The sequence below is a fragment of the Lissotriton vulgaris genome, chromosome 6 (genome assembly GCF_964263255.1).
Source record: "Lissotriton vulgaris chromosome 6, aLisVul1.2, whole genome shotgun sequence".
Taxonomy (NCBI): Eukaryota; Metazoa; Chordata; class Amphibia; order Caudata; family Salamandridae; genus Lissotriton; species Lissotriton vulgaris.
Genome location: NC_141694.1, coordinates 1,879,216,975 through 1,879,289,063, shown reverse-complemented (window position 1 = coordinate 1,879,289,063; position 72,089 = coordinate 1,879,216,975).

Genomic DNA, 72,089 nt, shown 5'->3' with positions numbered 1-72,089 from the left:
TTAATGGCATAGTCCTGTGACATTATGGGTTTAATTGCTCCTTCCTCTTCTAATCTGCGAATAAAAGGGTCTATATAGATTGCGAAGAGCAATGGCGAGCAAGGGTAGCCTGCCGTGTTCCCCGTGATATCATCAATTCTTCAGTTAGGCTGCCATTTACCATAACTACAGCCCTGGGATTCACATACAGTTTTTGGACTGCCTGTATATACCCTTTCTTTATTCTTGACATTGCAGCCCATAGAAAGTGCCAGGAGACCCTATCGAAAGCTTTCTCTGCATCAAGCAGAACAAGCGCCAAAGGGTCTCCTGTAACATCCATGCCATCAAACACTGTGATCACTCTCTGGATGTGGTTAATAGTGGATCTGCCAGGAATGAAGCCATGTTGACTTTGAGCAATCACCTTGTGGATAATGGGCGCAATTCTGTTTGCCAGGACTTTCAAATGTATTTTGGAATCCGAGTTAATGAGAGTAATGGGACGATATGAGCCTAACTGCTCCGGAGGCTTACCTACTATTTCTGCCCGGGACCATGATTTTGGTGGCTGACCACCTTCAAAGATGTGAATGACAAGATTTATCAAGATGCTTTTAATTTGTCTAGAAAGGAAGCATAGAACTCCGACAGGATGCAATCCAACCCCGTTGCTTTCCCCTCTGGCAGCTCTTTGATAATGCTTAGAAGTTTGTCCACTGTGGGGGTTTCTTCTAAGAGATTTGCGTCCTCGTTCCCAAACCTCTCGTTGCCAGACTTATCTAGATATTCCTCAATGCTTGCCTGGTCACCTTCCCTGGTTTCTGTGTATAAATCTCGATAAAACCACCAGAAAGCTTCTCCTATAAGTTCTGGGTCAGAAACACGGTCTCCCTGACAATCAAGGATTTCCCAAATCAAATTTGAGGAGGCCTGTTGCCTCATACATACAGCTAATTGGTGTCTGATTTGCTTGTTCACTTCATATACCATTTCCTTTTGCGAGAGTGCTTTCTTAACCTCTTTATCAGTAAAGATATTCATAATTAGAGCCTTTGCAATTGCCACTTGGTTCTGTATTTTATCTATCTTTTCCTTCCTGCCCGGCATTATTCCCGTTGTAACTCTTATTAAACCTTCCTCTGCTATCCTCAGGTTTTCATGCAGCCCCTGCATAGCTTCCTTAGCATGTTTATTAGCATTTAAGGAGTATTGCAAGGTCTCCCCTCGGATCCCAGCTTTTAGAGCATCCACACTATTTCAATTGAAGTACTCCCCTCATTAACTGTTAAGAATTGGGGATCCACTCTCTCATGTGGCTGCAATAATTGTCATCTAAGAGCAGGGATTTCTCAAAAGTCCATGAGTTGGGTGCTCCTTTGCCATTATCTATTTCTACGGAGCAGATTAGTGGATTATGATCCGATAGGATTCGAGGGAGTTTCTTCATTTGGCATTTCATTTTTATTGAGTTAGACATCCCTATATAATCCAATCTTACGTTGGTAAGATGTGGACTAGAAAAGAATGTAAACCCAGGATCATCAGGGTTTAGGGTCTGCCAGCCCTCCACTAGGACGTGCATGCAACACATCTGTTTTAGTGCTTTAAATACTTTGGGTTTGCGGCCAACATAATCCCAACTTTCTTTTACAAACCAATCATTTGGAAGGTTGATATTGAGATTCCCGCAGATCATTAAGGGTAATGGCCAATTCATACGTTCGTTTGAGATCTCATAAAAAATCGACGGATCATCCCTGTTACTACGATAAATGATACAGTGTTCATTTTTGCCCATTCTCATACTGGCATTCTGTAATTGACTAACGACCAAATGTGTCTACCTTGGAGTGACTAAAAACAAACCTGCTTCCCCTAGCAAGAATATCAACACCCGCACCATAGCTCCTTGAGTTGTAGCACAGATCAGCCTATACCATAGTGTTTTTAAAATGTGTTTGTGAAACCCTTGATGCGCGTTTGTTGTAGACAAACAATATTTGTGCCCCAACCCTGTAGTCCTGCTGCAACTGTTTGCCTTTTTTTGATGTCATTTAAGCCACAGACATTCATTGACAATACTCTTAGCAGACCCATTTTCTTAACTTAGTTAGACCATACACATAACCAAAACCTTGTACATATCGAAACCGGGTATATCATAACTAGCTTGTCTGCACCTTTTTTTTAATTTGAAGTACCCTGTCTGACCCCCCACCCAACCACCTCTCCCGCCCCCCCACCCTCCACCACCCTTGGAGGTTACCTGGCTGAGTCAGGTAATTGGCATCCGACATGCAAAGCCCCGCAAGCCCACTGAACCTCCCCCCTCAAGAGAGAAGAAAAAAGAGAGATAAAACAAATTCATACCCTCTGGTAGCTGTTACACCACCAGGCATAGAGTTCCTTAATGTCCAGCAAGAACAAATAAGTAAAAAAAAACAAAAAGCAAAAAAGACAAGTCCCAGCAGCTAAAACGAGTACCTGAGCATTGTTGAAAACCTACATTCTTCACATATTACTTAATCTATATCTAAGCATGATTAACAAATTGCCCCAAGGATACCCTCAATATAACTTTTTTATTTTTTTAGCGTATTGTCAATATTATTTATGTCTCTAAAAACAGAGAGGGACCCAAAGACCCAAAGGAGTAGGGTACCAAAAGACAAGTCTGTCAACAAAGTATTCCCCTTTGGGTAAACTTCAGAGTAAACCACAGTTTTATACTAAACATACACAAACATATACAATAAGGAGCAATAAATGATTAACATGAATCAGACATACAAAAGACCTTGTACATTTTATTTAAGTAATATAAAAACAAATTATAAAACAGTACATTGTCAGAAATCAAGATAAAAAATTCATTATAAAATGTGGGACAGTGCATAAGGAAAATTATTCCAATTAAAAAGCGGAGAAAGTCACCAGTGTTTCAATAGCTTTTGATTAAGTTACTCCAGGTTTGTAAATTCCACAGTTTTGTAGGAGTTTCTTATCTCTTGTAGCCTAGTGCTCCTCCACCAGAATAGAGCATTATTATCTGTTCTGGTGGAGTAGCACTAGGCTACAAGAGATAAGAAACTCCTACAAAACTGTGGAATTTACAAACCTGGAGTAACTTAATCAAAAGCTATTGAAACACTGGTGGCTTTCTCCGCTTTTTAATTGGAATCATTTTCCTTCTGCACTGTCCCACATTTTATAATGAATTTTTTATCTTGATTTCTGACAATGTACTGTTTTATAATTTGTTTTCATATTACTTAAATAAAATGTACAAGGTCTTTTGTATGTCTGATTCATGTTAATCATTTATTGCTTCTTATTGTATATGTTTGTGTATGTTTAGTATAAACTGTGGTTTACTCTGAAGTTTACCCAAAGGGGAATACTTTGTTGACAGACAATATTATTTATGACCAGCCAGTTCCTTTAGGTACTTTTGCGCTTGAGTTTCTGAAACAAAGCTGCGTATGGCCCCTATGTACAATATTCAGCCTGGCCAGATTTTGTAAGTACACCTCGGCCCCTTGTTTCTGAAATGGTTCAAAAAGTTGCCGGAGCCTCCACCTGCGCTCAACTATGTAGTGTGCGAAATCGGATCTGGTGAAGAAGGTTATCACATCAAAGGCTCGCTTATTTGTGGGTCTCGCCAGGACAAACAGAGTTTGGCAGAGTAAAAAGTTACCAAAAAATAACAGCATGGCACGTTTCCCAGGAAACAGAGGAAATCTGTGGGCTCTTTGGATTTCCCTGTCCAAATCCCATGATTGCAATTCTGGAAAAGCCCCTTTGAGCAAGGTAGTCATAAATTTCCTGGGGTCATCTTTCTCTGTCCCTTTTGGAATTCCTAGAAAGCAGAGGTTATTGCGTCTCTGTCGGTTTTCCTGCTCCTCCATCTTCCACATCAAGTCTTTTACCACCCCCTCATACTCATCATGCTGTGTTTGCAGCGTGGCAACATCTTTATCTAGTTGTTCCGTTCTTTCCCCACCATGGCCATTCGATCTGCAATATCAGAACAGGTTTTGCTGACTTTTCTGACTGCAGATACCGGTCCTTGGATGCTTGATTCCGGTCTAGGAAAGACATGGCTTGGTAGTTCGGCTGGACTGTTCCCATGAGGCACAGGTTCAAGGCTGATTTGCATATAGCCATTGTCTGACCTAGGGTGGTGTGGAGGCAAACAAACGATGGATTTAGGCCCAGATCTTTGTACTGGGGTGAATGTAAGACATTGTTCTGCATTCTGTCCATCAACTGTGTTTTTTGCAATTTTCACCCCGAGTGGGCTGGGTATGCTTAGACGTGAGTCCCAGGCTCTCCACATCACTGGAGTCAAGCTAACTAGGCTGAAGAAGGCTGATAGCGAGAAACCGGTCCTTGGATGCTTGATTCTGTTCTAGGAAAGACATGGCTTGGTAGTTCGGGCTGGACTGTTCCTATGAGGCACAGGGTCAAGGCTGATTTGCATGTAGCCATTGTCTGACCTAGGGTGGTGTGGAGTACAAAAAAACGATGCATTTAGGCCCAGATCTTTGTACTGGGGTGATTGTAAGACATTGTTCTGCATTATGTCCATCAACTGTGTTTTTTGCACCTAGCAGTTTTTTGGCAGCCAGACAGGATCTATGGCTGTCCGCCTTGACTTCCTCTTGGAAACTTTTGATAGACTGTAAAATATCTATCAAGGCTGGTTCGCCTCATGAGTGATCTCCCCCTTTACCGCTGCCAGAGTTTGTGTGATTGCACTCGGACACTGAGTTGGCGTTTGAGAATAGAGTGAGAGGGGTGCCGTTATAGTCCCATTTCAGTTCTCTCACACCCTCTTTATCGGACATTATTTATTTATTTATTGTATTTATTATCAGAGTTTTATAGAGTGAGGACCAGATCCTTGTGGGTATCAGAGTCTTTACAGTATATGGGAATAATAATAACATAAGTCCAGGAAGAGTACATAAAGCCATAGGGCAATCATAGAGCAGGGCAGTAGGAAGTGAACTGAAGAGTCAAGGTAATACCGTACAGGTAGGTAAGTAAAAATAAAAATAACATCATTGAGAACAACAAAAAAGAGGAGCAATAAGATGATGACAATAACAAACTGATGAGAAATGGTAACAACAGATAGAATGCTTAGGTGGGCTAGATTGATACAATGTACATATGTACTTCCGGAAACAAAGGTCTGTGTTTAAGAGAATTTTGCCATAAAAATGCCTTTTACCTCCCGTTTGAAAGCTGCAGTGGAGGGGTTCAGTCTTGTTTACGGGGGGAGGGCATTCCAAATCCTGGGTGCCATACCAGAGAAGGAGCGTTTGTATGTTTTTTTCTTGTTGAATCTTTGTGGCTTCAATAGGAGGTTTTCTGAGCTTCGCGCGGATCTTATTCTGCCAGATATTGTAAGTTTCTGTGTGAGATAGCTGGGTGCATTGTGGTGTATGGCCTTATGCGTCATAGACACAGTCTTCAGGTGAATTCTGGCATCAAATGGCAGCCAGTTTAGAGATCTAAATTCAGGGGAGATGTGGGCCTTTTTTTTGAGGCAGTGATGAGTCTCGCTGCCGCAGTAGTAGAGGCTCTTAGCGGGGCCGTGGTAGCTGTAGGGAGACCGCAAAGCGAGACACTTCCGTAGTCCAACCGTGTTAGAACTAGAGCTTGCACGGCCATCTTGAAGTCATTGGCCGGTAGGAAGGGTTTCAGTTTCCTCAGTGTGTTAATCTGAAAGTTTGCTCCCTTAGTTGCGTTACTAATGTGTTTCTGCATGTTGAGGTTGCAGTCCAGTGTTAGCCCAGTGATTTCGCTGAGTCCACAATAGTTGGTTTAACGTTGAATGCAGTAAGGTGTTTGATACACTCCAGCATTATGGGGACTTTAGCAGGTGGGGCTATTAGGAGGAATACTGTTTTTGAGGCATTCAGTTTGAAGTCATTCTCTGCAAGCCATGTTTGGGAGGTCTAAAGGGTAGTGTTAAGCAGGTTGATGTATTTAAGAGTGTTGATCTTAAGGTAGAGTTGGGTATCATCAGCGTACATGTGGAATTGCACGTTGGACGTTTGTAGCAGATCTGTGAATGGTTCCATGAATATGTCAAAAAGTGTTGGTGATAGCGAGGATCCTTGTGGAACTCCTAGCGTAACTGGCACGGGTTTAGAGAGGGTGTTTTTTACCTTGAATTTTTAGGTCCGGTTTTGCAGAAAAGAGGTAAACCAGTTAAGCACTGATCCAGATAGGCCCATTCTATAGTTCAAAAGATCCATCAGGTTCTTGTGTTTGACTGTATCGAAGGCTGATGAGAGGTCTAGGAGGATAAGAAGGCATGATCCGTTTTTATCCAGTATCTGGAGAGCATCATCAATGATGTGAGTCATGGCTGATACAGTGCTGTGATCTGCTCGGAAGCCAGATTGGTGTTTGTTGAGAAGGTTGAAGTGATCAATGTGTTTTGTTAATTGGTGTTGAACACATTTTTCCAGAGATTGGCCAGCATGGGGAGCAAATTCATTAATTATGGTAGTCATGGAGTTGAGATAATGGTTGGTGAGATCATGTACGTTGGAGGCATCAGCAGGGGGCAAAAGGAGATTGTGGCTGAAAATGGGTAACGTGTTTGGGTTGAGTTCTTTCCAGTCTCGTGTCCAAACTTTGGGTTTTGTGGATTGAGCCGAGTTAAGTTTAACTGTTTCTTTGATAAAGAAGGTGATGAAGTGGTGGTCCGACCAATCACAGGGGAGGATCGATTCCAGGTGTGTGGAATTGCTCTTGGAGATTATTAATGACCAGAGTTGCGCCTTTATTGTGTGTAGGGCTGTTGCAAATTTGGTTAAGGTCTAGGGCTGACCACAGTATCGTTAAGGTTGTTCCAGTGGAGTTTGAAATCACCCAGAAAGATTTGGGTGTTTTGTCGTTCAGTGTAAGTAGTGATCATGTCCATGAGATGTTCTGTGAAGATGAGGTTGTCACCAGGAGGGTGATAGATGGTGTGTAACGTACACACAGGTTTGCCATTGCTGCTGATGTCCAGACATATGTATTCACAAAAGGGGAGTGCAGGAGATATAACTCTGTTTACGGTGATGTTGCTCAGGTGGATGCATGCAATTCCACCTCCTGTCTTGCCACTCCTGTCCAGCCAGATGATGTCATAGTTAGGTGGAACTAGGATGTCAATGATAGGTGAGGAGGATTCTGTAAGCCATATTTCAGTGAGAATTAGCAGATCCAGGTCAGTTGAGATAATGAGGTCTGCTATGTCGGTTGCGTGCTTAGAGACCGATCTGCAGTTCAGGAGTGTGCATTTAAGCCGAGGAGTAGCAGGGGTGGGGTAATCCTGCGTGATTGGGACTTTACTAAGATTGTTATTGTTTATTCCTCTATTGTCATGGGTAGAGGACCTATTAGGGTCCGAGAGGATAGAGGGGATGGGTATGTGTGTGGGGGAGGCGGGACTTGCGATGGAGGGTTCGTAGGAGAGAAGAAAAGAGCGAAGATTGATCTCCAAAAATGAGTTGGTGGAAAGCATTTGGCGGGAGGAAAGATTACGGTAAGGTATTGTATTCCAACAGGGAACAATATGTATGGGGGTGATAGGTAGGTGGAATGGGGGCTTTTTCAGGTATACATGTTCTGTAGAATCTAGAGAGCCCTGGCTGTCTCGAAAGCATCGCTTCAGAAACAAGGAGATCCTATGATTGAGTGAAGTGTGGACATGATCTCATCTAATCTGGTATCATAAGTGGCATTGATTGGGGTGGGAGGCAGTAACATAGGGGTGTGTGTCTGAGGTGTGTGCTGGAAAGGTGTAAGGGCCGGAGCAAGGGTGCGAGGGTTAGTAAGCGTATTTGAGTATGTGTGAGGGCTGGTTGTCAATGTGGTTGGCTGAGTAGAGGGATGATGGTGGGCAGGAGTGTGGAGTGTGGTTGGAGGCCGTGTGTTTTCAAAGGGTGGACAGTTATTAGAAAGGTCAGGGGGTGACCTGAAGAGTACATGCAACTGAATTGAGGGGGACTGGTTAGCCTGGGTGGGGTCCTTGCTAGGTGTGTTATTGCGAGGAGGGGATGAGATAGAGGGAGTGCTGATTGGAGCGGGGGGTTTGTGTTAGTGGGAAAGGGAGCTATGGTAGTTCCTGAAGTCGGTAACAATGCTGTATAGGGGGGAAGCTGAGATCGCTTCTGGAATGGGTACAATAGCTGTAGGGTATGTGTGTGTGTAGTTTCAGTAGTGTTGGCTATGGGAAGATTGAGCGGGAGGGGGTAAGTTTGAGGTGTAGTATTGTGAGGGGGGGACGGGGTATGGTGAGAGATTGCCGGGGCGATGGTTGTAAAGGAGGGGTGAGGGGCTATGGTCGTGCCCAGAGTGGTTTCAGTGGTTGTGGAGGGTGTGGGAGTAGTCGCAGCTATGCTAGTTGGAGGATGCGTGTGATGTTTCAGAGAAATGCCGTTCGGTGTATCGGTGGGAGTGGAGGCGAATGGAGTAGGAGTGGAAGCAAGTCAGGAGATGATAGTGGGGGTGGATTGGGAGGCAGTTTAGGGATTATCCACTTGTTCCTTAATAATGGGGAAGATGTTACCTAGGAGATTTAAGCTGAGGTCCAAAGCTTGTAAGAGGATGGTACCGTTGTTGTAGATAGTAACAGTTGCTGTTGCTTGGAAGAGTTGGGATGGGGCAATAGAGATAGCTAGGCCATGTGCTGATTTTCTCGATGAAGAGACAGTAAATGTGGCTAGGAGTACTTTCCTCCATTGGGATCTCCGTTTTAAGCGGAAGATGATGTCCATGGTTGAGTGCCCGTTGCGTGGGGAGAAGTAGGGATCAGCGAAGAGGGTTTCAGAGTGTGATTTGATAGAGTTGTGTTTAAATCGTTTAGCTGATTTTTTGGAGAGGCCAGGGGGATAGATCATGTTGTATGTGTGCGTGCCTGTAAGTTCCATGGTATGTGTGGTCCAATAGGAGCAGAGAAGAGGGTGCCTGAGGGAGAACGAGTAGCTAGGACCCAGGAGGAATGCGAGGGATCCAGGGAGAGGGGGGGGCACAGGAAGGTTGGGTGGGATGGGGACCGTTAAAGTGAGTGGAAGTGATTGATTTCTAGAAGGATAGGGGGACGCAGGGGTGGGGTTGAAGAAAAGTGACACAGGGCCTGGGGCAGGAGGGGGTATAGAAATAGAATAAGTTGTTAGCAGTAAAATGTTAGAGGTATACATACAAATTCGAACCTTAAATAAGTTGAGAGGGTGGATGGAGGGCGTAGTTTATGTGTTAAATCCTTGTGGTGGAGTCGTTCCAATATGGCCACCACATTAGGGAGAGCCTCATGGATCACTGTGAAGTCCTATGTCTATTTCTATTTCCTGAGGGTCTCCCTGGGTAGTCTTATTTCCCTTTCCATATAACCTTAAAAGTTTTTGGTCCTTTCGCAGTTTTTATGCTCCACAAGGCTTGCTGTTAGGCTCTGATTAGAGTGACCAGTGGTGGGGGGTGGGCCCCTCACTCTTGTTGATGTTGTGGTCAACCATTTTGCAAATCTGTGACCAAGCGATGCTGCCAGCCCAAAAGTCAGAATATTAAAAAAAATGTAATCAGTCGCAGTAAGGTGACCATGATGTTGCCACTGTAGTCGTAGTTTGACCGAAAGAAAAAGCTGCAGGTTAGGTCGAGTCAGGATTGCAGGTTCCCGGTCTCCTATCCTAGGCAGATGCTTCGTTGGAGCTAGAATTAAGCCTCAGTTGTCCTGGAGGCAATTGGTGGCTTAAAACTTAGAGAAGGTCATTTAGATCGCAGCTGCCATTTCTTCGCAGAAAATTCAATATGGCGGCCGCCGCGATCCTTCAGTGAGCGATCTAGTGTTTTTAGGATTTTTCAGGTGACAGTTTTCAGTTCTGCTCACTTCAACTGTCAAAATTACCAGAGCAGCAGTGTATTTTCGAGCTCCGGTTTTCAAATTGACGAGTCATTCTGCAAGTGTATTTATTATTGCTCGCACTCCCAGGCTCATTTTCCTGAAGAGGGAAATCCAGGTCTGAGTTTAATTAGAAGTATCTTTTCAACCGTCGAGCGATGTCTGATATTGCGGCGACTGGGTTTTTGTGAGAGACTTAGTTAAGTGTCTCCTACCCAGTTGCTGCTTTCATTTCCTTTTCCAGTCATTGCAGAGTTTGGTAAAGATAATATCTTTGAATACAGAGCAAGTCAAATTCTACAGAAGTTGGTTCTCTTTTCCATGAGAGAAACTTGATGTAGGCACTTCAAGGAAAAGCGCATTAGAGTCTGCTGTGAAGCTAACTAGCGTTAAGGCACACCTATTACCTTGTGTTATGAAAGAAGAAGGCAAGAAAAGGTTTACTAGAGACTTTTAGACAGCATCATTTTTGAGAATACCAAAGAGACTGTTAAAGCAATAAATCTACAAGTAGGTGAAAATATATATATATATATATATATATATATATATATATATATATATATATATATATATATATATATATATATATATATATATATATATATATATATATATATATATATATATATATATATATATATATATATATAGTTAGGATTAATTCCCTATGGGATTTTTGAAAATTCTATGTCTAATAACTTTGGCGTTTGTGGACGGAATCGGCTGAAATTTTCAGGAAAATGGCACTTTTTTTTCTGAGCAGCCCCTGAAAATTTGGGGGGGTTTCGTCAAGGGGGTGCTGAGAAAAAAGGGGGGTCCCAAAACGCGTTTTTAACATTGAGTTTTCTATAGGGCGGTTGGACTCACTTTTAGCTCGAACGGCTGAATGGATTTGCACGAAACTTGGCAAAATTGTAGGGACTGTTAGCCCGATGTGCCTTTGCTAGGTCTCAATATATGTGCTCCAGTAGTTTTTGAGAAATTAACGTTCAAAACAAGATATATATCTGTAACAGCGCTCCGGGCTGCGCTCCGGTCCGCTTACTTTTCGCGAAACGGAACTTTGCGCGCAGAAAGCTGATTGGCTCTCCGGTGTCTGTCAACATTCTAAACAGTCCGGAGCGGCCGCCATCTTATCTCTCGGTAGGATCGAGAGAGAAGAAGAGGTGAAAAACGAAGGGGGAATTTATTGAAAGGGGGCAAGGTATACCCCTCTTGACCCCCTAGGAATGTTGTTGGGGTTATTAAAGGGTCCCGTGGGGAAAATAAAAAAAAAATGATTTTTCACGGTAGAAGCGCTTCACGGGCCGCGAACTGGGCCGCAAACTGGTAGCGAAACGGGAATTCGCCATTTTGTGCTTCGTTTTAATTGTTTAGAGACAAAAATTATCGCCGCACATCGGCCACAATGCATGAATATCGCTGAAAAGTCAGCGATATTCATGCATTATCCAGCAAATGCTCTTAGCCATGTTATCCACCTTCCATTGGATAACATGTCTAAAAACTGCTCTGTGCGTGAGCTTTTTTTTTTTTTTTTGCTGCGTGACGTTTGTTAACGTTCGATTCGATGGAAATCAGGAAGTGTTGACCACCATTTTGTCACTGCGAGTAAATATTTTGTTATAAATGAATCCTTATTGATAAACATTGTCTGCGCCATTTTGCGTTTTTGTCCAATGCCACAATTTTGTCGTGCACGGCAGCCATTTTAGATGCCTTGACCAGGGCCACTCTCTGCACGCCGCCGATCCTCAGCATGGCACCCCACCCTCGCAAGCATCTCCCCCACGCACTGGTCACCCCCGCTCTCTCTCTCATGCATGGGCCATATACTTCCCCCCATCTGCGCTGCTCTTCTCTGAGAATCACACCCTGTGCCCGCCCGACACCTCTCTTTCACCCTATTCACTAACGCACCCTCTGACACTCCTCTTCCTCTGTGTCCGATTGTCCAGGCCGGACCCAGGCTATCACCTAGCCCTGCGGATGTAGTTTATGGCCCCAGCTGTAGAGTATCCAGACATGCCAACCCTCCCGATTCAGGCGTGAGACTACTGATTTCAGTGCTAGTCTTTCGCTTCCCGATTCCAGCAAGGAAAAACCCGGGGGCATATTACCAACAACTAGCGATAATTTTTGTCTCTAACTTGTTTAGAGACAAAAATTATCGCCGCACATCGGCGAATTTTATCGCACATAAACCTTGCTATTAGCAAGGTTTATCGCAAATGCGATAAAAAACGGCCGCAATGCATGAATATCGTTGAAAAGTCAGCGATATTCATGCATTATCCAGCAAATGCTCTTAGCCATGTTATCCACTTCCCATTGGATAACATGGCTAAAACTGCTCAGGGCAGGTGTTAGGTTTTGGAGATATTCGCGCTTAGCGCGAATATCTCCAAAAGTTGGTAATAGGAGATAGCGATGGTTAGGGGCTGTTTCCAGTCGCTAAAATCTTGGCACGCCCACTTTGCATGTCATTAGTGATAAATATCACTGATATGCAAAGCAGGGCCCAAGATGGTCGCTATCTCCTTTTAGCTGTCACTAACTGGTGTTAGCGACAGCTTGGTAATAGGGAGATAATTTTATCTCTTTTTTTTTTGGCTTTTAAAGCCAAAAAAGCGGAAATAAACCCCCTTGATAATATGCCCCATGATTTCTCGGGGGTTTCAGCTGACAGGGCTTGGTATTGTGTTATGTGCTAATTCTTCCAGGAAACGTCAGAGGGTCGATGCAGGGGTTCTAGAAGGGGTGATAAACCATTTAAGCCTCATGAACAAGCGCATGGTCTTTTAAAGATTTGTGAAGTACTCGGGGCGGCGGTGTGTGTGTGCCCTCTTTCAGGAGCGGGCGGGGGGGCACTGCCAGCAACTTGCCAGGCCAAGCAGTGTTCAACACGTGCATCACCCTTTCTCTGCCTGCTATTGCGCTCCATGCTTCGGAAAGGTAAGAAAAAGAACGTGCATTTGAGTTTGAAATGTCCGATCTTGTAGCAGTACACTTGCAAAGCCCACACATGACAATAACCCGATTCAAGGCCCCATTCACCCGATTTTTTAAAGATATATAGTACTCCAACAAAGTTAGATTTTAAAACTTTATTAACTTTTAAATATAACGAACGCAACAAAAATTGTAAATATATTTAACCATTTTTTGAAATTAACCAGAACTATAACGATAACAACAACAACAACAATAATATAACTTTTATGCCTAAATTACGCAAACATTTAGCTAATCTGCTAAAGGGGGGAGTCGCCATTTCTTTACAATAATCAATAATGAAAAATCCACATCAATAGGGTTGTCCGTTTGCTCGATGCAGCACTATAGTGCAACATACTCAGCACCTGGGGTGTCAAGAGTGAACAGGTCTTTCTTTGTTCCTTAAGATGTTATCTGTGTCAACCTCTTCCGAGAATGCTGATGCGTTAGGATTTCCTTGTGTTTCTCAATAGCATTGGTGTCTGTACACTTCTTTGTCAATTCTGTGAAGATGATAACTGCTTCATAAACAGACGATATCTTTGTTTAGTCATTAGTGTTAAGTGTGTCTGAAACTACAGTGCCCTTCTGTTTTTTTTTCTTCAGGCTCTACAGAGTTTTGTGTGTTGTTCTTTTGAGCGACAATTATTCCAGAGGTTTCAGGTTTACTTGTTTTGTCCTGCAGTGAGTTAACAGCTTTAGAGAGTTCATGTTTATTTGCTATGTCCTGCTGTTCGTCAACTGCTTCAGAGACGTCAGCCTCATTTGTTATGTTTCAGTAGATCCTGGACCTGCCCGGCCGCGCCCAAAATGGTACCGGTGTAAATGGGACTCGTAACTGCTTGTTGTGTACTGGTTGCCCAACCTTGATATCACGAGATACATATGCAGTTTTGAAGCACATGGCGGAGGCTTGTCTGCTGTAGTGGGGCGCCCCTTTATCGTTTCAGTCGCCATTCCGCCCGCTTTTGGTACACTGTGCCTTTTCCGCCATTCAGCTGTTTAGCGCCCGCTCTTACGGCTACAGCGTCTCGCTCACCATGTAGTAGAGTTGCTCCCACTCTTGCGGTGCAGCGATAGGCGGCTTCCACAGGACTCTTAAAATGGCGGCCGGCTCTTCGGATTTGGGCCTGGTCCAGTAAAATGGCCCTGGGACACCTTGGAACTCGGACGCTTGTCTGCCAGGGCTTGGGTTCCATTCTCGAAAGCGTCCCCTCAGCCTTGAAGATTGTACAAAAGTCTTGGGGGCCGTCGACTCCCGCAGGCTTCCGGTGGGGAGCGGCTGCCATGATTGCTTGCGGAATGGTCACGACGGAGCTACGAGATGGTGGTGCTCTCATGGTGATGCCAGCTTCAGTCTGAAACATCCAGAAACAAGGTGGGGCTTTCATCGTTTGGGAAAAAATTTTTTTTAATCCAATGAAAAGTGTTATTTGTAGGTCACATGACCTAGTCTTACATCATTAGGAAAAGAAAAGTAAAATGAACCAATGAAAAGTTTTATTAACAAGTCACATGACCTGTTATGCTTACGTTACGCGCTGCGCGGCGCGCTCTGGATCGTTTCCGGGAAGCTGCGCCTTGCGCACCGGAGCACTTCCGGGTGCGCTAACGCGTCGCGTCATATGACGCATTACGCGACAATGCAGGTCCAGAATATAGTCAAAATGTCTCCACCAACCAGCGGTCGGAATACAACCGCTTTCAGCAGTCCAAAAAGTTCGGTTAAATCTTAAGAGCGGGAGCAACTCAACTACATGGTGAGCGAGATGTTGTAGTCGCAAGAGCGGGCGGTAAACAGCTGAATGGCGGAAGAGGCACAGAGTACCAAAAGCGGGCGGAATGGCAACTAAAACGGTAAAGGGGCGCCCCACGACAGCGTGTCTTCAGGTCAAACGGATTGTGGGACAAGGTCCAGAATGGAAGATTCTTCAAAAGGGAAAAAATTCCGCCGGACCCCGGGAGTCGGCCGCCTATGCCGGGGGCGATCTCAGGCCTCACCAGGGCAAAACGACTTGGGGAGGGGGCAGGAGCCAAGCGCCCCCTCTCAGTCTGCGCCATCTCACCGCCCCTCGGGGGCCTCCGTCAAGCGGTTTAGGGAGGCACCGTATCACATTGTTTTCCAATGCAGTCAGGTCCACAAATGGACCCCACTTACTTTGAATAGTGAAGCTGCAGCAGGTGCAAATAAGGTTTAAACAGTGTTACAAGAGCTGCTTAGAACTCTGAAGTATGGCACTCAACAACCAGGACTTATGCCATTTGTGTAAGGCAGTGACATGGAAGCAACTCAGGGACAAAAAGCATGAACGAACATTCACGTATGAAAATCTTATTTGGGGAAGGGGTAGAATCCAAACGCCCCCTGCCAGTTCGCGCCACTACACCGTATGTGGAAAATCTAAAGCCATCGTTCTACAAACTCTCAACGCTTGCTATCAGTGCATGAGTTTCATGCTCGATCGATTGAGCTAGCCGGATCGGGCAATAAAAAGTATAAAATAGTTATGTAAATAGTTATTTAATAAAATGTTTTACTCTGTTTCTTTGCTGGTGTGTTGTGTATATTTATAATATTTGCATAGGGTTTGTCGTTATTTTGGGCGGTGTGGGTGGCGGAGTCGAGCTGTCTTGCAGCCCTCATGGTGTGGAGCTCAGTTCATTTCACTATTTTCGTATTTCTCATGAAGGGTTGTTCCTAATGTTTGTATTTTACCGAGGTCAAAAAGAGATCAAATTAGTGGTCTACTGATTTTGCTCGATTACTTTTGTTTTTTTACACGATTTTTCACTATCTGCAAAGACTAAACAGAGTATTGCGACTTTGTGCTTGTTTGTAAATAGAGAATGATCCAAAGAGAACCAATTGTAAAACAGTAAATGCTTGGATAATAATCAATCAAATGGAGAGACAAGCAGGTACGACGGATTACAACAGGGGTAAAGGTCTGCGTTAACTACCGTTCACTATCTGCAAAGAGAGAGTACTACTAAGAGAAAAGAGGGGAGTGGGGGGGGCAGCGTTCAAAGCACATCAGCGTGCATAAATACGAAACGTTTTTACCTATCACGTACTTGACATTTGACAGCTTTTGATATTTGCTATTAAAAAACCATTGAAATTCAATGAAAAAACCATAGGTTATAGTCCATATATAGTTAGGAATTTGCATTTACAAAACCTTGAAAATTCAATGAAAAAACCATTGGTTATAGAACATATATAGTTAGGAATTTGCATTTACAGAACCTTATTTTACTCGCATAAAACCATTGAAATTCCATATATAGTTAGATGCGCTAACTATATATCGCGCACCCGCAATCCACTGCTGATGATGTCACATATTACATCATTCATGACATGGTTAGTGACATCACTGATGACATCACTGATGACATCTCAAATGACATCACTGATAAAATCACTGATAACATGTCATTTGACATGACTGATCACATCACTGATGATATCATTCATGTGATAATACCATGAACCTCTTCAGACTCTAATATAACCTTAGATACAATCAGTGTAAACAGACAGTCACAGACTGTCACTCATCCATGGAGTTACTCACACACCTAGTCAGTTATGCCAAAAATCAATCACACCTCCATTTTCTCAACTATACAGTTATACACACCTTACTTATTCAAACATATACTAACACATATTTACTTTACTCTCTTATACAATCTCTGATACATGTTCACAATGATCCATACAGCCACTCACACATTCACTGGCTCTTATGCACAGTTATTTATATATGTCACCTCTCACATGTACTGTGTTTTACATATGTACTTACTTTGACATGTAGCACTGAGATATCCATTCACTCACTAATACACTCATGCACAGTCAACAGCCCATACAGCTGTTTCCACATGCACTTTTGAATCTATACATATAGTGAATCAACTACTCACACATCTATGTACAGAGTCACACACCTCCCAGCCACCCATACACACACACTCAGTTTCCCATACAAATACTTGGACAACCAATCAATAACCCATACAGTTACTCATATAGCTACTGATCAACATATGCAGCAGTTTGTAGAACAACAGATATAATGATGCACAAATTAAAACAGTTTAGTCACTAACCCATGCACTCAGTGACACACATTTAATCACTCACTCAATCAGTCAGTCATGCACCTAGTAAATCCTTCATCCAGACACTTATATATCCACTCATTCTTCAATATGTAAAACATATTTTAACTTTACAGAAACATACAGTCACTGGATGTTGTAATCAGTGATGTCATCAGTGATGTCATTTGAGATGTCATCAGTGATGTCATCAGTGATGTCACTAACCATGTCATGAATGATGTAATATGTGACATCATCAGCAGTGGATTGCGGGTGCGCGATATATAGTTAGCGCATCTAACTATATATGGAATTTCAATGGTTTTATGCGAGTAAAATAAGGTTTTGTAAATGCAAATTCCTAACTATATATGTTCTATAACCAATGGTTTTTTCATTGAATTTTCAAGGTTTTGTAAATGCAAATTCCTAACTATATATGGACTATAACCTATGGTTTTTTCATTGAATATATATATATATATATATATATATATATATATATATATATATATATATATATATATATATATATATATATATATATATATATATATATATTCACTGAAAAAACCATAGGTTATAGACCATATATAGTTAGGAATTAGTATTTACAAAACCTTGAAAATTCACTGAAAAAACCATAGGTTATAGACCATATATAGTTAGGAATTCGCATTTATAAAACCTTATTTTACTCACACAAAACCATTGAAATTCCATATATAGTTAGTTGCACTAACTATATATCGCGCACCCGCAATCCACTGCTGATGATGTCACATATTACATCATTCATGACATGGTCAGTGACATCACTGATGACATCTCAAATGACATCACTGATGACATCTCAAATGACATCACTGATGACATCACTGATGACATCTCATTTGACATTACTGATCACATCACTGATGATATCATTCATGTGATAATACGATGAACCTCTTCAGACTCTAATATAACCTTAGATACAATCAGTGTAAACAGACACTCACAGACTGTCACTCATCCATGGAGTTACTCACACACCTAGTCAGTCATGCAAAGAATCAATCACACCTCCATTTCCTCAACTATACAGTTATACAAACTTTAATTATTCAAACATATACTAACACAAATTTACTCTCTTATACATTCCCTGATACAAGTTCACAATGATCCATACAGCCACTCACACATTCACTGGCTCTTATGCACAGTTATTTATATATGTCTACTCTCACATGTACTGTGTTTTACATATGTACTTACTTTGACATGTAGCACTGAGATATCCATTCACTCACCAATACACTCATGCACACAGTCAACCGCCCATACAGCTGTTTCCACATGCACTTTTGAAACCATACATCTAGTGAATCAACTGCTCACACATCTATGCACAGAGTCATACACCTCCCAGCCACCCACACACACACTCAGTCTCCCATACAAATACTTGGGCAACCAATCAATAACCCATATAGTTACTCATATAGCTACTTATCAACACATGCAACAGTTTACAGAACAACAGACATAATGATGCACAAATTAAGACAGTTTAGTCACTAACCCATGCACTCAGTGAGACACATTTAATCACTCACTCATACAGTCAGTCATGCACCTACTAAATCCTTCATCCAGACACTTATACATCCACTCATTCTTCAATATGTAAGACATATTTTAACTTTACAGAAACATACAGTCACTGGATGTTGTCATCAGTGATGTCATCAGTGATGTCATTTGAGATGTCATCAGTGATGTTATCAGTGATGTCACGGACCATGTCATGAATGATGTAATATGTGACATCATCAGCAGTGGATTGCGGGTGCGCGATATATAGTTAGTGCAACTAACTATATATGGAATTTCAATGGTTTTGTGTGAGTAAAATAAGGTTTTGTAAATGCGAATTCCTAACTATATATGGTCTATAACCTATGGTTTTTTCAGTGAATTTTCAAGGTTTTGTAAATACTAATTCCTAACTATATATGGTCTATAACCTATGGTTTTTTCAGTGAATTTTCAAGGTTTTGTAAATGCTAATTCCTAACTATATATGGTCTATAGCCTATGGGTTTTTCAGTGAATATATATATATATACATACATATATAAACATATATCATCTGTATATCTATATAAATACAAACATAAATGCATGCATACATATACTTATATGCATACAGATGCATGTTATTTACATGAAAGTTGAAAAAACACTAATAAAAGCAAAGCTAAAAAGCCCCCTCATTACAAACAGAATGGCTTTAACTTAAACGAGGGCGAGATCTATTGCATTTTCAATGCTTGTTTACTTTGGTTCCATCCAGAAGGCATTCAGATGTGTCACACATTTGCCATAAATTCTGAATGTTAGCACTCTAGTTGCACATTAGATCACTGTAGTAAAGCTACTGCTCACAAGGGACGTCTGCTGCTGGTATTCAAAGTGCATGTTTCAGTCTGCATGTCAGAATTTTTTTAATGAAATAGAAGAGGATTTGAGAAGTCACTCAAAATGATCCCTAATTTTTCTTTCTGAAGCACTAATCATACTTTCTATGGCAAAATTAACCCCCTCATGTTGTTCCTTTTTAAATTGAGTGTTTTCAGACTTACCACTTCATTCCAATCAAGATGGCTTCTGGTGTGCCATACTTTTGTCATAAGTAAGACTGTTAGCGCTCTAGTTGTTCTTTAGAACACTCTGGGACATTCTGTCATTGGGCTTTACTTGGGGTACATCTGGGTGATATTTGGGCTACATTTAGGCTCTTTTGTCTCTGGTGGCCATCTTGGGAGACTGTATGTCAGAATTTTTTAATGAAATTGAAGAGGGTTTGAGAAGTCACTCAAAATGTGCCCTAATTTTTCATTCTGCAGCACTAATCATAATTCATATGGCAAAATATACCCCCTCATTTTGTTCCTTTTTAAATTAAATGTTTTAAGAGTTACCACTTTATTCCAATCAAGATGGCTTCAGGTGTGCCATACCTTTGTAATAAGTAGGACTGTTAGCGCTCTAGTTGTTCTTTAGAACACTCTGGGACATTCTGTCATTGGGCTATACTTGGGCTACATCTGGGTGATATCTGGGCTACATTTGGGCTCTTTTGTCTCTGGTGGCCATTTTGGGAGACTGCATGTCAGAATTTTTTAATGAAATAGAAGAGGATTTGAAAAGTCACTCAAAATGTGCCCTAATTTTTCTTTCTGCAGCACTAATAATACCTTCTATTGCATAATATACCCCCTCATTTTGTTCCTTTTTAAATTAAATGTTTTAAGAGTTACCACTTTATTCCCATCACGATGGCTCCAGGTGTGCTATACCTTTGTAATAAGTAGGACTGTTAGCGCTCTAGTTGTTCTTTAGAACACTCTGGGACATTCTGTCATTGGGCTATACTTGGGCTACATCTGGGTGATATTTGGGCTACATTTGGGCTCTTTTGTCTCTGGTGGCCATTTTGGGAGACTGCATGTCAGAATGTTTTAATGAAATAGAAAAGGATTTGAGAAGTCACTCAAAATGTGCCCTAATTTTTCATTCTGCAGCACTAATCATACTTTCTATGGCAAAATATACCCCCTCATGTTGTTTCTTTTTAAATTAAATGTTTTAAGAGTTACCACTTTATTCCAATCAAGATGGCTACAGGTGTGCCATACCTTTGTAATAAGTAGGACTGTTAGCGCTCTAGTTGTTCTTTAGAACACTCTGGGACATTCTGTCATTGGGCTATACTTGGGCTACATCTGGATGATATTTGGGCTACATTTGGGCTCTTTTGTCTCTGGTGGCCATTTTGGGAGACTGCATGTCAGAATGTTTTAATGAAATAGAAAAGGATTTGAGAAGTCACTCAAAATGTGCCCTAATTTTTCATTCTGCAGCACTAATCATACTTTCTATGGCAAAATATACCCCCTCATGTTGTTTCTTTTTAAATTAAATGTTTTAAGAGTTACCACTTTATTCCAATCAAGATGGCTTCAGGTGTGCCATACCTTTGTAATAAGTAGGACTGTTAGTGCTCTAGTTGTTCTTTAGAACACTCTAGGAGGCTGCAGTAGAACACAAAGGAATCAACTGACAGTCCCTGTCCTTGTTGGATGTACATGTTTTACTGAGAATGTCAGACTTCATTTTCACATGACTGAGAAAGATAATGTGAATTTACAGAACATATGCTTTCAGTTTAGCTTATAGATCCCCTTCCAAACCACTGTGGGAAAATCATGAGATATTAGTTTTCTTTCAAACAATATTCATGATATCACAGCAGAAGGTTTTTTCACATGGTAAAATCACCTTAGAACCCACCACAATTCCTAAAACGAGCATGGTACCATCAACAAATGATTTATAATGTAACTAAAGTCCTAAAACCCTCTATTAACTACAATGCTTTTTAATGAGGTGCTATCATGTATATTTGTCCCAAGATGGCTGCCAACACTTCTTGGATTAAAGTGCTGACAGCCAATCAGATCAGATGTGTGGTTAGGCTCCGCCCAGATATATATCTTTTTTTGAACCTAAAGTACTCAAAATCCACTGGAGCACATATATTGAGACCTAGCAAAGGCACATCAGGCTAACAGTCCCTACAATTTTGCCAAGTTTTGTGCAAATCCATTCAGCCGTTCGAGCTAAAAGTGAGGCCAACCGCCCTATGGAAATTAACATGGGAAAAACGCGTTTTGGGACCCCCCTTTTTTCTCAGCCCCCCCTTGATGAAACCCCCCCAAATTGTCAGGGGCTGCTTAGAAACAAAATGTTCCATTTTCCTGAAAATTTCAGCCAATTCGGTCCACAAACGCCAAAGTTATTAGACATAGAATTTTCAAAAATCCCATAGAGAAAAAATCCTAACTATATATACCTACTGGCGACCGCCAGTAGGTAATATATATATATATATATATTCATTGAAAAAACCATAGGTTATAGACCATATATAGTTAGGAATTAGTATTTACAAAACCTTGAAAATTCACTGAAAAAACCATAGGTTATAGACCATATATAGTTAGGAATTCGCATTTATAAAACCTTATTTTACTCACACAAAACCATTGAAATTCCATATATAGTTAGTTGCACTAACTATATATCGCGCACCCGCAATCCACTGCTGATGATGTCACATATTACATCATTCATGACATGGTCAGTGACATCACTGATGACATCTCAAATGACATCACTGATGACATCTCAAATGACATCACTGATGACATCACTGATGACATCTCATTTGACATTACTGATCACATCACTGATGATATCATTCATGTGATAATACGATGAACCTCTTCAGACTCTAATATAACCTTAGATACAATCAGTGTAAACAGACACTCACAGACTGTCACTCATCCATGGAGTTACTCACACACCTAGTCAGTCATGCAAAGAATCAATCACACCTCCATTTCCTCAACTATACAGTTATACAAACTTTAATTATTCAAACATATACTAACACAAATTTACTCTCTTATACATTCCCTGATACAAGTTCACAATGATCCATACAGCCACTCACACATTCACTGGCTCTTATGCACAGTTATTTATATATGTCTACTCTCACATGTACTGTGTTTTACATATGTACTTACTTTGACATGTAGCACTGAGATATCCATTCACTCACCAATACACTCATGCACACAGTCAACCGCCCATACAGCTGTTTCCACATGCACTTTTGAAACCATACATCTAGTGAATCAACTGCTCACACATCTATGCACAGAGTCATACACCTCCCAGCCACCCACACACACACTCAGTCTCCCATACAAATACTTGGGCAACCAATCAATAACCCATATAGTTACTCATATAGCTACTTATCAACACATGCAACAGTTTACAGAACAACAGACATAATGATGCACAAATTAAGACAGTTTAGTCACTAACCCATGCACTCAGTGAGACACATTTAATCACTCACTCATACAGTCAGTCATGCACCTACTAAATCCTTCATCCAGACACTTATACATCCACTCATTCTTCAATATGTAAGACATATTTTAACTTTACAGAAACATACAGTCACTGGATGTTGTCATCAGTGATGTCATCAGTGATGTCATTTGAGATGTCATCAGTGATGTTATCAGTGATGTCACGGACCATGTCATGAATGATGTAATATGTGACATCATCAGCAGTGGATTGCGGGTGCGCGATATATAGTTAGTGCAACTAACTATATATGGAATTTCAATGGTTTTGTGTGAGTAAAATAAGGTTTTGTAAATGCGAATTCCTAACTATATATGGTCTATAACCTATGGTTTTTTCAGTGAATTTTCAAGGTTTTGTAAATACTAATTCCTAACTATATATGGTCTATAACCTATGGTTTTTTCAGTGAATTTTCAAGGTTTTGTAAATGCTAATTCCTAACTATATATGGTCTATAGCCTATGGGTTTTTCAGTGAATATATATATATATACATACATATATAAACATATATCATCTGTATATCTATATAAATACAAACATAAATGCATGCATACATATACTTATATGCATACAGATGCATGTTATTTACATGAAAGTTGAAAAAACACTAATAAAAGCAAAGCTAAAAAGCCCCCTCATTACAAACAGAATGGCTTTAACTTAAACGAGGGCGAGATCTATTGCATTTTCAATGCTTGTTTACTTTGGTTCCATCCAGAAGGCATTCAGATGTGTCACACATTTGCCATAAATTCTGAATGTTAGCACTCTAGTTGCACATTAGATCACTGTAGTAAAGCTACTGCTCACAAGGGACGTCTGCTGCTGGTATTCAAAGTGCATGTTTCAGTCTGCATGTCAGAATTTTTTTAATGAAATAGAAGAGGATTTGAGAAGTCACTCAAAATGATCCCTAATTTTTCTTTCTGAAGCACTAATCATACTTTCTATGGCAAAATTAACCCCCTCATGTTGTTCCTTTTTAAATTGAGTGTTTTCAGACTTACCACTTCATTCCAATCAAGATGGCTTCTGGTGTGCCATACTTTTGTCATAAGTAAGACTGTTAGCGCTCTAGTTGTTCTTTAGAACACTCTGGGACATTCTGTCATTGGGCTTTACTTGGGGTACATCTGGGTGATATTTGGGCTACATTTAGGCTCTTTTGTCTCTGGTGGCCATCTTGGGAGACTGTATGTCAGAATTTTTTAATGAAATTGAAGAGGGTTTGAGAAGTCACTCAAAATGTGCCCTAATTTTTCATTCTGCAGCACTAATCATAATTCATATGGCAAAATATACCCCCTCATTTTGTTCCTTTTTAAATTAAATGTTTTAAGAGTTACCACTTTATTCCAATCAAGATGGCTTCAGGTGTGCCATACCTTTGTAATAAGTAGGACTGTTAGCGCTCTAGTTGTTCTTTAGAACACTCTGGGACATTCTGTCATTGGGCTATACTTGGGCTACATCTGGGTGATATCTGGGCTACATTTGGGCTCTTTTGTCTCTGGTGGCCATTTTGGGAGACTGCATGTCAGAATTTTTTAATGAAATAGAAGAGGATTTGAAAAGTCACTCAAAATGTGCCCTAATTTTTCTTTCTGCAGCACTAATAATACCTTCTATTGCATAATATACCCCCTCATTTTGTTCCTTTTTAAATTAAATGTTTTAAGAGTTACCACTTTATTCCCATCACGATGGCTCCAGGTGTGCTATACCTTTGTAATAAGTAGGACTGTTAGCGCTCTAGTTGTTCTTTAGAACACTCTGGGACATTCTGTCATTGGGCTATACTTGGGCTACATCTGGGTGATATTTGGGCTACATTTGGGCTCTTTTGTCTCTGGTGGCCATTTTGGGAGACTGCATGTCAGAATGTTTTAATGAAATAGAAAAGGATTTGAGAAGTCACTCAAAATGTGCCCTAATTTTTCATTCTGCAGCACTAATCATACTTTCTATGGCAAAATATACCCCCTCATGTTGTTTCTTTTTAAATTAAATGTTTTAAGAGTTACCACTTTATTCCAATCAAGATGGCTACAGGTGTGCCATACCTTTGTAATAAGTAGGACTGTTAGCGCTCTAGTTGTTCTTTAGAACACTCTGGGACATTCTGTCATTGGGCTATACTTGGGCTACATCTGGATGATATTTGGGCTACATTTGGGCTCTTTTGTCTCTGGTGGCCATTTTGGGAGACTGCATGTCAGAATGTTTTAATGAAATAGAAAAGGATTTGAGAAGTCACTCAAAATGTGCCCTAATTTTTCATTCTGCAGCACTAATCATACTTTCTATGGCAAAATATACCCCCTCATGTTGTTTCTTTTTAAATTAAATGTTTTAAGAGTTACCACTTTATTCCAATCAAGATGGCTTCAGGTGTGCCATACCTTTGTAATAAGTAGGACTGTTAGTGCTCTAGTTGTTCTTTAGAACACTCTAGGAGGCTGCAGTAGAACACAAAGGAATCAACTGACAGTCCCTGTCCTTGTTGGATGTACATGTTTTACTGAGAATGTCAGACTTCATTTTCACATGACTGAGAAAGATAATGTGAATTTACAGAACATATGCTTTCAGTTTAGCTTATAGATCCCCTTCCAAACCACTGTGGGAAAATCATGAGATATTAGTTTTCTTTCAAACAATATTCATGATATCACAGCAGAAGGTTTTTTCACATGGTAAAATCACCTTAGAACCCACCACAATTCCTAAAACGAGCATGGTACCATCAACAAATGATTTATAATGTAACTAAAGTCCTAAAACCCTCTATTAACTACAATGCTTTTTAATGAGGTGCTATCATGTATATTTGTCCCAAGATGGCTGCCAACACTTCTTGGATTAAAGTGCTGACAGCCAATCAGATCAGATGTGTGGTTAGGCTCCGCCCAGATATATATCTTTTTTTGAACCTAAAGTACTCAAAATCCACTGGAGCACATATATTGAGACCTAGCAAAGGCACATCAGGCTAACAGTCCCTACAATTTTGCCAAGTTTTGTGCAAATCCATTCAGCCGTTCGAGCTAAAAGTGAGGCCAACCGCCCTATGGAAATTAACATGGGAAAAACGCGTTTTGGGACCCCCCTTTTTTCTCAGCCCCCCCTTGATGAAACCCCCCCAAATTGTCAGGGGCTGCTTAGAAACAAAATGTTCCATTTTCCTGAAAATTTCAGCCAATTCGGTCCACAAACGCCAAAGTTATTAGACATAGAATTTTCAAAAATCCCATAGAGAAAAAATCCTAACTATATATACCTACTGGCGACCGCCAGTAGGTAATAAATATATATATATATATATATATATATATATATATATATATATATATATATATATATATATATATATATATATATATATATATTTTTTTTTTGTTGAAAATTCTATGTCTAATAACTTTGGCGTTTGAGGATGGAATCGGCTGAAATTTTCAGGAAAATGGCACATTTTGTTTCTGAGCAGCCCCTGAAAAATTTGGGGGGGGGTTCGTCAAGGGGGGGCCGAGAAAAAAGGGGGGTCCCAAAACGCGTTTTTCCCATGTTAATTTCCATAGGGCATTTGGCCTCACTTTTAGCTCGAACGGCTGAATGGATTTACACGAAACTTGGCAAAATTGTAGGGACTGTTAGCCCGATGTGCCTTTGCTGGGTCTTAATATATGTGCTCCAATGGATTTTGAGAAATTAACGTTTTAAAAAATTTATATATTCTGTGACAGCGTCCCAGATAGCGCTCCAGATCGCGTACTTTTCGCGTCACGGAGCTTTGCGAAGCGATGCTGATTGGCTCTCCGGTGTCTGTCAACATTCTAAACAGTCCGGTGCTGCCGCCATCTTGTCTCTCGGTAGGATCGAGAGACAAGAAGAGGTGAAAAACGAAGGGGGAATTTAATGAAAGGGGGCTAGGTAGACCCCTCTTGATCCCCTAGGAATGATGTTGGGGTTATTAAAGGGTCCCGTGGGGCAAATAATAAAAATTAGATTTTTTGCGGTAGAAGCGCTTCTCGGCTTGCGAACCGGGTCGCAAACTGGTATCGAAACGTGAATTCACCATTTTGTGTTTCGATTTCATTAAATTACTAGGTATAAGGGGGTACGGGAGACGTATCCTGACCCCTTTTGTTTTCTGAGGGTGGCTGAGGAGGCACATATATGTTGATACATGTCTTCCAGCGGCTGTGCGTGAGCGTTTTTTTTTTTGCTGCGTGACATCTGTTAACGTTCGATTCGATGGAAATCAGGAACTGTTGACCGCCATTTTGTCACTGCGAGTAAATATTTTGTTTTAAACAATTGTTAAAAATTAATCCTTATTGATAAACATTGTCTGCGCCATCTTGTCTTTTTTGCAATGCCACACTTTTGTTGAGCACGTCAGCCATTTTAGATGCCTTGACCAGACCCACTCTCTGCACGCCGCCGATCCTCAGCATGGCTCCTCACCCTCGCAAGCATCTCCCCCACGCACTGGTCTCCCCCGCTCTCTCTCTCATGCATGGGCCAGAAACCTCCTCCCATGTGCGCTGCTCTTCCCTGAGAATCACACCCTGTGCCCGCCCGACACCACCCTTTCACCCTATTCACTACCTCACCCTCTGACACTCCTCTTCCTCTGTGTCCGATTGTTCATGCCGGTCCCATGCTATCACCTAGCCCTGCAGATGTAGTTTATGGCCCCAGCTGTAGAGAATCACCCCTCTTCAAAGGAGTTACAGTAGATCAAGGCCCCCACCTGATGAGATCCGTCACACCACACGCGTTCCTACTATCTGATAACCATCCTGTATTGTGCTTGGGGAGGAGATTCTCACTGTGAGGGTATATGGGACCGAGCCTGAAGCGGAAGATTCCAGGGATGCCTCTTTGTACATCAAAGTTTTTACAATTATGTGTCACATTATAAATATATAGCACTCCAACAAAGTAGGATTATAACACTTTAATAACTTTTAAATATATAGAACGCAACAAAAACAGTAAATACATTTAAACATTTTTTTGAAAAAAGAAGCAACAGTGGTCAGTAGCTGTGTTTTGTGCGAATAGTCCCAAGGCAGCACAACGTGCTGAGTTCTGGACGGCACCCAGGTGATGTTACCTGGGTGCCGCACTGGTTTTTGGTATCCTACAATGCAGCTCCGAAAAACGGCGTGGGGCGTCCTGAGGGGTGTGCGGGGAGGCCTCATCAGTAGCGGTCTGTTGTGCGAATAGTCCCAAGGCAGCAGAACGCGCTGAGATGTGGATGGCACCCAGGTGATGTCCAGTAAGTTGTCGCACTGGTTTTGGTATCCTACAATGCTGCTCCGAAAAACGGCGTGGGGCGCCCCGGGGGGGGGGAGGCGGCGTGAACGGGCCTCCCCAGGTGGCGGCTCGTGTGCTGTAGTGGGGCGCCCCTTTACCGTTTCAGTTGCCATTCCGCCCGCTTTTGGTACACTGTGCCACAATTCGCCATTCAGCTGAGTTGCGCCCACTATTGCGGTTCAGCGATAGGCGGCTGCCACAGGACTCTCCAAATGGCGGCAGGCTCTTTCCTTTTTGGGCCTGGTCCACTAAAATGGCCCTGGGACACCTCTGAACTCGGACGCTTGTCTGCTAGGTCTTGGGCCCCATTCTCGAAAGCGTCCCCTCAGCCGTGAAGATTTTACAAAAGTCTTGGGGGCCCTCGACTCCTGCAGGCTTCCGGTGGGGAGCGGCTGCCATGATTGCTCGCAGAATGACCACGACGGAGCCACGAGATGGTGGTGCTTTCATGCTGACGCCAGCTTCAGTCTGAAACATCCAGAAACAAGGTGGGGCTTTCATCGTTTGGGAAAAAAAAAAGTTCTAAACCAATGAAAAGTGTTATTTTTAGGTCATATGACCAAGCCTTCCATCATTAGGAAACCAAAAGTAAAATGAACCAATGAAAAGTTTTATAAATAAGTCACATGACCTGTTATGCGGCATAGGGCTATATAAAGCGTAGAAAATTCGTTGGCACGTGAGGCGGCATCAGTAGCGGACCGATGTGCGAATAGGCCGAAGGCAGCACAACGCACCGAGATCCGGATGGCACTGAGGTGGTGTCCAGCAAGTTGCTGCACTGGTATGGCTATCCTACAATGCTGCGCTGAAAGACAGCGTGGGGTGCCCAGGGGGAGGCGGCGCGAACGGCCCTCTTCCGCCTCTCCAGGTGGAGGCACCTCATCTGCAGTGCGGCGCCCCTTAGCGTTTCACTCGCCGGCCAACAGAGTTGGGTCCTTGCTGCTACAGTAGGTCGAAGGCAGCCCAACGCGAAGAGATCCGGATGGCACCGAGGTGGTGTCCAGCAAGTTTCCGCACTGGTGTGGCCATCCTACAATGCTGCGCCGAAAGTCGGCGTGGGGTCCTGTGAGATGGTGTCAGTAGCGGACCGATGTGTGAATAGGCCGGAACCAGCACAAGGCGCCAAGATCCGGATGGCACCGATGTGGTGTCATAGTTGAGAGTTCTGAGCAGCGCTTGTAATACTGTCCGAAGCTTATTTGCACCTGCTGCAGCTTCACTATTGCCTTGGTGTGGCCAAAGATCGCCCATGACATAGGCGGCCGGCTCCCGGGGTCCGGCGTAAGTTTTTCCTTTTCCTTTCTGCATCTTGTCCCACAATCCGTTTGACCTGAAGACACGGCCAGGTCCCTGAATGTGTGCAGGGGGACGCTATTGATTGAATCAAAATGGCGGCTTCACACAAAGATGACTCAAGCTTTCCTGCTGATGCTATACAGACAAAAACTGGTTTTCAGTATGTATATTCGTCTGGATTTTTCATTCCAAGGCTGGTTGAGAGTTTGTAGAACAATGGCTTTAGATTTTCAACATACTACTCTTCAACATTCTTCCTAAATGTAACAATGTGAGACTCACTAGGAGAACGGCTGTTTATCTTTCCTTTCAAAATGCTGCCAACAATATTTTCTGAATGGAAGACACCACAAGGCGCTGAGATCCGGTTGGCACCTAGGTGTTGTCCAGCAAGTTGCCGCACTGGTGTGGCCATCCTACAATGCTGCGCCGAAAGTCGGCGTGGTGGTTGCATAACCTTGATATCATGAGATACGTATGCAGTTTTGAAGCACATGGCGGGCGGGAACGAGAATTGTTTGAATATTTCGACATCCCTATTGATATTAAGTTCTGATGTGTTGTTGATTACTGTACTATTGAAAGTTCGAATTAACGTCGCCCATGGTACTTGCCCGCAAATGTATATCTAGATAATTTTATTGTAAGTGGTCTTGTCGTATTTTAATTACAAAATGTACGTCCACCGATTTCGCAACTGTTAGACACCTTAGTTCTTGCAACCTATTGGCCCGCCCGTTACGTTCCTCTACAGCATGGGTACTCACAAACTTTCTCTCGGGGGCCGAATTTACAGTGTGGTTTGTGGCCGAGGGCCGCATCGGTGGGGGCGGGGTCATTTGGGGGTGGGGTCATTTGGGGCGGGGCTAAAGGGGGTAAAAAAAGACCACTGCCGTTTCAAAACATTACTAGATAGTGCTGTATTTCCAAAGCAGATTTAACTACATGCAGCACATGTTTATAGTATTTTTTATTAGCAGTCAGGTGTGGCCAGAAAGAGCAAAACATCCAAATTGTTAGTAATTGTTTGGCATTTCATTGCCCAGTTACAGCTTATTACGTTATATAATTCAACAATGCAGCTTCTTAAATATCTCCAGCTAGCTGAAAGTACAAACAAGGAAGCAAGCATTAGCAAAGCCAAAAGGTCTAGCCTTGGCAAGATTGCAATGAATTGAGAGCTTGATGCCGTCTTTGGCCCAGTCACTGAAAGTGCACAGGTGCACTCGCCTGAATTCTCAATGTATTTACATTTTATAATCATGGCTAGTAACTGTTTCCAATATTGTAACACAGCAGTAGCTCACTAATATTACTGCAAGTAATGTCGGACTCCACTCCCATTTCTCATATGTGAGTTCCTGTTTTGATCTGGTTTAGCACTTCACTTGACAATAAAACAATCCCCTTTTACAGTTCCTTATTGTGATCCACTCCGTATTATTCCTCCCCTGGAATGAAGCAAATGCTACTGCATCTCTATTTTGTTAATTAAACAAAATTTGACAAAAGAAAAACTTCCCATCAGAAACCCTGAAACAAGTTTTTAGTTTTTGGCTAGTATTATTTGAAATGCAAATCTTAAAAAAAAGGAAGCATATGTTTCTTTTACACAGGGCATTTTAATTAAAATAATTTTGGGTAGGGCAGGTGGGAGAGGAGCACATCATGGCAGTATGTCTGGGACATCGTGGGCTGTGGAAATGCGGAAAGGACGTAAGGCGGTCTGGTATGAATGACAGCGTTTTTCAGTACAGAACCTTGCATTTGTCAAACACCTTCAACCTAAGCCCCTGCTGCAAAAGCCAGTCCTTCCTCAAGAACAAAACAATACATACTGCAAAACAGGTGTTCACCCCTTTTCAATCCATGTCATTTAAGTGAGGTCAATGCCAATTATGTCAACCATTCTACCCTGCCACTTTGGTGAATCCACCTTCATGGAAACGTGTTCAGGTGGTTCGGCGGGAGTTGGAGGTATCAGGGCACCCAAGGTGGATTGCAGTTTAAGGTTCTCTTCCCCATCTTCATTTCCCTGCCCCATCTTCCCTGCCTCATCTTCATTTCCCTGCCACATCTTCTTTTCACTGCCCCATCTTTATTTCACTGCCCCATCTTCCCTTCCATTCCGTTTTCACCTCTCTTTCCATCCCTCCCCAATCACCTCCCCTCCCTTTCTATCGCCTCTCTTTCTCTCCCCCCCCTTGTCTCCCACTCACTTTCTATTTGCTTCTCGGACCCCTGTTCAGCGTGCTTTATTGCTGTGCCGGCACAAATTAAGCACGTTTGCTTTGTCCCCCGAGCTCCGGTGTAGCCCACGGCCACCCCCAGTAGCTAACCTGCAGGCCACAGGACAAAGGATGCTTCCAAAGCGCACGTCTCCCCCCAGGGCCCCTCTAACATGCACACGCCACTTTTCTGTTGTAACACACTGTTTGCTACCTCTCACATTTTGTTTGATTTCCATACTTGCACAAGTGCCACCATTGCCTACGTAACGTTTGTTCTTTGTTCTTGTGTTGGAGTGTTCTGACGTGTACTTTGTACGCTTTTGTAACCTTCACACATGTCACTTTTTCCACCTATATTGCACCGTTTCCTACCTCTTGTATTTTGTTTCCTCACGATTATCACTTTTGCCTCCTGTATTGTAACACTTGCTTTTGTAATTTTTTCACACGTAATTGTTCTCATTTATCAGCTCTGTTTGTATTGTGAGGCCTCTGACACCTTCGGGTAAAGTCCGCGCGGGAGAACAATGCATAAATAAATACCTATCGAGGCAGAAGACTTTACGGCGGTAGTGAAGATCTTGGTGACTAGGGGCAGCGAAGACTTCAGTGAAGATTCTCCCCGGCTGCTCCAATGCGAGGAAGATTCTCCGGGGCTGCTGCAGAGGGCCGTCGACGTCACCACGGACACGGGAAGCTCTTTAACAGGCCCTTTAAAAGTCAGCTGTAACCGCGCTAGTTACAGCTGACTTTTAAAGGGCCTGTGCTTCGCGGCGGGTGCCGGGGGAGACGTCACAGGGGCGCAGTCCAATCAAAGGCAAACAAAAGCAAAGAAGATGGCCGCAGGAGCAAACGTTGCGAATACGTATTTACAACGTGTGCGCCTGCGGCCATCTGCTCTGTTTAACGTTCAACTTTATCCATGAAGGACATGCACAGGGTCCGCGGGCCGCCAATTAAGGCCAGGCGGGCCGCCAGCGGCCCGCGGGCCGTACTATGAGTACCCCTGCTCTACAGTGTAAATGTCTCCTCATCATATACGATTACAGTTTGCTCCGTGGCCGGCCCACGTGGTTATAGGCCCGTATTTGTATACTGACATTTTCACAGTAAAGGTTTTTAAAACAAAACATGGTAGTAGTATTTACATTGGTGAAGTTTTTAATTTTAGTCACTGTTTTCGAATCAGTAAAAGGCAAGTGAAATAAAGCAGTCCAATTACATGACGGATAAAAGGTATAATACGCAGGAACGAAGTAAAGATAAATGGTCAAGGGCTGTTGTGTTTTCTACTCCTGCAACATAAAGTGATCGATAAGAATCGGATATTCAGGCCTATCGGCGACTAAGACAGCAGGCCGAGCCTCTTTTGCTCAACGGCTCCGTCATGGGACGAAGAAACGTCCTTTTTCTCGAAAACGGAATATATTTTACTTGCAGGACAGTTGTAAATTTTCCGGGAAAGTACATTAGCCTGGAACATTATAACATATATGTTTAAGAAAAAATAATGTTCGAAAGCAATAAAAAGTGTAATTTTTAGGTCATATGACGAAGCCTTTCATCATTAGAATAACAAAAGTAAAATGAACCAATGAAAAGTTTTATTAACAAGTCACATGACCTGTTATGCTTATGTTACGTGCTGCGCCCCGGATCGCTTCCGAGAAGCTGCGCTTCGCGCACCGGAGCACTTCCGGGTGCGCTAACGCGGCGTGTCATATGACGCATTACGCGACAACGTAGGTCCAGAATATAGTCAAAATGTTTCCACCAACCAGCAGTCGGAACACAACCCCTTCCAGCAGTCTAAAAAGTTTTGTTAAATGACAACAGAAGGGACAGGCAACAAGAACCATCAGTCAAAGAGGGGAGGGCAAGTTCTTCTCTACCGGGTCACATTGGGGCGTTATCGGAACTGATCGAATTGGTAGTCTACAGTGTTTCTGGATGTTTCAGATTGAAGCTGGTGTCAGCATGAGAGCACCACCATCTCGTAGCTCCGTCGTGGCCATTCCGCGAGCAATCATGGCAGCCGCTCCCCACCAGAAGCGAGCGGGAGTCGGGGGTCCCCAAGATTTTTGTAGAATCTTCAAGGCTGAGGGGACGCTTTCGAGAATGGAGCCCAAGCCCTAGCAGACAAGCGTCTGAGTTCCAAGGTGTCCCAGGGCCATTTTAGTGGACCACGCCCAAATCTGAAGAGCCGGCCACCATTTTGAGTGTTCTGTGGCAGCCGCCTATCGCTGCACCGCAAGAGCGGGAGCAATTCAACTACATGGTGAGCGAGACGCTGTAGTCGCAAGAGCGGGCGGTAAACAGCTGAATGGCGGAAGAGGCACAGTGTAGCAAAAGCGGGTGGAATGGCAACTGAAACGGTAAAGAGGCGCCCCACTACAGCGTGTCTTCAGGTCAAACGGATTGTGGGACAAGGTCCAGAATAGAAGAGTCACCAAAAGGCAAAAAGTTCTGCTTGACCCTGGGAGCCGGCCGCCTATGTCGAGGGCGATCTCAGGCCACAGCAGGGTAACACGATTTGGGGAGGGGGCCGGAGTCAAGCGTTCCCTCCGAGTCCACGCCATCATACCGTCCCTCGGGGGCCTCCGTCAAGCGGTTCAGGGAGGCACCGCATCACATTGTTTTCAAATGCAGTCACGTCCTCAAACAGCTCCCACTTACATTGAGAATAGTGAAGCTGCAACAGGTGCAAATAAGCTTCAGACAGTCTAACAAGCACTCCTCAAAACTTTGAACTATCAGAGTGCATGAGTTTCATGCTCGATCGATTGAGCTAGCAGGATCGGGCAACAAAAAGTATAAAATAGTTATGTAAATAGTTATTTAATAAAATGTTTTACCCTGTTACTTTGCTGGTGTGTTGTATATATTTATAATATTTGCATAGAGTTTGTCGTTATTTTGGGCGGGGTGGGTGGCGGAGCCGAGCTGTCTTGCAGCCATCATGGTGTGGAGCTCAAATCATCTCAGTAGTTTCGTATTTCTCATGAGGGGTTGTTCATAATGTTTCTATTTTAGCGAGGTCAAAAAGAGATCCCATTAGTATTAGCCCTTAGTCTCCCTGTCCCCGACAGTTACTCCTCGCCACACCCATTTTTCTCTAGCCTCAGCCCGCCCCGCGTCCTCCTGTCCTCCGCTCTCCCTAAGCTACCTTCTGCTGACCCTATGTCCACCCTTGATCCTCGGCGCATTCTACCTATCTCGCCGATACCCCCTCCCCCACCACCCTCGTGCTCCTCGACCACTCTCCTCGTGTCCCTCTGATACACCTCTCCCCAGCTCATAGCACGTTACACTCTCTGCACCACCCCAATTAACCCTCCACCCCTCTGTCCTCCACCTCACTCCCGCTGAGCCTCTCCCCCCCGCCCAGCCAAGATGCCCCCAGCCACACACTCGGTCACTCATCTCGGCCCCTCCTCTAACCTCCTTTCCCTCCAAGGACCGAACACCTTCGCTATATCGTTCCCACGATCCCTCTCTTTCAAATCTAAAAAACGCTTCAAACAGAACATAATAAGGCAACACCCCGAAACGCTAATTGTTGACATTTACCACTGCACAACTAGAGGTCAGAAGAAAATGGACTTCATTTTCCACACCAACAGACCTGACGTATGGGCCACCATCTTTAATTCATCCCTCCCCGTCTCCAAAACCACCTTCACTGATCACAACCGCAAACTAACAATCGCCCCCCTGAATCATCTATCCCTGTCAGGAGACATCTCCATCACCATTTATAGGAACGGCACCATTCTAATCCAGGCGAAAGAGGAGAACCTAGAGTTCTTTGACTCTCTCTTCCCCACTCTTAGGATGGCTACCACCCATTACCCATTCAAAACTCCCCCCGCCCAACCTTCCGGCTCCGCTCAAACTCTCATTCTCCAGAAATCGCCTCCCCAGCGTTCTTCCACTACACTACCTAGTCCCTCCACCACCCAGCTGCTACCGACAGCCCTAGCCCCCCATAACTCACAACTCCCGCCCCCCGCCCGCCTCACCCAACCTCCCCCCACTCAGCCCCCCTCGCTCCCCATAGGGACCCCCAACTCACCCCTCCCCAGCCCCCGTAACTCCCCCTACTCTCAGTCCTACGCCCTCATTGACCCGCCCCAGCGTCCCCTCCCGTCCCTATCCCTCCAACCTGTCAATCTCTCGTCCTCACCAGACACAGCTCCCCCTTTCTCCCTAGCCCCGCCCCCCCCATTGCGCCCAATCTCATCCCCAAAGGACCCCAACCCCCCTACTCTCTAGCCCACAAAGTTCCACTAACTCCCAGCCTCCCCCCTCGTGATCCTAGACCATTCCCTAGCTCCAGAAGCACCACCCGCTCTCTGCCTCCACCCCTCAGTGATCCCAGACCCCTCATTAACACCAGCGCTCAATCCACCCCCGCCAATCCCCACCCCTCTTGTTCACATTGTACCCTCTAACGAAGAGAACACGCACCCCCTTGTGGCCAGCAATCCACCCCACCCTTTAACCCTCCCTCAATTGATATATAGACCTGACAACCCCATCACTCAACCACCTAACCCGCCATCCCTCTCTCCTCTAGCTCTCACTTCCCCCTCCACTGAAGATATCTCCCTCCCCCGAAGGGACCGCAAAACCACACCCTTAACAGCCCTCTCACAACTTAACCCTAATCCAGATCCTGCCACCTCCCGTACTTTTATTCCTCCCAGTGGAAACTCGCCCATAAGCCCCTCACACCCAGGACCCAGTTCCACTGATCCTCCTCTCCCCCCCTCACTCGAGATATCGCACCACCTCGACCTTGTTGAAGCACAGATCTCGACCCTGATACTAGGACTGAAGGAAACCCTTTCTGCCCTCGGGAATCTCCAGCTACCCCCCTCCCCCTCCGCCCCACTCCACATCCCCCCGCCTCCCCCTAGGAATGACTATCCCCGTACCGTCCAGGCTCATACTCTCCCTTGTGCCCTGCCTCCTCTCAAGAAAGTCCAGACGAAGCCGCGAGCAGTAATTCCCAGCAGAAACTTAACCTCCCTCTCCCCTCTAGAAGTGAGCGTACTCGTCGCTTCATACGAACTCCCCCCGAACCAGCCTGCCCTGGCCCCACCCGTGAATTCGACCCTCTCCTCCTCGATCCAAGTCATCACCGGAGTAGGTAGGGACCTGCCCACCCGTAGAACCGTCAGACCCCCACTCTATCTGTCCCCCATTCCCAGAGCCAACCCTGACAATTTGAAAGCAAAAGAAGACCCCCCCCCACTTGAATTGCATGCTTATCAATAGCCGGTCCGCAGTCAAACATGCAACGGAAATAGCTGAATCCATCCTCTCCCATGACCTGGATGTAGCCTTCATAACTGAAACGTGGCTAAACTCCCTATCCCACCCCATTCTGGATATGCTGGTGCCTCCCGGCTTCTCAATTATCCGCAAAGACAGACCCATTCACAAAGGTGGCGGCATAGCGATCATCTACAAAAGCAACCTCGCAGTCTCTGAAGCTCCCTCCTACCTGCACAGCTCCTTCGAATGCCTGTCGGTCTACATCAAATCTCACAGTCATAGCTCTCGTCAGTGCCACCTCCTCTACCATCCCCCAGGCAATTCCAACAAATTTAAAGCTCAGTTATCGGATCTGATCACCCAATCCGCACTTAATGGCGACGACAATCTAATTATGGGCGACCTCAACCTTAGATGGAACGACCACAAAAACCCGCTGATTCAATCTCTCAACACCCTTCTACAAGACAACAACTTGGTCCAACATTGTTCAGAAGAAACACACTACAGAGGAGCGACCCTGGATGCCACCATTGTGAACAAAACTGCAGTCTCGATTGACCACATCATCCCGGTGGACTGGTCAGACCACCACATAATTTTATTTCATATCATCCAGCCGGCTGTGTCAATCCCACCCACTCAAGCCCCCCCCAAATGGGTCAGGTACACCTCCAGAGTTCCCCGAGACAAGCTTGAGGAAGGACTCAGCACTCTCCTCCCGAACACGTTGGAGCCCCTCTCTACCTCGGAACTCACCTCGCTCTACCATTCCAATCTAGAGCTCGTCCTAGATCAGCTGGCACCTCTGAAACTAAAAAAATCCAGAAGCATCCCCTCCAGAGCATGGTTCTCTACTGACATTAATGAGGAAAGAAGACACCTTAGATCCTTGGAAAGAACTTGGAGAAACAACCCCTCCGCCATGCATCGGGACCAACTCAAGGCAGCCCGCAAAATCTACCATACTCACATCAAAAGTAAGAAGACTTCCTTCTTCAGTTCTGCATTAGACAATGCAAGAAACCGCCCCAAGGAACTCTTCGACATCATTAGAAACCAAACCTCCATTCCCAAGGCAGCCAACTTAGCTGCCTCCAAAACCCAATGCGACAACTTCGCAAGCTTCTTCAATGAAAAAATCGCCAAAATCGATCGCTCCTTCATCCAGAGCACTGCAATCATCCACAACCCCCCAGTAACCTCATCTTTCCGCTGGTCTTCTTTCCAGCCGGTCGAGGTTGAAATGATAAGCAATCTTATCGACGCAGCGGAACCCTCCTCTCACTCTCTCGATCTACTTCCCTCGAGACTGACCAAGGACTTGAAGCTCACCCTAGCCCCAATCTGGGGCAAGATCATCAATAGCTCCTTAAGCGGGGGCCTCATCCCTGACTGCCTTAAACTAGGACAAGTCACTCCTCTCCTCAAAAAACCCGGCCTTGATCTCACAGACATGAACAACTTCAGACCGGTCTCGAATCTTCCGTTCCTAGCCAAAATTCTGGAAAGATGTGTGCTTTCACAATTAAACCATCACTTAGAGAATTCTAACCTACTGGATCCTCTCCAATCCGGGTTCAGAAAGGGCTGCAGTACGGAAACCGCTATCCTAAATGTCCTTGATGACTTGCACATGTCACTTGACTCCAACCAATGTAGCCTCCTCATTCTCCTTGACCTCTCGGCTGCGTTTGACACAGTTGATCACTCCCTCCTACTTAATGTCCTCCGAGAAAGAGCGGGCATCGAAAACACAGTCCTAAAATGGTTTGCCTCCTTTCTTAACAACCGCTCTCAAAGAATAAAGATCAACAGTTTCGAGTCAGACCCCCTCCCCATCAACAGAGGTGTGCCCCAAGGATCAGTACTCTCCCCGCAATTTTTCAACATCTACATGGAACCCCTCACCTCTCTCCTAAGGAACTCTAACATCCCCTTCCACCTGTACTCGGATGACACTCAACTCTACTTGGAAACCACTTCGATCGCTGACATTCACAGACTGAATGCTACACTCATGGAGGTTCAACAGTGGCTCTCAGCCAACCACCTCAAACTGAACGAAGAGAAAACGGAAGTCCTCCTAATTTCGAACAAAGATGAAAACCCACAAATAGTGGAATGGCTCAAAGCCTTAAATGCCCTTAATGTCTCTCTTACTCCAACGGACTCAGCAAAATCACTAGGAATCACTCTCGACCCCAAACTGGACATGAAGAAGCACATCTCCAATACCCCCAAAAGCGCGTTCTTGAACTTGAAACTTCTCTACAAAATTAAACCCTTCCTCCCCCCCAAAGATCTTAAACATGCCACCCAGGCACTTGTGCTCTCAAGAATTGACTATGACATTGCTGTACTGACTGGAACAGCCAAGTCACACCTGGGACCACTCAACTCCACCCTCAACGCTGCCGCAAGAATGATCACAGGAACAAAGAAATTTGACCACATCTCTCCGGCACTCAAAGAACTGAAATGGCTCCCGATTGACCAACGAGCCAACTTCCGCACAGCTTGCCTCACACATAAAGCCTTGCATACAGGCAAACCAGAATACCTGGCCTCTAAACTCAAAAGGGCTGGACAATCCAGGAACCTCAGAAGCTCCAACACACTCCTGCTCATCCCGCTGAAATCACAGAAACGCAAGACCTCAAACAAATCCTTTGCGGGGAACGCTCCCAGGATTTGGAACTCCATCCCCACACATATCAGAACGACCGCCTCCTTCCCACAATTCAAAACGCTACTCAAAGCCCTCTTCCTTGAACGCTCCGGTGCTTAGCGAGAAGCCCATCTCTCAAAAGCAGAAATCTGATAGCCTTTGCGGAACTCAGAACTAACTGATTCGCCCCCGAACTCCGTCTCTTACTGCGTTATTATTGTTGTTGTTCTGTTGGTGTACAGGCTATATTTCCCTCCTATCGTTTCCGATTCTTGTTTTCTATGCTTATTGCCCTGGTTGCATCTCTCTATTTGCTGTGAAGCGCTCTGATACCCTCGGGTCCAGCTAGCGCTATACAAAACTTCAATAAATAAATAAATAAATAAATAAATTAGTGGCCTACTGATTTTGCTCGATTCCTTTTGTTTTTTTACACGATTTTTAACTATCTGCAAAGAATAAACAGAGTATTGCGACTCTGTGCTTGTTTGTAAATAGAGAATGAACCAAAGAGAACCAATTCTAAAACAGTAAATGGTTGGATAACAATCAATCAAATGGAGAGAGAAGCAGGCACAACGGATTACAACGGGGGCAAAGGCGTGCGTTAACTACCCTTCACTATCTGCAAAGAGAGAGTACTCCTAATAGAAATGAGGGGGGGGGGGCAGCGTTCAAAGCACATCAGCGTGCATAAACACGAAAATGTTTTTACCTATCATGTACTTGACATTTGACAGCATTTGATATTTGCTATTACAAAACCATTGAAATTCACTGAAAAAACCATAGGTTATAGACCATATATAGTTAGGAATTAGCATTTACAAAACCTTGAAAATTCACTGAAAAAACCATAGGTTATACACCATATATACTTAGGGATTAGCATTTACAAAACCTTATTTTACTCGCATAAAACCATTGAAATTCGCATATATAGTTAGTTGCGCTAACTATATATCGCGCAGCCGCAATCCACTGCTGATGATGTCACATATTACATCATTCATGACATGGTCAGTGACATCACTGATGACATCACTGATGACATCTCAAATGACATCACTGATGACATCACTGATGACATCTCAAATGATATCACTGATAACATCAATGATGACATCTCATTTGACATTACTGATCACATCAATGATGACATCATTCATGTGATAATACGATGAACCTCTTCAGACTCTAATATAACCTTAGATACACTCAGTGTAAACAGACACTCACAGACTGTCACTCATCCATGGAGTTACTCACACACCTAGTCAGTCATGCAAAGAATCAATCACACCTCCATTTGCTCAATTATACAGTTATACACACCTTACTTATTCAAACATATTCTAAGACATATTTACTCTCTTATACAATCACTGATACAAGTTTTCAATGATCCATGCAGCCACTCACACATTCACTAGCTCTTATACACAGTAATTTATATATGTCAACTCTCACATGTACTGTGTTTTTCATATGTACTTACTTTGGCATGTAGCACTGAGATATCCATTCACTCACCAATACACTCATGCACACAGTCAACCACTCATACAGCTGTTTCCACATGCACTTTTGAACCCATAGATCTAGTGAATCAACTGCTCACACATCTATGCACAGAGTCATACATCTCCCAGCCACCCACACACACACTCACTCTCCCATACAAATACTTGGGCAACCAATCAATAACCCATATAGTTACTCATATAGCTACTGATCAACACATGCAGCAGTTTACAGAACAACAGATATAGTGATGCACAAATTAAGACAGTTTAGTCACTAACCCATGCACTCAGTGAGACACATTTAATTATTCTCTCATACAGTCAGTCATGCACCTACTAAATCCTTCATCCAGACACTTATACATCCACTCATTCTTCAATATGTAAGACATATTTTAACTTTACAGAAACATACAGTCACGGGATGTTGTCATCAGTGATGTCAATTGAGATGTCATCAGTGATGTCATCAGTGATGTCACTGACCATGTCATGAATGATGTAATATGTGACATCATCAGCAGTGGATTGCGGGTGCGCGATATATAGTTAGCGCATCTAACTATATATGGAATTTCAATGGTTTTATGCGAGTAAAATAAGGTTTTGTAAATGCAAATTCCTAACTATATATGTTCTATAACCAATGGTTTTTTCATTGAATTTTCAAGGTTTTGTAAATGCAAATTCCTAACTATATATGGCCTATAACCTATGGTTTTTTCAGTGAATTTCATTGGTTTTTTAATAGCAAATATCAAAAGCTGTAAAATGTCAAGTACGTGATAGGTAAAAACGTTTTCGTGTTTATGCACGCTGATGTGCTTTGAACGCTGCCCCCCTCCCCTCTTTTCTCTTAGTAGTACTCTCTCTTTGCAGATAGTGAAGAGTAGTTAACGCAGGCCTTTACCCCCGTTGTAATCCGTCGTGCCTGCTTGTCTCTCCATTTGATTGATTGTTATCCAAGCATTTACTGTTTTACAATTGATTCTCTTTGGTTCATTCTCTATTTACAAACAAGCACAAAGTCGCAATACTCTGTTTAGTCTTTGCAGATAGTGAAAAATCGTGAAAAATCGTGTAAAAAAATAAAAGTAATCGAGCAAAATCAGTAGGCCACTAATTGGATCTCTTTTTGACCTCGCTAAAATAGAAATATTAGGAACAACCCTTCATGAGAAATACGAAAATAGTGAGATGAACTGAGCTCCACACCATGAGGGCTGCAAGACAGCTCGGCTCCGTCACCCACCCCGCCCAAAATAACGACAAACCCTATGCAAATATTAAATATATAGACAACACACCAGCAAAGAAACAGGGTAAAACATTTTATTAAATAACTATTTACATAACTATTTTATACTTTTTATTGCCCGATCCTGCTAGCTCAATCGATCGAGCATGAAACTCATGCACTCTGATAGCAAGCGTTGCTACTGATGCTATGCAGACCAAAACTGGTTTTCAGTTTGTACATTTTTCTAGATTTTTCCATCCAAGGTTGGTTGACTTTGTAGAACGATGGCTTCAGATTTTCAACATACGGTGTGGTGGCGCGGACTGGGAGGGGGCGCTTCGCTCCTGCCCCCTCCCCAAGTAAGATTTTCATACGTGAAAGTACGTTAATGGTTTTGGTCCCTGAGTTGCTTCAATGTCACTGCCATTCTCAAATGGCATAAGTTCTGGATGTTGGGTGCCATAGTTCAGAGTTCTGAGCAGCGCTTGTAACACTGTCTGAAGCTTATTTCCACCTACTGCAGCTTCACTATTCTCAAAGTAAGTGAGTGTCGTTTGTGGACCTGACTGCATTTGAAAACAATGTGATATGTTACCTTCCTAAACCGCTTGACGGAGGCCCCCGAGGGGCGGTGTGATGGCCATGGACTCGGAGAAGACCCCCTCCCCAAGTCTTATAGCACCGGTGTAGCCTGAGATCGCCCCGACATAGGCGGCCGGCTCCCGGGGTCCGGCGGAACTTTTTGCCTTTTGATGACTCTTCTATTCTGGACCTTGTCCCACAATCCGTTTAACCTGAAGACACGCTGTAGTGGGGCGCCCCTTTACCGTTTTAGTTGCCATTCCGCCCGCTTTTGCTACACTGTGCCTCTTCCGCCATTCAGCTGTTTACCGCCCGCTCTTGCGACTACAGCGTCTCGCTCTCCATGTAGTTGAGTTGCTCCCGCTCTTGCGATGCAACGATAGGCGCCTGCCACAGGACTCTAAAAATGGCGGCCGGCTCTTCAGATTTGGGCGTGGTCCACTAAAATTGCCCTGGGACACCTTGGAACTCGGACGCTTCCCTGATAGGGCTTGGGTCCCATTCTCGAAAGCGTCCCCTCAGCCGTGAAGATTCTACAAAAGTCTTGGGGGCCCCCGACTCCCGCAGGCTTCTGGTGGGGAGCGGCTGCCATGTTTGCTCGTGGAATGGCCACGACGGACCTACGAGATGGTAGTGCTCTCATGCTGATGCCAGCTTTAGTCTGAAACATCCAGAAACACTGTAGACTACCAATTCGATCAGTTCCGGTAGCGCCCCAACATGACCCGGTAGAGAAGAACTTGCCCTCCCCTCTTTGACTGATGGTTCTTGTTGCCTGTCCCCTCTGTTGTCATTTTACAGAACTTTTTGGACTGCTGAAAGGGGTTGTGTTCCGAACGCTGGTTGGTGGAGACATTTTGACTATATTCTTGACCTACGTTGTCGCGTAATGTGTTATATGACACGCCGCGTTAGCGCACCCGGAAGTAATCCGGGGCGCGGCGCGCAGCGCGTAACGTAAGCATAACAGGTCATGTGACTTGTTAATAAAACTTTTTATTGGTTCATTTTACTTTTGTTATTTTAATAATGAAAAGCTTGGTCATATGACCTAAAAAATACGCTTTTTATTGATTTCGAACTTTTTTTTTAAAAACATATATGTTATAATATTCCAGGCTAATGTACTTTCCCCGAAAATTTACAACTGTCCTGCAAGTAAAATATATTCCTTTTTCGGGAAAAAGGGCGTTTCTTCGTTCCATGACGGAGCCGTTGAGTAAAAGAGACTCGGCCTGCTGTCTTAGTCGCCGATACGCCTGATTATCAGATTCTTATCGATCACTTTATGTTGCAGGAGAGGAAAACACAACTGCCCTTGACCATTTATCTTTACTGCGTTCCTACATATTATACCTTTTATCCGTCATGTAATTGGACTGCTTTATTTCACTTGCCTTTTACTGATTTGAAAACAGTGACTAAAAGTAAAAACTTTACCAATGTAAATACTACTACCATGTTTTGTTTTAAAAACCTTTATTGTGAAAATGTCAGCATACAAATACGGGCCTATAACCACGTGGGCCGGCCACGGAGCAAACTGAAATTCGAACTTTCAATAGTACAGTAATCAATAACACATCAGAACTTAATATCAATAGGGATGTCGAAATATTCAATCAATTCTCGTCCCCGCCCGCCATGAGCATCAAAACTGCATTCATATCTCGTGATATCAAGGTTGTTCAACCAGTACACAACAATGAGTTACGAGTCCCATTTATACCGGCGCCATTTTGGGCGAGGCTGGGCAGGTCCAAGATATAGTCAAAATGTCTCCACCAACAATCGGCCAGACCAGAACCCCTTTCGGCCCTTTATGCTACAAGATGGTGTCTTCCATTCAGAAAATATTGTTGGCAGCATTTTGAAAGGAAACATAAACAGCCGTTTCCTAGTGAGTCTCACATTGTTACATTTAGGAAGAATGTTGAAGAGTAGTATGTGGAAAATCTGAAGCCATTTTTCTACAAACTCTCAATCAGCCTTGGATGGAAAAAAAAATCCTGAAGAATGTACAAACTGAAAAACAATTTTTGTCTGTATAGCATCAACAGCAACGCTTGAGTCAGCTTTGTGTCAAGCCGCCATTTTGATTCAATCAATAACGTCCCCCTGCACACATTCAGGGACCTGGTCATGTCTTCAGATGAAACGGATTGTGGGACAAGAAGCAAAAAGGAAAAGGAAAAAAGTTCCGTCGGACCTCGGGAGCCGGCCGCCTATGTCATGTGCGACCTTTGGCCACACCAGGGCAATAGTGAAGCTGCAGCAGGTGCAAATAAGCTTCAGACAGTCTTCAACTTAGTCTGATTCTTATAATAAGTGCGTCGACAACACACACAAGTGAAATTAGGCCTCTCACTTGAATTCATTTGACTTTCGGCGCAGCATTGTAGGATGGCCACACCAGTGCGGCAACTTGCTGGACACCACCTCGGTGCCATCCGGATCTCGGCGCGTTCGAGTCACTGTACCGCAAGAGTGACCGGAACTCAGCTGGACACGCCGTCTTTCGGCGCAGCATTGTAGGATGGCCACACCAGTGCGGCAACTTGCTGGACACCACCTCGGTGCCATCCGGATCTCGGCGCGTTCGAGTCACTGTACCGCAAGAGTGACCGCAACTCAGCTGGACACGCCGTCTTTCGGCGCAGCATTGTAGGATGGCCACACCAGTGCGGCAATTTGCTGGACACCACCTCGGTGCCATCCGAATCTCGGCACGTTGTGCTGCCTTTGGCCTACTGTAGCCGCAAGTGCGGACGCAACTCAGTTGGACGGCGAGTGAAACGCTAAGGGGCGCCGCACTGCAGCCGAGGAGCCTCCATCTTGGGGGAGACGCACAGCCCCCACTGACTGACGCGACCTCACAGGCCAACGGGGCGCCCCACGCCGACTTTCGGCGCAGCATTGTAGGATAGCCACACCAGTGCAGCAACTTGCTGGACACTAACTCGGTGCCATCCGGATCTCGGCGCGTTGTGCTGCCTTCGGCCTATTCGCAACGGATTTTCTACGCTTTTTGTAGCCCTATGCCGCATAACAGGTCATGTGACTTGTTTATAAAACTTTTCATTGGTTCATTTTACTTTTGGTTTCCTAAAGATGGAAGGCTTGGTCATATGACCTAAAAATAACACTTTTCATTGGTTTAGAACATTTTTTTTTCCCAAACGATGAAGCCCCACCTTGTTTCTGGATGATTCAGACTGAAGCTGGCGTCAGCATGAGAGCACCACCATCTCGTGGCTCCGTCGTGGTCATTCCGCGAGCAATCATGGCAGCCGCTCCCCACCGGAAGCCTGCAGGGGTCGAGGGCCCCCAAGACTTTTGTAGAATCTTCACGGCTGAGGGGACGCTTTCGAGAATGGAGCCCAAGCCCTAGCAGGCAAGCGTCCGAGTTCCAAGGTGTCCCAGGGCCATTTTAGTGGACCAGGCCCAAAACCGAAGAGCCGTCCGCCATTTTAAGAGTCATGTGGCAGCCGCCTATCGCTGCACCGCAAGAGTGGGAGCAACTCAACAACATGGTGAGCGAGACGCTGTAGCCGCAAGAGCGGGCGCAACTCAGCTGGATGGCCGCCACCTGGGGAGGCCCGTTCACGCCGCCTCCCCCACGCCCCCCCCCCCCGGGCCGCCCCACGCCAATTTTCGGAGCAGCATTGTAGGATACCAAAACCAGTGCAGCAGTTTACTGGACATCACCTGGGTGCCATCAACATCTCAGCGCGTTCTGCTGCCTTGGAACTATTCGCACAACAGACCGCTACTGACGAGGCCTCCTCCGCACCACCCGGGACGCCCCACGCTGTTTTTCTTTGCTGCATTGTAGGATCCCAAAAACCAGTGCGGCACCCAGGTGACATCACCTGGGTGCCGTCCAGAACTCAGCACGTTGTGCTGCCTTGGGACTATTCGCACAAAAGACAGCTTCTGACCATTGTTGCTTTTTTTGTCAAAAATGTTTAAATGTTTGTTACAGTTTTTGTTCCGTTCGTTATATTTAAAAGTTAATAAAGTTTTATAATCCCATTTTGTTGGAGTGCTATATATTTTTAAAAAATCGGGTGAATGGGGCCTTGAATCGGGTTATTGTCATGTGTGGGCTTTGCAAGTGTACTGCTACAGGATCGGACATTTCAAACTCAAATGCACGTTCTTTTTCTTACCTTTCCGAAGCATGGAGCGCAATAGCAGGCAGAGAAAGGGTGATGCAAGTGTTGAACACTGCCTGGCCTGGCAAGTTGCTGGCAGTGCCCCCCCCCCGCCCGCTCCTGAAAGAGGACACACACACACCGCCGCCCCGAGTACTTCACAGATCATTAAAAGACGATGCGCTTGTTCATGAGGCTTAAATGGTTTATCACCCCTTCTAGAACCCCTGCATCGACCCTCTGACGTTTCCTGGAAAAATTACCACGTTACACAATACCAAGCCCTGTCAGCTGAAACCCCCGAGGAATCGTGGGGCATATTATCAAGGGGGTTTATCTCCGCTTTTTTGGCTTTAAAAGCCAAGAAAGCGGAGATAAAATTATCTCCCTATTACCAAGCTGTCGCTAACACCAGTTAGTGACAGCTAAAAGGAGATAGCGACCATCTTGGGCCCCGCTTTGCATGTCAGTGATATTTATCACTAATGACATGCAAAGTGGGCGTGCCAAGATGTTACCGACTGGAAACAGTCCCTAACATCGCTATCTCCTATTACCAACTTTTGGAGATATTCGCGCTAAGCGCGAATATCTCCAAAAGCTAACACCTGACCTGAGCAGTTCTTAGCCATGTTATCCAATGGGAGGTGGATAACATGGCTAAGAGCATTTGCTCAATAATGCATGAATATCGCTGACTTTTCAGCGATATTCATGCATTGCGGCCGTTTTTTATCGCATTTGCGATAAACCTTGCTAATAGCAAGGTTTATCTGCGATAAAAATCGCCGATGTGCGGCGATAATTTTTGTCTCTAAACAAGTTAGAGACAAAAATTATCGCTAGTTGTTGGTAATATGCCCCCGGGTTTTTGCTTGCAGAAATCGGGAGGCGGGAGACTAGCACTGAAATCAGTAGTCTCACGCCTGAATCGGGAGGGTTGGTATGTCTGGATTCTCTACAGCTGGGGCCATAAACTACATCCGCAGGGCTAGGTGATAGCCTGGGTCCGGCCTGGACAATGGGACACAGAGGAAGAGGAGTGTCAGAGGGTGCAGTAGTGAATAGGGTGAAAGGGAGGTGTCGGGCGGGCACAGGGTGTGATTCTCAGGGAAGAGCAGCGCAGATGGGGAGAAGTATATGGCCCATGCATGAGAGAGAGAGTGGGGGTGACCAGTGCGTGGGGGAGATGCTTGCGAGGGTGGGGAGCCGTGCTGAGAATCGACAGCGTGCAGAGATTGGGTCTGGTCAAGGCATCTAAAATGGCTGCCGTGCACGACAAAATTGTGGCATTGGACAAAAAGGCAAGATGGCGCAGACAATGTTTATCAATAAGGATTCATTTATAACAAAATATTTACTCGCAGTGACAAAATGGTGGTCAACACTTCCTGATTTCCATCGAATCGAACGTTAACAGACGTCACGCAGCAAAAAAAAAGAAAAAAAGCTCACGCACAGCCGCTGGAAGACATGTATCAACATGAGGAGGCTCATATATGTTGATACATCTCTTCCAGCGGCTGTGCGTGAGCTTTTTTTTTTTTTGCTGCGTGACAGTCCGGAGCAGCCGCCATCTTATCTCTCGGTAGGATCGAGAGAGAAGAAGAGGTGAAAAACGAAGGGGGAATTTAATGAAAGGGGGCAAGGTATCCCCCTCTTGACCCCCTAGGAATGTTGTTGGGGTTATTAAAGGGTCCCGTGGGGAAAATAAAAAAAAAAATGATTTTTCACGGTAGAAGCGCTTCACGGGCCGCGAACTGGGCCGCAAACTGGTAGCGAAACGGGAATTCGCCATTTTGTGCTTCGTTAATTAAATTACTAGGTATAAGGGGGTGCGGGAGACGTATCCTAATCCCCTATGTTTCCTGAGGGTGGCTGAGGAGGCTCATATATGTTGATAATCTCTTCCAGCGGCTGCGCCATCTTGCCTTTTTTCCAATGCCACAATTTTGTCGTGCACGGCAGCCATTTTAGATGCCAGGCTGGTCCCAGGCTATCACCTACCCCTGCGGATGTAGTTTATGGCCCCAGCTGTAGAGAATTCAGAGATGCCAACCCTCCCGATTCAGGCGTGAGACTACTGATTTCAGGGCTAGTCTCCCGCCTCCCGATTTCTGCAAGCAAAAACCCGGGGGCATATTACGAACAACTAGCGATAATTTTTGTCTCTAACTTGTTTAGAGACAAAAATTATCGCCGCACATCGGCGATTTTTATCGCAGATAAACTTTGCTATTATCGCAGAAAAGTCAGCGATATTCATGTATTATCGAGCAAATGCTCTTAGCCATGTTATCCACCTCCCATTGGATAACATGGCTAAGAACTGCTCAGGGCAGGTGTTAGATTTTGGAGATATTCGCGCTTAGCGCGAATATCTCCAAAAGTTGGTAATAGGAGATAGCGATGGTTAGGGACTGTTTCCAGTCGCTAACATCTTGGCACGCCCACTTTGCATGTCATTAGTGATAAATATCACTGATATGCAAAGCGGGGCCCAAGATGGTCGCTATCACCTTTTAGCTGTCACTAACTGGTGTTAGCGACAGCTTGGTAATAGGGAGATAATTTTATCTCTTTTTTTTTTGGCTTTTAAAGTCCAAAAAGCGGAAATAAACCCCCTTGATAATATGCCCCATGATTTCTCGGGAGTTTCATCTGACAGGGCTTGGTATTGTGTTACGTGCTAATTCTTCCAGGAAACGTCAGAGGGTCGATGCAGGGGTTCTAGAAGGGGTGATAAACCATTTAAGCCTCATGAACAAGCGCATGGTCTTTTAAAGATTTGTGAAGTACTCGGGGCGGCGGTGTGTGTGTGCCCTCTTTCAGGAGCGGGCGGGGGGGGCACTGCCAGCAACTTGCCAGGCCAGGCAGTGTTCAACACGTGCGTCACCCTTTTTCTGCCTGCTATTGCGCTCCATGCTTCGGAAAGGTAAGAAAAAGAACGTGCATTTGAGTTTGAAATGTCCGATCTTGTAGCAGTACACTTGCAAAGCCCACACATGACAATAACCCGATTCAAGGCCCCATTCACCCGATTTTTTAAACATATATAGCACTCCAACAAAGTTAGATTTTAAAACTTTATTAACATTTAACTATAATGAACGGAACAAAAACTGTAAAAACATTTAAACATTTTTCACCCAAAAAAGCAACAATGGTCAGAAGCTGTCTTTTGTGCGAATAGTCCCAAGGCAGCACAACGTGCAGAGTTCTGGACGGCACCCAGGTGATGTCGCCTGGGTGCCGCACTGGTTTTGGGATCCTACAATGCTGCTCCGAAAATTGGCGTGGGGCGTCCCGGGTGGGGCGAGGGGAGGCCTCGTCAGTAGCGGTCTGTTGTGCGAATAGTCCCAAGGCAGCAGAACGCGCTGAGATGTTGATGGCACCCAGGTGATGTCCAGTAAACTGCCGCACTGGTTTTGGTATCCTACAATGCTGCTCCGAAAATTGGCGTGCGGCGGCCCGGGGGGGGGGGGGCGTGGGGGAGGCGGCGTGAACGGGCCTCCCCAGGTGGCGGCCATCCAGCTGAGTTGCGCCCGCTCTTGCGGCTACAGCGTCTCGCTCACCATGTTGTTGAGTTGCTCCCACTCTTGCAGTGCAGCGATAGGCGCCTGCCACAGGACTCTTAAAATGGCGGACGGCTCTTCGGTTTTGGGCCTGGTGCACTGAAATGGCCCTGGGACACCTTGGAACTCGGACGCTTGCCTGCTAGGGCTTGGGCTCCATTCTCGAAAAGCGTCCCCTCAGCCGTGAAGATTCTACAAAAGTCTTGGGGGCCCCCGACTCCCGCAGGCTTCCGGTGGGGAGCGGCTGCCATGATTGCTCGCGGAATGACCACGACGGAGCCACGAGATGGTGGTGCTCTCATGCTGACGCCAACTTCAGTCTGAATGATCCAGAAACAAGGTGGGGCTTTCATCGTTTGGGAGAAAAAAAAATTTCTAAACCAATGAAAAGTGTTATTTTTAGGTCATATGACCAAGCCTTCCATCTTTAGGAAACCAAAAGTAAAATGATCCAATGAAAAGTTTTATAAACAAGTCACATGACCTGTTATGCAGCATAGGGCTACAAAAAGCGTAGAAAATCCGTTGGCACGTGAGGCGGCGTCAGTAGCGGACCGATGTGCGAATAGGCCGAAGGCAGCACAACGCGTCGAGATCCGGATGGCACCGAGGTGGTGTCCAGCAAATTGCCGCACTGGTGTGGCCATCCTACAATGCTGCGCCGAAAGACGGCGTGTCCAGCTGAGTTGCGGTCACTCTTGCGGTACAGTGACTCGAACGCGCCGAGATCCGGATGGCACCGGGGTGGTGTCCAGCAAATTGCCGCACTGGTGTGGCCATCCTACAATGCTGCGCCGAAAGACGGCGTGTCCAGCTGAGTTGCGGTCACTCTTGCGGTACAGTGAGTCGAACGCGCCGAGATCCGGATGGCACCGAGGTTGTGCCCAGCAATTTGCCGCACTGGTGTGGCCATCCTACAATGCTGCGCCGAAAGTCGGCGTGGGGTGCCCCGTTGGCTTACGAGGTGATGTCAGTAGTGGACCGATGTGTGAATAGGTCGGAACCAGCACAAGGCGCCAAGATCCGAATGGCAAGTCCTGGATGTTGAGTGCCTCAGTTGAGATTTCTGAGCAGTGCTTGTAAGACTGTCTGAAGCTTATTTGCACCTGCTGCAGCTTCACTATTGCCCTTGTGTGGCCAAAGGTCGCACATGACATAGGCGGCCGGCTCCCGAGGTCCGGCGGAACTTTTTTCCTTTTCCTTTCTGCTTCTTTTCCTACAATCCATTTCATCTGAAGACACAACCAGGTCCCTGAATGTGTGCAGGGGGACGCTATTGATTAAATGAAAATGGCGGCTTGACACAAAGCTGACTCAAGCGTTGCTGTTGATGCTATACAGACAAAAATTGGTTTTCAGTTTGTACATTCTTCAGGATTTTTTTTTCTATCCAAGTCTGATTGAGAGTTTGTAGAAAAATGGCTTCAGATTTTCCACATACTACTCTTCAACATTCTTCCTAAATGTAACAATGTGAAACTCACTAGGAGAACGGCTGTTTCTGTTTCCTTTCAAAATGCTGCCAACAATATTTTCTGAATAGAAGACACCATCTTGTAGCATAAAGGGCCGAAAGGGGTTCTGGTCTGGCCGATGGTTGGTGGAGACATTTTGACTATATCTTGGACCTGCCCGGCCTCGCACAAAATGGCGCCGGTATAAATGGGACTCGTAACTCCTTGCCCGCAAATGTATATCTAGAAAATGTTATTGTAAGTGGCCCTGTCGTATTTTAATTACAAAATGTACGTCCACCGATTCCGCAACTGTTAGACACCTTTGTTCTTGCAACCTAATGGCCCGCTCGTTACGTTCCTCTTCAGTGTAAATGTCTCCTCATCATATACGATTTCAGTTTGCTCCGTGGCCGGCCCACGTGGTTATAGGCCCGTATTTGTATACTGACATTTTCACAATAAAGGTTTTTAAAACAAAACACGGTAGTAGTATTTACATTGGTAAAGTTTTTACTTTTAGTCACTGTTTTCGAATCAGTAAAAGGCAAGTGAAATAAAGCAGTCCAATTACATGACGGATAAAAGGTATAATATGTAGGAACGCAGTAAAGATAAATGGTCAAGGGCAGTTGTGTTTTTCATTTCTGCAACATAAAGTGATCGATAAGAATCTGATAATCAGGCGTATCGGCGGCTAAGACAGCAGGCCGAGTCTCTTTTACTCAACGGCTCCGTCATGGAATGAAGAAACAACCTTTTTCTCGAAAAAGGAATATATTTTACTTGCAGGACAGTTGTAAATTTTCCGGGAAAGTACATTAGCCTGGAATATTGTATCATATATGTTTTAAAAAAAATAATGTTCGAAAACAATAAAAAGCGTAATTTTTAGGTCATATGACCAAGCTTTTCATCATTAAAATAACAAAAGCAAAAAGAACCAATGAAAAGTTTTATTAACAAGTCACATGACCTGTTATGCTTACGTTACGCGCTGCGCGCCGCGCCTCGGATCACTTCCGGGTGCGCTAACGCGGCGTGTCATATAACGCATTACGCGACAACGTAGGTCAAGAATATAGTCAAAATGTCTCCACCAACCAGCGTTCGGAACACAACCCCTTTCAGCATTCCAAAAAGTTCTGTTAAATGACAATAGAGGGGACAGGCAAGAAGAACCATCAGTCAAAGAGGGGAGGGCAAGTTCTTCTCTTCCGGGTCATGTTGGGGCGCTACCGGAACTGATCGAATTGGTAGTCTACAGTGTTTCTGGATGTTTCAGACTAAAACTGGCGTCAGCATGAGAGCACTACCATCTCGTAGCTCCGTCTTGGCTATTCCACGAGCAATCATGGCAGCCGCTCCCCACCAGAAGCCTGCGGGAGTCGGAGGCCCCCAAGACTTTTGTAGAATCTTCACGGCTGAGGGGACGCTTTCGAGAATGGGACCCAAGCCCTATCAGGGAAGCGTCTGAGTTCAAAGGTGTCCCAGGGCCATTTTAGTGGACCAGGCCGAAAACCGAAGAGCCGGCCGCCATTTTGAGAGTCCTGTGGCAGCCGCCTATCGCTGCACCGCAAGAGCGGGAGCAACTCAACTACATGATGAGCGAGACGCTGTAGTCGCAAGAGCGGGCGGTAAACAGCTGAATGGCGGAAGAGGCACAGTGTAGCAAAAGCGGGCGGAATGGCAACTGAAACGGTAAAGGGGCGCCCCACTACAGCGTGTCTTCAGGTCAAACGGATTGTGGGACAAGGTCCAGAATTGAAGAGTCATCAAAAGGCAAAAAGTTCCGCCGGACCCCGGCAGCCGGCCGCTTATGTCGGGGGCGATCTCAGGCTACACCAGTGCTATAAGACTTGGGGAGGGTGTCGGAGCCAAGCGTCTTCTCCGAGTCCATGGCCATCACACCGCCCCTCAGGGGCCTCTGTCAAGCTCTTTAGGAAGGTAACATATCACATTGTTTTCTAATGCAGTCAGGTCCACAAACGACACTCACTTACTTTGAGAATAGTGAAGCTGCAGTAGGTGGAAATAAGCTTCAGACAGTGTTACAAGCACTGCTCAGAACTCTTAACTATGGCACCCAACATCCAGAACTTATGCCATTTGAGAATGGCAGTGACATTGAAGCAACTCAGGGACCCAAACCATTAACGTACTTTCACGTATGAAAAACTTACTTGGGGAGGGGGCAGGAGCGAAGCGCCCCCTCCCAGTCCGCGCCACCACACCGTATGTTGAAAATCTGAAGCCATCGTTCTACAAAGTCAACCAACCTTGGATTGAAAAATCTAGAAAAATGTACAAACTGAAAACCAGTTTTCGTCTGCATAGCATCAGTAGCAACGCTTGCTATCAGAGTGCATGAGTTTCCTGCTCGATCGATTGAGCTAGCCGGATCGGGCAATAAAAAGTATAAAATAGTTATGTAAATAGTTATTTAATAAAATGTTTTACCCTGTTTCTTTGCTGGTGTGTTGTCTATATTTTTAATATTTGCATAGGGTTTGTCGTTATTTTGGGCGGGGTGGGTGACGGAGTCGAGCTGTCTTGCAGCCCTCATGGTGTGGAGCTCAGTTCATCTCACTATTTTCGTATTTCTCATGAAGGGTTGTTCCTAATATTTCTATTTTAGCGAGGTCAAAAAGAGATCCAATTAGTGGCCTACTGATTTTGCTCGATTACTTTTATTTTTTTACACGATTTTTCACTATCTGCAAAAACTAAACAGAGTATTGCGACTTTGTGCTTGTTTGTAAATAGAGAATGATCCAAAGAGAACCAATTCTAAAACAGTAAATGCTTGGATAACAATCAATCAAATGGAGAGACAAGCAGGCACGACGGATTACAACGGGGGCAAAGGCCTGCGTTAACTACTGTTCAGTATCTGCAAAGAGAGAGTACTACTAAGAGAAAAGAGGGGAGGGGGGGCAGCGTTCAAAGCACCTCAGCGTGCATAAATACGAAAATGTTTTTATCTATCACGTACTTGACATTTTAAAGCTTTTCATATTTGCTATTAAAAAACCAATGAAATTCACAGAAAAAACCATAGGTTATAGTGGATATATAGTTAAGAATTTGCACTTACAAAACCTTGAAAATTCAATGAAAAAACCATTGGTTTTAGGCCATATATAGTTAGGGATTTGCATTTACAAAACCTTATTTTACTCGCATAAAACCATTGAAATTCCATATATAGTTATAAGCGCTAACTATATATCGCGCACCCGCAATCCACTGCTGATGATGTCACATATTACATCTTTCATGACATGGTTAGTGACATCACTGATGACATCACTGATGACATCTCAAATGACATCACTGATGACATCACTGAAAACATCTCATTTGACATGACTGATAACATCACTGATGATATCATTCATGTGATAATACCATGAACCTCTTCAGACTCTAATATAACCTTAGATACAATCAGTGTAAACAGACAGTCACAGACTGTCACTCATCCATGGAGTTACTCACACACCTAGTCAGTTATGCCAAAAATCAATCACACCTCCATTTTCTCAACTATACAGTTATACACACCTTACTTATTCAAACATATACTAACACATATTTACTTTACTCTCTTATACAATCTCTGATACATGTTCTCAATGATCCATACAGCCACTCACACATTCACTGGCTCTTATGCACAGTTATTTATAGATGTCAACTCTCACATGTACTGTGTTTTACATATGTACTTAATTTGACATGTAGCACTGAGATATCCATTCACTCACTAATACACTCATGCACAGTCAACCGCCCATACAGCTGTTTCCACATACACTTTTGAATCCATACATATAGTGAATCAACTACTCACACATCTATGTACAGTCACACACCTCCCAGCCACCCATACACACACACTCAGTTTCCCATACAAATACTTGGACAACCAATGAATTACCCATACAGTTACTCATATAGCTACTGATCAACACATGCAGCAGTTTACAGAACAACAGACATAATGATGCACAAATTAAAACAGTTTAGTCACTAACCCATGCACTCAGTGAGACACATTTAATCACTCACTCATACAGTCAGTCATGCACCTACTAAATCCTTCATCCAGACACTTATACATCCACTCATTCTTCAATATGTAAGACATATTTTAACTTTACAGAAACATACAGTCACTGGATGTTGTCATCAGTGATGTCATCAGTGATGTCATTTGAGATGTCATCAGTGATGTCATCAGTGATGTCACTAACCATGTCATGAATGATGTAATATGTGACATCATCAGCAGTGGATTGCGGGTGCGCGATATATAGTTAGCGCTTATAACTATATATGGAATATATATATATATATTCAATGAAAAAACCATTGGTTTTAGGCCATATATAGTTAGGGATTTGCATTTACAAAACCTTATTTTACTTGCATAAAACCATTGAAATTCCATATATAGTTATAAGCGCTAACTATATATCGCGCACCCGCAATCCACTGCTGATGATGTCACATATTACATCATTCATGACATGGTTAGTGACATCACTGATGACATCACTGATGACATCTCAAATGACATCACTGATGACATCACTGATGACAACATCCAGTGACTGTATGTTTCTGTAAAGTTAAAATATCTCTTACATATTGAAGAATGAGTGGATATATAAGTGTCTGGATGAAGGATTTAGTAGGTGCATGACTGACTGTATGAGTGAGTGATTAAATGTGTCTCACTGAGTGCATGGGTTAGTGACTAAACTGTCTTAATTTGTGCATCATTATGTCTGTTGTTCTGTAAACTGTTGCATGTGTTGATAAGTAGCTATATGAGTAACTATATGGGTTATTGATTGGTTGCCCAAGTATTTGTATGGGATACTGAGTGTGTGTGTGGGTGGCTGGGAGGTGTGTGACTCTGTGCATAGATGTGTGAGCAGTTGATTCACTAGATGTATGGTTTCAAAAGTGCATGTGGAAACAGCTGTATGGGCGGTTGACTGTGTGCATGAGTGTATTGGTGAGTGAATGGATATCTCAGTGCTACATGTCAAAGTAAGTACATATGTAAAACACAGTACATGTGAGAGTTGACATATATAAATAACTGTTCATAAGAGCCAGTGAATGTGTGAGTGGCTGTATGGATCATTGTGAACTTGTATCAGGGATTGTATAATAGAGTAAATATGTGTTAGTATATGTTTGAATAAGTAAAGTTTGTATAACTGTATAGTTGAGGAAATGGAGGTGTGATTGATTCTTTGCATGACTGACTAGGTGTGTGAGTAACTCCATGGATGAGTGACAGTCTGTGAGTGTCTGTTTACACTGATTGTATCTAAGGTTATATTAGAGTCTGAAGAGGTTCATCGTATTATCACATGAATGATATCATCAGTGATGTTATCAGTCATGTCAAATGAGATGTTTTCAGTGATGTCATCAGTGATGTCATTTGAGATGTCATCAATGATGTCATCAGTGATGTCACTAACCATGTCATGAATGATGTAATATGTGACATCATCAGCAGTGGATTGCGGGTGCGCGATATATAGTTAGCGCTTATAACTATATATGGAATTTCAATGGTTTTATGCGAGTAAAATAAGGTTTTGTAAATGCAAATCCCTAACTATATATGGCCTAAAACCAATGGTATTTTCATTGAATTTTCAAGGTTTTGTAAATGCAAATTCCTAACTATATATCCACTATAACCTATGGTTTTTTCTGTGAATTTCATTGGTTTTTTAATAGCAAATATGAAAAGCTTTAAAATGTCAAGTACGTGATAGATAAAAACATTTTCGTATTTATGCACGCTGATGTGCTTTGAACGCTGCACCCCCCCCTCCCCTCTTTTGTCTTAGTAGTACTCTCTCTTTGCAGATACTGAAGGGTAGTTAACGCAGGCCTTTACCCCCGTTGTAATCCGTCGTGCCTGCTTGTCTCTCCATTTGATTGATTGTTGTCCAAGCATTTACTGTTTTAGAATTGGTTCTCTTTGGTTCATTCTCTATTTACAAACAAGCACAAAGTCGCAATACTCTGTTTAGTCTTTGCAGATAGTGAAAAATCGTGTAAAAAAATAAAAGTAATCGAGCAAAATCAGTAAGCCACTAATTGGATCTCTTTTTGACCTCGCTAAAATAGAAATATTAGGAACAACCCTTCATGAGAAATTCGAAAATAGTGAGATGAACTGAGCTCCACACCATGAGGGCTGCAAGACAGCTCGGCTCCATCACCCATCCCGCACAAAATAACGTCAAACCCTATGCAAATATTAAAAATATAGACAACACACCAGCAAAGAAACAGGGTAAAACATTTTATTAAAAAACTATTTACATAACGTTGGTTTATAAGATGATGTCAGTAGTGGACCGATGTGTGAATAGGTCGAAAGCAGCACAAGGCTCCAAGATCCGGTTGGCAACCTCCTGGATGTTGGGTGCCATAGTTCAGAGTTCTGAGTTTGAGCCTTTTTCAATGCCTGTGCTTTGTTGAATCAAAATGGCGGCTTGACACAAAGCTGACTCAAGCGTTGCTACTGATGCTATGCAGACCAAAACTGGTTTTCAGTTTGTAAATTTTTCTAGATTTTTCAATCCAAGTTTGGTTGACTTTGTAGAACGATGGCTTCAAATTTTCAACATACGGTGTGGTGGCGCTGACTGGGAGGGGGCGCTTCGCTCCTGCCCCCTCCCCAAGTAAGATTTTCATACGTGAAAGTACGTTAATGGTTTTGGTCCCTGAGTTGCTTCAATGTCACTGCCATTCTCAAATGGCATAAGTTCTGGATGTTGGGTGCCAAAGTTAAGAGTTCTGAGCAGTGCTTGTAACACTGTCTGAAGCTTATTTCCGCCTACTGCAGCTTCACTATTCTCAAAGTAAGTGAGTGTCGTTTGTGGACCTGACTGCATTAGAAAACAATGTGATATGTTACCTTCCTAAACAGCTTGACGGAGGCCCCTGAGGGGCGGTGTGATGGCCATGGACTCGGAGAAGACGCTTGGCTCCGACACCCTCCCCAAGTCTTATAGCACTGGTGTAGCCTGAGATCGCCCCCGACATAGGCGGCCGGCTCCCGGGGTCCGGCAGAACTTTTTGCCTTTTGATGACTCTTCAATTCTGAACCTTGTCCCACAATCCGTTTGACCTGAAGACACGCTGTAGTGGGGCGCCCTTTTACCGTTTCAGTTGCCATTCTGCCCGCTTTTGCTACACTGTGCCTCTTCCGCCATTCAGCTGTTTACCGCCCGCTCTTGCGACTACAGCGTCTCGCTCATCATGTAGTTGAGTTGCTCCCGCTCTTGCGGTGCAGCGATAGGCGGCTGCCACAGGACTCTCAAAATGGCGGCCGGCTCTTCGGTTTTGGGCCCGGTCCACTAAAATGGCCCTGGGACACCTTTGAACTCGGACGCTTCCCTGATAGGGCTTGGGTCCCATTCTCGAAAAGCGTCCCCTCAGCCGTGAAGATTCTACAAAAGTCTTGGGGGCCTCCGACTCCCGCAGGCTTCTGGTGGGGAGCGGCTGCCATGATTGCTCGTGGAATGGCCACGACGGAGCTACGAGATGGTAGTGGTCTCATGCTGACGCCAGCTTTAGTCTGAAACATCCAGAAACACTGTAGACTACCAATTCGATCAGTTCCGGTAGCGCCCCAACATGACCCGGAAGAGAAGAACTTGCCCTCCCCTCTTTGACTGATGGTTCTTGTTGCCTGTCCCCTCTGTTGTCATTTAACAGAACTTTTTGGACTGCTGAAAGGGGTTGTGTTCCGAACGCTGGTTGGTGGAGACATTTTGACTATATTCTTGACCTACGTTGTCGCGTAATGCGTTATATGACACGCCGCGTTAGCGCACCCGGAAGTGATCCGAGGCGCGGCGCGCAGCACGTAACGTAAGCATAACAGGTCATGTGACTTGTTAATAAAACTTTTCATTGGTTCATTTTACTTTTGTTAATTTAATGATGAAAAGCTTGATCATATGACCTAAAAATTACGCTTTTTATTGTTTTCGAACAATATTTTTTTTTCAAACATATGTTATAATATTCCAGGCTAATGTACTTTCCCGGAAAATTTACAACTGTCTTGCAAGTAAAATATATTTCTTTTTCGAGAAAAAGGGCGTTTCTTCCTTCCATGACGGAGCCGTTGAATAAAAGAGATTCGGCCTGCTGTCTTAGTCGCTGATACGCCTGATTATCAGATTCTTATCGATCACTTTATGTTTCAGACATGAAAAACACAACTGCCCTTGACCATTTATCTTTACTGCGTTCCTACATATTATACCTTTTATCCGTCATGTAATTGGACTGCTTTATTTCACTTGCCTTTTACTGATTCGAAAACAGTGACTAAAAGTAAAAACTTTACCAATGTAAATACTACTACCGTGTTTTGTTTTAAAAACCTTTATTGTGAAAATGTCAGTATACAAATACGGGCCTATAACCACGTGGGCCGGCCACGGAGCAAACTGAAATCGTATATGATGAGGAGACATTTACACTGTAGAAGAACGTAACGAACGGGCCATTAGGTTGCAAGAACAAAGGTGTCTAACAGTTGCGAAATCGGTGGACGTACATTTTGTAATTAAAATACGACAGGGCCACTTACAATAACATTTTCTAGATATACATTTGCGGGCAAGGAGTTACGAGTCCCATTTATACCGGCGCCATTTTGGGCGAGGCCGGGCAGGTCCAAGATATAGTCAAAATGTCTCCACCAACCATCGGCCAGACCAGAACCCCTTTCGGCCCTTTATGCTACAAGATGGTGTCTTCCATTCAGAAAATATTGTTGGCAGCATTTTGAAAGGAAACAGAAACAGCCGTTCTCCTAGTGAGTTTCACATTGTTACATTTAGGAAGAATGTTGAAGAGTAGTATGTGGAAAATCTGAAGCCATTTTTCTACAAACTCTCAATCAGACTTGGATGGAAAAAAAAAACCTGAAGAATGTACAAACTGAAAACCAATTTTTGTCTGTATAGCATCAACAGTAACGCTTGAGTCAGCTTTGTGTCAAGCCGCCATTTTCATTCAATCAATAGCGTCCCCCTGCACACATTCAGGGACCTGGTCGTGTCTTCAGATGAAACGGATTGTAGGAAAAGAAGCAGAAAGGAAAAGGAAAAAAGTTCCGCCGGACCTCGGGAGCCGGCCGCCTATGTCATGTGCGACCTTTGGCCACACCAGGGCAATAGTGAAGCTGCAGCAGGTGCAAATAAGCTTCAGACAGTCTTACAAGCACTGCTCAGAACTCTCAACTGAGGCACTCAACATCCAGGACTTGCCATTCGGATCTTGGCGCCTTGTGCTGGTTCCGACCTATTCACACATCGGTCCACTACTGACATCACCTCATAAGCCAACGGGGCACCCCACGCCGACTTTCGGCGCAGCATTGTAGGATGGCCACACCAGTGCGGCAACTTGCTGGACACAACATCGGGGCCATCCAGATCTCGGTGCGTTCGACTCACTGTACCGCAAGAGTGACCGCAACTCAGCTGGACACGCCATCTTTCGGCGCAGCATTGTAGGATGGCCACACCAGTGCGGCAATTTGCTGGACACCACCTCGGTGCCATCCGGATCTCGGCGCGTTCGAGTCACTGTACCGCAACAGTGACCGCAACTCAGCTGGACACGCCGTCTTTCGGCGCAGCATTGTAGGATGGCCACACCAGTGCGGCAATTTGCTGGACACCACCTCGGTGCCATCCGGATCTCGGCGCGTTCGAGTCACTGTACCGCAACAGTGACCGCAACTCAGCTGGACACGCCGTCTTTCGGCGCAGCATTGTAGGATGGCCACACCAGTGCGGCAATTTGCTGGACACCACCTCGGTGCCATCCGGATCTCGGCGCGTTGTGCTGCCTTCGGCCTATTCGCACATCGGTCCGCTACTGACACCGCCTCACGTGCCAACGGATTTTCTACGCTTTTTGTAGCCCTATGCCGCATAACAGGTCATGTGACTTGTTTATAAAACTTTTCATTGGTTCATTTTACTTTTGGTTTCCTAAAGATGGAAGTCTGGGTCATATGACCTAAAAATAACACTTTTCATTGGTTTAGAACATTTTTTTTTCCCAAACGATGAAAGCCCCACCTTGTTTCTGGATGTTTCAGACTGAAGCTGGCGTCAGCATGAGAGCACCACCATCTCGTGGCTCCGTCGTGGTCATTCCGCGAGCAATCATGGCAGCCGCTCCCCACCGGAAGCCTGCGGGAGTCGGGGGCCCCCAAGACTTTTGTAGAATCTTCACGGCTGAGGGGACGCTTTTCGAGAATGGAGCCCAAGCCCTAACAGGCAAGCGTCCGAGTTCCAAGGTGTCCCAGGGCCATTTCAGTGGACCAGGCCCAAAACCGAGGAGCCGTCCGCCATTTTAAGAGCCATGTGGCAGCCGCCTATCGCTGCACTGCAAGAGTGGGAGCAACTCAACAACATGATGAGCGAGACGCTGTAGCCGCAAGAGCGGGCGCAACTCAGCTAGATGGCCGCCACCTGGGGAGGCCCGTTCACGCCGCCTCCCCCACGCCCCCCCCACCCCGGGCCGCCGCACGCCAATTTTCGGAGCAGCATTGTAGGATACCAAAACCAGTGCGGCAGTTTACTGGACATCACCTGGGTGCCTGTCGTACATGTTGTGTCAGCCATGGGACACTGGACACAGTCCCATCAACATCTCAACGCGTTCTGCTGCCTTGGGACTATTCGCACAACAGACCGCTACTGACGAGGCCTCCCCCCGCACCACCCGGGACGCCCCACGCTGTTTTTCTGTGCTGCATTGTAGGATCCCAAAACCAGTGCGGCACCCAGGCGACATCACCTGGGTGCCGTCCAGAACTCTGCACGTTGTGCTGCCTTGGGACTATTCGCACAAAAGACAGCTTCTAACCATTGTTGCTTTTTGAGTTGAAAAATGTTTAAATGTTTTTAGTTTTTGTTCCGTTCATTATAGTTAAAAGTTAATAAAGTTTTATAATCTTACTTTGTTGGAGTGTTATCTATTTTTTTTAAAAACGGGTGAATAGGGCCTTGAATCGGGTTATTGTCATGTGTGAGCTTTGCAAGTGTACTGCTACAGGATCGGACATTTCAAACTCAAATGCACGTTCTTTTTCTTACCTTTCCGAAGCATGGAGTGCAATAGCAGGCAGAGAAAGGGTGATGCACGTGTTGAACACTGCCTGGCCTGGCAAGTTGCTGGCAGTGCCCCCCCGCCCGCTCCTGAAAGAGGGCACACACACACCGCCGCCCCGAGTACTTCACAAATCTTTAAAAGACCATGCGCTTGTTCATGAGGCTTAAATGGTTTATCACCTCTTCTAGAACCCCTGCATCGACCCTCTGACGTTTCCTGGAAAAATTACCATGTAACACAATACCAAGCCCTGTCAGCTGAAACCCCCAAGGAATCGTGGGGCATATTATCAAGGGGGTTTATCTCCGCTTTTTTGGCTTTAAAAGCCATGAAAGCGGAGATAAAATGATCTCCCTATTACCAAGCTGTCGCTAACACCAGTTAGTGACAGCTAAAAGGAGATAGCGACCATCTTGGGCCCCGCTTTGCATGTCAGTGATACTTATCACTAATAACATGCAAAGTGGCGTGCCAAGATGTTAGCGACTGGAAACAGTCCCTAACATCGCTTTCTCCTATTACCAACTTTTGGAGATATTCGCGCTAAGCGCGAATATCTCCAAAATCTAACACCTGCCCTGAGCAGTTCTTAGCCATGTTATCCAATGGGAGGTGGATAACATGGCTAAGAGCATTTGCTCGATAATACATGAATATCGCTGACTTTTCTGCGATAATAGCAAGGTTTATCTGCGATAAAAATCGCCGATGTGCGGCGATAATTTTTGTCTCTAAACAAGTTAGAGACAAAAATTATCGCTAGTTGTTCGTAATATGCCCCCGGGTTTTTGCTTACAGAAATCGGGAGGCGGGAGACTAGCACTGAAATCAGTAGTCACACGCCTGAATCGGGAGGGTTGGCATGTCTGAATTCTCTACAGCTGGGGCCATAAACTACATCCGCAGGGGTAGGTGATAGCCTGGGACCAGCCTGGCATCTAAAATGGCTGCCGTGCACGACAAAATTGTGGCATTGGAAAAAAGGCAAGATGGCGCAGCCGCTGGAAGAGATGTATCAACATATATCAGCCTCCTCAGCCACCCTCAGGAAACATAGGGGATTAGGATACGTCTCCCGCACCCCCTTATACCTAGTAATTTAATTAACGAAGCACAAAATGGCGAATTCCCGTTTCGCTACCAGTTTGCGGCCCAGTTCGCGGCCCGTGAAGCGCTTCTACCGTGAAAAATCATTTTTTGTTTCTTTTCCCCACGGGACCCTTTAATAACCCCAACAACATTCCTAGGGGGTCAAGAGGGGGATACCTTGCCCCCTTTCATTAAATTCCCCCTTCGTTTTTCACCTCTTCTTCTCTCTCGATCCTACCGAGAGACAAGATGGCGGCCGCTCCGGACTGTCACGCAGCAAAAAAAAAAAAAAGCTCACGCACAGCCGCTGGAAGAGATGTATCAACATATATCAGCCTCCTCAGCCACCCTCAGGAAACATAGGGGATTAGGATACGTCTCCCGCACCCCCTTATACCTAGTAATTTAATTAACGAAGCACAAAATGGCGAATTCCCGTTTCGCTACCAGTTTGCGGCCCAGTTCGCGGCCCGTGAAGCGCTTCTACCGCGAAAAATCATTTTTTTTTTCTTTTCCCCACGGGACCCTTTAATAACCCCAACAACATTCCTAGGGGGTCAAGAGGGGGATACCTTGCCCCCTTTCATTAAATTCCCCCTTCGTTTTTCACCTCTTCTTCTCTCTCGATCCTACCGAGAGACAAGATACGGCCGCTCCGGACTGTTTAGAATGTTGACAGACACCGGAGAGCCAATCAGCTTTCTGCGCGCAAAGTTCCGAAACGCGAAAAGTAAGCGGACCGGATCGCTGCCCGGAGCGCTGTTACAGATATATATCTTGATTTAAACGTTAATTTCTCAAAATCCACTGAAGCACATATATTGAGACCTAGCAAAGGCACATCGGGCTAACAGTCCCTACAATTTTGCCAAGTTTCGTGCAAATCCATTCAGCCGTTCGAGCTAAAATTGAGTCCAACCGCCCTATGGAAAACTCAATGTAAAAAACGCGTTTTGGGACCCCCTTTTTCTCAGCCCCCCCTTGACGAAACCCCACCAAATTTTCAGGGGCTGCTCAGAAACAAAATGTGCCATTTTCCTGAAAATTTCAGCCGATTCCGTCCACAAACGCCAAAGTTATTAGACATAGAATTTTCAAAAATCCCATAGGGAATTAATCCTAACTATATATACCTACTGGCGATAGCCAGTAGGTAATATATATATATATATATAGTTATTATATATAGTTTCCCCTGCTGTGGCCTCTGCTCTCTGCCTAGGAGGGGTTCTGCTGCATACAAATACGGCGTCGGTCAGAGACGCCCTACAGAGGCCCACACCCGACAAAAAGACTTGGAGAAATGCTGACACGGCTGTGCCTTTCTTTCTCCCATGGTAATGGGATTTCCAAGTCTGCCTCGAAGCCCGGAGAAAAAAAGAGGACATCGGTGCTGAGGTATTCAAACCTCATCCAGGACGGTGTGTAACGACAGGCTGTCCCCTCTACAACTGTCCGGACTTTGGGGTCGAGGTGGTCAAAGGGGACCGGAGGAGGCGCATTTTTAATTCATCAGCAGGACATTGGCTCTAATGTGCAGGTATTTGGACCGAGCACCTCCGCATAATCACAAGATTTTAATTTCAAACACCCCACGCGTCACCCGCCTGGCAATATGAGGATGCATTCTGGGTAGTGCAGTCCACATGGACACTATGAACTCATCAGGTGGGAAGACATCCGAGGGGCGGAGCGGACCTTTGAGCATTACAAAGGAGGCAGGACTTACCATCAGCTTGCTTAGAACTTCCTGTCATTTGGGCGCTGAGGAAGGCTGTATGAGCAGCCGAAATGCATTCGCCGTTTCAAATGAATAAATGCTGCTTCCAAAAGTTTCCCCTGCTGTGGCCTCTGCTCTCTGCCTAGGAGGGGTTCTGCTGCATACAAATACGGCGTCGGTCAGAGACGCCCTACAGAGGCCCACACCCGACAAAAAGACTTGGAGAAATGCTGACACGGCTGTGCCTTTCTTTCTCCCATGGTAATGGGATTTCCAAGTCTGCCTCGAAGCCCGGAGAAAAAAAGAGGACATCGGTGCTGAGGTATTCAAACCTCATCCAGGACGGTGTGTAACGACAGGCTGTCCCCTCTACAACTGTCCGGACTTTGGGGTCGAGGTGGTCAAAGGGGACCGGAGGAGGCGCATTTTTAATTCATCAGCAGGACATTGGCTCTAATGTGCAGGTATTTGGACCGAGCACCTCCGCATAATCACAAGATTTTAATTTCAAACACCCCACGCGTCACCCGCCTGGCAATATGAGGATGCATTCTGGGTAGTGCAGTCCACATGGACACTATGAACTCATCAGGTGGGAAGACATCCGAGGGGCGGAGCGGACCTTTGAGCATTACAAAGGAGGCAGGACTTACCATCAGCTTGCTTAGAACTTCCTGTCATTTGGGCGCTGAGGAAGGCTGTATGAGCAGCCGAAATGCATTCGCCGTTTCAAATGAATAAATGCTGCTTCCAAAAGTTTCCCCTGCTGTGGCCTCTGCTCTCTGCCTAGGAGGGGTTCTGCTGCATACAAATACGGCGTCGGTCAGAGACGCCCTACAGAGGCCCACACCCGACAAAAAGACTTGGAGAAATGCTGACACGGCTGTGCCTTTCTTTCTCCCATGGTAATGGGATTTCCAAGTCTGCCTCGAAGCCCGGAGAAAAAAAGAGGACATCGGTGCTGAGGTATTCAAACCTCATCCAGGACGGTGTGTAACGACAGGCTGTCCCCTCTACAACTGTCCGGACTTTGGGGTCGAGGTGGTCAAAGGGGACCGGAGGAGGCGCATTTTTAATTCATCAGCAGGACATTGGCTCTAATGTGCAGGTATTTGGACCGAGCACCTCCGCATAATCACAAGATTTTAATTTCAAACACCCCACGCGTCACCCGCCTGGCAATATGAGGATGCATTCTGGGTAGTGCAGTCCACATGGACACTATGAACTCATCAGGTGGGAAGACATCCGAGGGGCGGAGCGGACCTTTGAGCATTACAAAGGAGGCAGGACTTACCATCAGCTTGCTTAGAACTTCCTGTCATTTGGGCGCTGAGGAAGGCTGTATGAGCAGCCGAAATGCATTCGCCGTTTCAAATGAATAAATGCTGCTTCCAAAAGTTTCCCCTGCTGTGGCCTCTGCTCTCTGCCTAGGAGGGGTTCTGCTGCATACAAATACGGCGTCGGTCAGAGACGCCCTACAGAGGCCCACACCCGACAAAAAGACTTGGAGAAATGCTGACACGGCTGTGCCTTTCTTTCTCCCATGGTAATGGGATTTCCAAGTCTGCCTCGAAGCCCGGAGAAAAAAAGAGGACATCGGTGCTGAGGTATTCAAACCTCATCCAGGACGGTGTGTAACGACAGGCTGTCCCCTCTACAACTGTCCGGACTTTGGGGTCGAGGTGGTCAAAGGGGACCGGAGGAGGCGCATTTTTAATTCATCAGCAGGACATTGGCTCTAATGTGCAGGTATTTGGACCGAGCACCTCCGCATAATCACAAGATTTTAATTTCAAACACCCCACGCGTCACCCGCCTGGCAATATGAGGATGCATTCTGGGTAGTGCAGTCCACATGGACACTATGAACTCATCAGGTGGGAAGACATCCGAGGGGCGGAGCGGACCTTTGAGCATTACAAAGGAGGCAGGACTTACCATCAGCTTGCTTAGAACTTCCTGTCATTTGGGCGCTGAGGAAGGCTGTATGAGCAGCCGAAATGCATTCGCCGTTTCAAATGAATAAATGCTGCTTCCAAAAGTTTCCCCTGCTGTGGCCTCTGCTCTCTGCCTAGGAGGGGTTCTGCTGCATACAAATACGGCGTCGGTCAGAGACGCCCTACAGAGGCCCACACCCGACAAAAAGACTTGGAGAAATGCTGACACGGCTGTGCCTTTCTTTCTCCCATGGTAATGGGATTTCCAAGTCTGCCTCGAAGCCCGGAGAAAAAAAAAAAAGAGGACATCGGTGCTGAGGTATTCAAACCTCATCCAGGACGGTGTGTAACGACAGGCTGTCCCCTCTACAACTGTCCGGACTTTGGGGTCGAGGTGGTCAAAGGGGACCGGAGGAGGCGCATTTTTAATTCATCAGCAGGACATTGGCTCTAATGTGCAGGTATTTGGACCGAGCACCTCCGCATAATCACAAGATTTTAATTTCAAACACCCCACGCGTCACCCGCCTGGCAATATGAGGATGCATTCTGGGTAGTGCAGTCCACATGGACACTATGAACTCATCAGGTGGGAAGACATCCGAGGGGCGGAGCGGACCTTTGAGCATTACAAAGGAGGCAGGACTTACCATCAGCTTGCTTAGAACTTCCTGTCATTTGGGCGCTGAGGAAGGCTGTATGAGCAGCCGAAATGCATTCGCCGTTTCAAATGAATAAATGCTGCTTCCAAAAGTTTCCCCTGCTGTGGCCTCTGCTCTCTGCCTAGGAGGGGTTCTGCTGCATACAAATACGGCGTCGGTCAGAGACGCCCTACAGAGGCCCACACCCGACAAAAAGACTTGGAGAAATGCTGACACGGCTGTGCCTTTCTTTCTCCCATGGTAATGGGATTTCCAAGTCTGCCTCGAAGCCCGGAGAAAAAAAGAGGACATCGGTGCTGAGGTATTCAAACCTCATCCAGGACGGTGTGTAACGACAGGCTGTCCCCTCTACAACTGTCCGGACTTTGGGGTCGAGGTGGTCAAAGGGGACCGGAGGAGGCGCATTTTTAATTCATCAGCAGGACATTGGCTCTAATGTGCAGGTATTTGGACCGAGCACCTCCGCATAATCACAAGATTTTAATTTCAAACACCCCACGCGTCACCCGCCTGGCAATATGAGGATGCATTCTGGGTAGTGCAGTCCACATGGACACTATGAACTCATCAGGTGGGAAGACATCCGAGGGGCGGAGCGGACCTTTGAGCATTACAAAGGAGGCAGGACTTACCATCAGCTTGCTTAGAACTTCCTGTCATTTGGGCGCTGAGGAAGGCTGTATGAGCAGCCGAAATGCATTCGCCGTTTCAAATGAATAAATGCTGCTTCCAAAAGTTTCCCCTGCTGTGGCCTCTGCTCTCTGCCTAGGAGGGGTTCTGCTGCATACAAATACGGCGTCGGTCAGAGACGCCCTACAGAGGCCCACACCCGACAAAAAGACTTGGAGAAATGCTGACACGGCTGTGCCTTTCTTTCTCCCATGGTAATGGGATTTCCAAGTCTGCCTCGAAGCCCGGAGAAAAAAAGAGGACATCGGTGCTGAGGTATTCAAACCTCATCCAGGACGGTGTGTAACGACAGGCTGTCCCCTCTACAACTGTCCGGACTTTGGGGTCGAGGTGGTCAAAGGGGACCGGAGGAGGCGCATTTTTAATTCATCAGCAGGACATTGGCTCTAATGTGCAGGTATTTGGACCGAGCACCTCCGCATAATCACAAGATTTTAATTTCAAACACCCCACGCGTCACCCGCCTGGCAATATGAGGATGCATTCTGGGTAGTGCAGTCCACATGGACACTATGAACTCATCAGGTGGGAAGACATCCGAGGGGCGGAGCGGACCTTTGAGCATTACAAAGGAGGCAGGACTTACCATCAGCTTGCTTAGAACTTCCTGTCATTTGGGCGCTGAGGAAGGCTGTATGAGCAGCCGAAATGCATTCGCCGTTTCAAATGAATAAATGCTGCTTCCAAAAGTTTCCCCTGCTGTGGCCTCTGCTCTCTGCCTAGGAGGGGTTCTGCTGCATATATATATATATATATATATTTGTGCTTACCAACTGACCTGCAAAGAATTTCATTGCATTTTTTATCAACTCAAATATTGACAAGAAACTACAAGAGACAGTTGAATAATGTTCTTAATTACAACTACTGAACAGCGAACATATATATAAGAGAGAGGCAATAAAGGTTATGAACAGACATCAGGCAGGTTGGGCAATCCTTCTCCAGAAGAATTAGGCAGAGGGTTGGAACTAGTAATTTTGTGCTTTGTGATTACAGGTGTAGGAGTTCCACATCCAGAAATTTCAGCTGAACAAGGCACCGCAGTGGCAGTCTTTCTTTCTCTCTCAATCCCCTTCCCCATCGTTACTGAAGTTAAGATACATTTTTGACTGCAGTAGAGTAGGGGAGTTGGGATAAGATCTTCTGATCCTGTGGGAGCTTGGTTCTGGGATTTGGCACTTGACAGATTAAAGTGCCCATACAGAATCTTCCACCTGCTCAGAATGGCTGAAGGTTTTGACGTTAAGGGGTTAGCCTTAGTTCTGGAGGGTATACAAAAACAGTTGAATGACACCATGGATGAAGTGAGGAAGTCTAGTCAGGAGGCGTAGTTCTTCATAGAAGGTTTGATGAGTTTGTGGCGACTCAAGTTCATTACCTAGGGAGGCTAGTAACCAGCCTTTCTCCCCCTCGCCATCCACCACTGAATTATCCACACAGGTTATAAATGCGTTCTCCCCTACGATTCCATTGGCAGCCCCAGAGAGATTCACTGGAGATCCCCTTAAAGCTCAGATATTTCCCACACAGTGTTCTTTGCATTTCCTATGTAAACCCATTATTTTTAAAGAGGACCAGTCTAAGGTGGCTTTTGTACTGTCCTACCTGAGCGGAGATGCAGCTGCTTGGTCCATACCTTTGGTATCCTCCAATGATAGAGTGTTATACAACTTTGAAGAGTTTAAGTCAGAGTTTTTACGCATTTTTGATCAAAGAAGTATATTTCAGGCTACTGATAATGAACTCTTGGATTTGAGACAATGTAATCATTATTTGGTGGCTTATTTAGCGCAATACAACAAACTGATTGTGGAGACTAGGTGGACAGAAGAAAAGAGCGCTGCAATTTTTTACAGAGGCCTTAAAGATGAGCTAAAGGATGGTTTAGCTCAGATTCCTAAAAGACCCACAGATGTTTCTGAGTTGATTAATCTGGTCCTGCAGATCGATCAGCGCCAGTCAGAGAGAAGAACTAAAAGGTGGAAAGACTCTAAACCCTTCCCACCTCGGTTTGATAGAGCAAAGTCTGAAGTGGTCAAGATAAATGAATCTGGGTCAAGGGAAGAACCTATGCAGATAGGCACGGTTAGAGTTCCATTAACCAAGGTAGAACTTGAGAAGAGAAGGAGTGGGTAATTATGCATGTATTGTGGAAACTCCAAATGCTGGTAAACACTCTCCAGTTGTCTGCTCCACATTTGATAATTTCCAGTTCAATCCAATTTGGAAATCAGGAGGTAAACGATGTCTCTGTCATGAGTGATTCAGGAGCTACCGGAAATTTTTGAACCAGTTCGTGCAGTTGATGGTACCAATCTCACCTCGGGACCAATTGCTTATGATACCAAAGAAATTATTTTGATGGGACCAGGTCTTCATCTTTCAATTCTGAAGTTCTGTTTAATCGACGCTCCTCAATTCCAGTTTATTTTG